The 72,089-nt window shown below is 42.6% G+C and overlaps 1 protein-coding gene across 4 annotated transcripts; it reads left to right on the top strand.

Moving 5' to 3' along the window:
* Positions 1–24,438: 24,438 nt before the first annotated feature.
* On the top strand, positions 24,439–44,507 carry CDCA7L (cell division cycle associated 7 like). Of its 4 annotated transcripts, none has more exons than XM_075083014.1 (9): positions 24,439–24,551; positions 34,548–34,685; positions 35,129–35,488; positions 37,363–37,437; positions 38,911–39,096; positions 40,555–40,686; positions 41,534–41,683; positions 43,036–43,172; positions 43,527–44,507. In XM_075083014.1, the coding sequence occupies exons 1-9, from the start codon at positions 24,456–24,458 to the stop codon at positions 43,555–43,557; spliced, it is 1,305 nt and encodes a 434-aa protein (XP_074939115.1). In that variant the 5' UTR covers positions 24,439–24,455; the 3' UTR covers positions 43,558–44,507. The 4 variants fall into 4 exon arrangements, with proteins under 4 accessions (XP_074939115.1, XP_074939114.1, XP_074939113.1 ...); XM_075083013.1 differs by having other exon boundaries at positions 40,552–40,686; XM_075083012.1 differs by lacking the exon at positions 24,439–24,551 and adding an exon at positions 31,079–31,198.
* The last annotated feature ends 27,582 nt before the right edge of the window (positions 44,508–72,089 follow it).

Below are 72,089 nucleotides of genomic sequence, written 5' to 3'. Positions count from 1 at the left end.
AGTTCCACACAAGGTCCATTGCCTGGATGGCCCTGCAAGCCCCCTTCTCTCCTCTATGGTGTGCAGATCACGGCAGTGAGCACAAAACATGTTGGCTTTTCAGTCCTTGGACTTGATGAGTAAAACCACACTCCTTGACAGGACAGAATATTTTGTGTTTTTCTAGCCAGTTGTGGCAACAGGACTCTGTCCAAAACTCTGCTGGCTAAAAGTAAGTAGAGCGTTGTCTTCCCTCTGCAATCAACTTTCTGTACCAGGGACAAAAGACATGTATGAGAGGCAAACACACAGCCCCTGTGTTCTTAATATCTCCTCCCGCCCATGTAGTACCAGCAGCCTTCCCCAGGAGCTTTTACTACTGAATGGAAACAGTAGCTGAGGACAGACCTGTGGCTGAGGACGTGGAGTCTACCGAGAAGCTGAAGTCAGTCCCTAGCACTGCCACTCCTCTTCTGATTAGTTTTCACAAGTCTCAGTCCCAGTGCTCATCTTGGCTGAGCGAGATGGGAGTTGCAGCAACACCTGGGCTGCAGCATGGGGCTCTCCCCAAACCCATCTCTCCAGCGATGCAGAGGAAGCCTTCCCAGGCAGAGGCATGACCGTAATATCTCCCAGCTTTTGTATTTGAAGGTCAAGGAGACCTTCAGCCTTATGAGCAGCGAGGATCTGTGGCAGACCCTGGGGGCTGTGGGGCTGCACAGCCGGGCCTAGGCAGGGGCAGAGCTTGAGCACACCAAAAGCAGGCAGGGCTGCAGCTTTGCTAGGAGGTGGCAGAAATCAGTGACCCACAAAGTCCTTCCCAGATGCATGGTGCCCCCCCATACCAGAAACCTAAAAGCCCTGGGGTTTTTCAGCCACGATCAGATGGGTGAGTTAAGGACTGCTAAGTAATTCCCACCCCATTTAGCTTGAGAGAGATTAAATTATGTTTCTTACTTTATTTTAATGTATTTAATGTTTATTTCTATATGTGCATGAGTACTTAATTTAGCATAATTATTGAGATGAATTGCAGCTAACATTACAAGAAAATTGTAACTTGTCATAAAACAAGTGGGCCATATTGTAACAGAGCTGTTACCACACAGAAATGCTCTGCTAGAATAACTTAATAACACAAATAAATCCACACTCCCCAACATGATACTTCTTTGGGGATTTGATTAATTACTAGGAAGCAAAATGGCTAACAAAGTAGTATATATAAAAATATCTTCTCACATCAATAAGATTGTAAATTTTAACTCTATTGCATGACAGCAAGTGTAAGCAAGAATTACACACAATGCAATGAGCTGAATTAATTAATATGCTTAGGGCTTTTGTTGCTAGAAATACTTTGCTCTGTATTATAATCAGCCATTGTAACTCCGCTCAGCTGCAATTTAGGTTTCTCCTCACAGTTTAATAAGTGACAGACGAACGTTTGTGGCAACAAGAGCTTCAACAATGTGCATCTTCACAGCTTTCCCCACATGTTTGAGGCCTGACCTTCAAGATCCAGCATCTTTTCCCCATGGTAGGCAGCTCTGGATAAAGTTGCTGCTTTCAACCCTTTTCCAGTTCTGATCCCTGCCTACTGCCGCCTGGTCCTGCTTGCCCTTAGTCCGTGTGGTGTGCTCCCAAGTACAATTTAGCCACCAAGGTATGTCTCCTCATGGAGGCTAAGAAACCAGAAGTACTGAGCATGTTCTTGAGGTGTAGGGAAAAATTTCCTACGCATATATCCCTACAGGGACTGGCTTACAAACAGGCAGGATAATCTGAAGCAGAATCTGGAAATTCAGCCCCAATCTCCTCAGTGCCAGCCAACTGCTTGAATCATGAAGCCCATCTTTCTTCCTCTCACCTAGCAGGAATGGAAGATGAAAGGTCACGCTACTGCTTTGACTCCTTAACCAACATGTGTTGGAAAATTATACTGATGTAAAAGTCATGCAACCACACAGCTGTGTTTTTCCAGCTGGATTATGATTCAAATCAACCCAGGGCATTAGTGACAAAGATTTGTTATCAAATGGTTATTTCTTCAGAGCTTCAAGTGACTTCAGTCACTAAGAATAGACGGGCCTGTGAACGTTAAGGAGATAACCAGAGCATGAATGCAGAGGGGTTTCTTGACTGGCTGCTAAGAATTACTTGTAGCAATATGATAATTTTTCTTAACACTAAATGTAGTTCTGAATAAAAGTTTTGTCATCAAACACTCAAAAACCATTTCTTAGGCACCAAAAATCATGAACTTGTCTTAAAAGCCATGAATTTAGAAACAAAATAGCCGTTGAGCTTTTGTATTTCCTTTCTGCTTTGAAAATGTGGCTTTAATTTAGTCACAGTTTCAATTTTTTCTCCCCACAAAGGAGGGCTGGAAGTTTACTTTTTTTGTTTAAATAAGTGGTTTACAGTGCAATCACATTAAGCTATTGAGCTGCTACATGAAACAGGTTTCTGTTATAGAGTAAACACCGAAATCCCCACAAAGACGAAATAAGAATTAACGGAACAGGCACAAGTCGCACAATATAACTTTTTTTTTCTGTCACCAGTATGACTGCAGGCCTACTGCTTTTTTTTTTAGATTTTTATCTTTTTTCTTTTGGGGGCTGATTGTCCCTGTTGGTGAACTGGGACAAGCACACAAGTCTGTGCTTTTTGCCAGGACACTTGCAAAAAGTCTCCAACACTTTTGCCAGAATAAAGGCTGGATGATATGTAGTAGCCACCCAAATTTGCCACTCGAGGCTTTGCCACTGGGTGCAGCTCTCTGTGGGCTGTGATCGTGCCCCTGAAGTTTCTGCAGACAGGGCTGCCATGGAGTCATTAGACCCAGACATTTGTCCAAGCCGTGGAGGATGCCAGAGCTCTGCTTTGGCACTCTATTGCATGGGCATCTGGTCCTAGTGTTGCTAAGTGGCTGATTTCACCAAGCCAGTCATGTGTCTCCACATCATTCATTTAGTCCAGAAGTGGAGAAGGATAAAAAAAGCATTTTATAGCAAAAAAAATTACTATTATGGGAAACACAATCTCCCCATTCAGAAGCCTTTGTGTTAATGTAGGAAAGCCAGCTATGTGATTAAAAAGATATTTTAAATTAGCTACCTTTTATTTCCTGCACCTCTGCTGTTAGGTTTTTTGTCTCCATATGTCTAGCCAAAGTTGCTGGAAAACACATTTTAGGAATGCATCTCCAGCTTCATTTCATGAGTGCTTGATTTTGCACCCAAGCTGAAAAAAACACTGAGGTTCATACTGAATTTCACCTTTATGTGGTGGATGCATACACAGGCTTAATGCTGTATGTATCAGTCTTCAAACAGGTTTAATGAGATGGCTGCTTGAGCTGACTATTTCTACCGCAGCTGTGCTTTCCGCTCCAGCTAGCCTCTGGGCACAGCAATGCACAGTAAAACAATACTTGCCCCAAAGTGTTTTCAAGCTTCATAGACAAGGCAGAGAGAAGTAGTATGATCCTTGTTTCCAGCATCAGGGCCCAGGGCTGATTTGCACTGAGCAGAACTAGAGCTAAAACTCATGTCTCATACCTCCTAGGCTGGATCTCTGATTTTGTACTACCGTACTAACTAGAACTCTAAAAACCTCAATCCATTGCTGCCAGGAAGAAAAAGCACATTGTATCATAAAAGATCAACTCTGTCAACCCTGATGGGGGTTTGATCTTTCAAGGCAAACCAAAAGAGACACAAAATGGCAATGCAGCTTAGGCAACTGCATGTAGGAAAGGACTTCTGCATTTAGCCTTTTGGGGTCTGAGAATTACATCATTATACATTTTACCTACATGTGATAAGAAAAAAAGGAATCACAGGTGACATCGGGGTGAATTTCTTTTTCTGTATTTTTTGGTATTTTCTGCCTTTTGAGGTCCATTGGATATTCAAGGAATTTGTACCTTGAATTTGTACCTGAAAAAATACATAGCATATTGAAAGTCTTCCATTGTAAGACATAACTTCACCGATGCCTGTTTTCAAAGAAGGGCTGATCTTCATGAGAACTAATAAATAGTGACAACTCAGCAAGACTCAAGTCAGATGACCTCATGGGAAAAATGCAGCGTTTCATGAATTAGGATAGTTCCTCTACAGTACACAAGACTGGCTACTGCAACAGATCCCAAAATATAGACAACCCTCTGCCAGTGTTACAACATGAGCAAAAGCTTAAGAAAAGACAATGAGGTCACCAGCTTTGCTGGAAGAGTGAACTGATCCATAAGAATTTTGACCTAACACAAAAAACTGCTGGCACTCCTTGTCAACATATTAAGTTCTTCCACCCAGCCCCTACTCTTCAGTGCTCTGCTCAAGTCAAATTCAAATTCATGGGATTTCATCTTCAAGGCACTTACTAGCTCGGAGGTCACCCCAAAGTTCAGGACTGTCTTTGACAATTCCTGAGATCCAAATGACATTTCTTTTATAAGGGTGAAGTCCGCAGTACAGAGATTGGGACAAATCTTTCTCAGCTGCAGGTGTGAAACCATGTAAAGACCTCCCAAAGACCATCCCACAATATTGCACTGCAAAGTTCTTGGATGAGGATAAAAAAGAACAAGTAAATGAAGGTGACAATCATGTATCAAGTTCAGCCTTCAAACTTCATAGCAATGTGCTCAGGTAAGGGGACAATGGGTCTTTATAAGAACCTGTGAAGCATAAACTACAAGCACTGTGAAGCAGCATGGGCTGAAAGCTTCATGGATTTCACTGGTCATGTGTCTCAAGTCTAACTCATGCTCAATTCAGCATATGCTCCCTGGTCATATGTGGCTTGTCCCCAGTTTATAGGTGTAGAGCCAGCTCTGTTCTCTCAGTCTCCAAACTGGCTCCAGAGTCCTTTCTTCACATACACAGGAGTCAGCAGTTCTCCAGTCTCACATTAGTCAAACATTCACCCCTCCAGGCATGACCGAATTCTGGAGGCTGTTTTTGTTCCTTTGAGCATCCAAGGCCAGGAAAGCAAATACCCTGCCCTCACCTCAGATCATATTATCATTTTTCCCTAGAGGTAAGATGTGTGTAGGAAAAGAATTGAGCAACAGGAGCCTGGACCTGTCTGTCAATGGTGAAGTTTTGCAGCCCCCACACAGATTATGTGACAGGTTCTCCACAGTTACAGTAGGGAATACCCATACTTCAAGCAGTCATACTTTTTGCCATAGGTTGGGAGACAGGGAGAGCTTCATCCTCTTATTATCCCACTAAAATTCTCTTGACCTCATGTATGCTCCTTGAACCTTTCCCAGTAACATCCCACAAGTGTTTGCAGAGAGATTTGTCAGGATATTTTTTTTTAGTTCTTGTTTCTTTTCACCAATAGCTCTCTTTAAACTATATGAGGGTCTTCATGCCACACAAACCAAGATCTTCACTTCAGAGCAGTTTCTGACCAGCACTTCCACATCAGCTATGGCTATGTGTCAGCAAAGCACTACCAGGAATTCAATGCTAGCCTTACACTGTCACAGTCACTGATTCACTTGCATGCCTTTGGTATTTGGTGTTGGATATTGTTAAAAAAGAGATGCTTTACACCTCTTTGGACACTTGTGAAGTTGCAGATGAGATTTGAGGTCCAGCAGAATAAGGTAGAGTATGACAGAATCTGCTCTGCATCATCAATCATGAAAAAGGAGGACTCAAGTTAAAGCCAGACAAATGCATTGCTAGAGCTTCCAAAGAAAAATATTTCAGTCATGTTCTCTGAGCTGGAAGGATATCAAACCAACTTCTAAAGCAGCAACTTTTGCACAGACCTGTCTTAAGCTAAAAGAAAATGTGTGGTATTGTGGTGTGATTTGAGGAGTTTACATTACACCTTGCGGAGCATATCATGCCTCTAAGATAGGCTCCTTTAAAAAACCCAGACAACAACCACCCAATCCCCCCAAACATTCTAGCACCCTGACAGCAAGATCCTGCCTTGGTAAAAATAAACAACTCATTTCTAATGCAAGAATGCTGGTGTATGTAAATAAAAGGATAGCTGGTGAGATGAAGTAACCAAACGTATCTGCAGCTTTGCTGATGGGAGGAAGGACACAAGTTTCACAGGCCAAAATTACCATCCAAGCAATACACAAGTGTTTGAAAACCAAGCCTGAACTAATGTCCTATCTACTGATTTTGCTGCTTCAGTAATATTTAAAGTCAAAACCAAAATCCAAGCCCTAGGCTGGCCTTCACCTCTGGCTCTCTGCACTACTGTTTCCTCCCTGCCATTACACTAAGCTGCCCTTCCCTTGTCCCCCAACACCAGTCTGCATCAAAAAGACAAGCTGGTTACCCTTCACTGAGCTTTCACAGCCACAGGTGTCTGTCAGACATGCTCTGGCTGCAGTGAGCTGGGTGAAGAGGCCCAAGTTGTAAGAAAAAAAACCCACAAGCCCTTTGAAGCCCTCTGCTTTTAGAAGCAGTTAGACTGAAACAGGATGTTTGTCTGGTCTCAGGGCATGCTGGCGGCAGCAATCGCTGTCTTGTTTCCAAAACTTACCCTGAAACTGTGCTGGGATGAGCTGGGCTGAAGGCAGGAGAAGAATCTGCCCCAGTAATGAAGAACTGAATGGGCAGAAGATCAAGAGATATAATTTGAACATGGTGTGGAAAGGAGAGAAAGATGAAAAAAAGCTGCTAGCCAGATTTTAAAAGTCCTTCTGACTCCAAATAAGTGGGTTATATTCATGCCAACAAGTGTGTCCCACCCTACACTTCTAATCCTTGTAGTCAACAGTGACTTATTCATGGGTGCAGAGATGCTCATGATGACTCTAGGCAAACCAGCCTGTGTCCAGCCAGACCCATCAGCTTATGTCTGAGACTGCTGTGCAAATGCCACGGTGCTAGTGCTGAAGCCAGCAGTCACCTGCAGTTGTGTGGCATCAAGCCCAAGGTAAGAAGTTTTGCCAGTGCTTGGGCATGGCAGGGCAGCTCAGTGCAGCATCAGCACTGGCTGGGCTGGAGCTACATGGCCATTGTTGCTTTGCAATCCTGCTTCTGAGAAGGGTCTTTAGCCTGGGGTCAGCACAGAAGTCATGGAGCTCGGCTGGTCCAGGACCCATGCTGATTCTGTGCCTCTGCCTGAACCAAAAAAGCATGAGCTGTATGGGAAAGGATGAGGAGCATCACACAAGTTGCTGCAACAGCAACTCAGATCTGTTGTATTATCCAGGTTACCTGATTTTTCCTCACTCCCTCACTCTCCCAGAGAGGTAGCAGAAAGGTAACCTGATCAAGCTGAGATGCTGCTCTCTGAGCTGCTCAGTTTTATTCCTGGTTGGCGCCAGTCCTTCTACCCTTCTTTTTCTCCCCTCTGCTCGCTAGTTGCTCATAGAAAGGAGCCTTTGCTGAAGCCAGCTTTGCAAAGCTAGTGCCAACCTGGTTTTGCTTTGAGCCTAAATGAGCAAATGAATAATATGGTTACACAAAACTGGCTGGGTGCCATCAGTCACACAGTAGCGTAGTTGTCTGGCACCCTGCAAAATTGGCAACGGTGACTGGAAAAAATAATAAAAAGACATTTATATTTTTATTATGGCGAGATCAGCTGAATAACATCCTGGTGATGTACCATAATGCCTTGGCTGTAAGAGGAAAGCAGAAAGGTCTAGACTATCATGAAAAAGAATTAAAGCATATTAGTATTCAGCAACCAGGACAATACTGAGGCAAACAAACAAAAGCTATCTACACCTTTAAGATATGATCCTTTCTCTCCCTCTTTTTTCAATATTAATTTCTTCCTTACTTGTCCCAGCTGTTACCTACAGCAATAGTGGAGCATTCTGGGTTTTACTTTGGTCACTTAGAGTGCTGAATTCTTCATCACATGTCAACAGCTAACACAGTATGTGGCAATGAAAGCATGAAGTTTAGGAGTATGTTCTGTTATTCCAGCTGGAGATACTTCAGAGCAAGAAGACATGCAGGCTCAGGTTTTTAAAAACAAATCTCGTTTGAGGTAAAATTAATTCCAAAAGGCCCTGAGGCTCCTTGGTGTGGGAATGATGTGTAGCCACAGATGAGCTGCTACTGGCCTTGGATGAGCCAGAAGTCAGATTTAAGAATTCCTCACCAGCAAAAGTCCCCTGGGTTTTCCAGGCTGAAAGGCCAGGGCTTTGGCTGCTGCTTTCCCCGAATAGGGCACTGCCATGCACCTGAACCCATGTTAGCTGTTGGCTCCTTCCCCTCTCCATTCCTAAGGAAGAGAGGGATGGTTGGGGGAGCTGGGTTCCTCTTTACACTGCTGGAGCTTCATCCCTTTTCCAACAGTTTGAAAGTGGAGGCAACACTCCACACTCCAAAGTATGGGTGGGGGGTGGGGGGGCTTCTTCTTGGGCATTTTTGCCCAAGGAGATGTGTCCTGCATTGCACTTTCCTCTTAAAGGTCCCAGTCTTGGTACACACCTCAACATTCAGAGCTATTACAGTTTGAGTGGTGTGTGGGCGGGGGCATCACCTACCTGAATTCATTATTCCTCTTGATAAGGTGGCTGTAAGGCAACTGGTGAGATATAAGGTCAGGCTGAAGGAATGAAACGAAGGAGGAGGAGGAGGGAATGGTAGCTGACATCTTTGTATTTTTATTACGTTGCGCAGCTGATGCTCTTTGATCTTAATGCTGTTGATCTGCCTTTGTCTTTTTAAACTGTAAATTCTTCAAAGTGGGGCTTATTCTTCATTCTCTGCATGTAAAGGGGATACATATTTTGCCTAAATAGCATGTATGATACAGAGGAATACGAAGAGTCTTTAAGAGTATCCAGTCTTCCCTGCCTCAATATTATCCGCATTTCTGTAAAACAGAATGATCTTCATTCCTTGTCGTAAGCTGTAGAGTTGCCCTACACATTTTGTTCCAGGACTTACCTTAGACATCACTGCATTTGCACACACAGACTCTTTGCAGATTACAAAATGCCAAATTCTGCTTTTTTTAAATCTTTCATGAGAAGTAAAATCTCTCTGTGCTACCTAGAAGTGCATGGAAACCTCTACCTTGGGCCCCAAAATATAGAATTAAGATTGATATTTTAAAATGGAAAAGTGTATGGGGAAATCTAAATCAGAACAGATAGGAAGAAAGGGTTAATTGCCGCAAAGACCAGCATAATCCTGACCACATTGATTGTAGTAAGGTTTTCATTAGCAAACAATTAGCAACACCTACACCAAATAAAATGAATTTCTAAACAACAGGTAGTAATAACAAAATACGATCCTTAGCCAAGAGTCATTAGAAGGTAGAGAAGGATTATCCATAAAGAGAGGATTAGAAAAAAGAGAAACCCCTGATGTAGCAAAGGAAGCCCCAGCAGGCCAGCTGGCTAGATTGAGGTAATAATCCTGCATTTCTTCAAAGAAATAATAAAAGTAAAAAGAAAGATCAAAGCCAATAAAAGAACCCCTTCACATGATACAGTGTGCTATGGATAAATCCATGTGCCTTTTTAACAATCGTTTCTAACAGGCAAACAAAGAAGAATCAGCAGTAGGGTTCAGTAATAGTTAAAGAGACCCAGGAACTGATAATGCCAGTTTTATACCTGTGTAACTCTGCTGGCTTCTTGATTTATACCAATATAAGTAGGAGGAGAATTTGGACCCATATGGTACAGTACAGTGTGCTATAGGACAAATTGTGGCTCACTGCTTCTCTGACTGCGGGGAGGCAGACAGAATGAACTAATAGGTCTCTCTCATTTTCTGGGATGTTTTGTTTTTCCTTAGGAATGTTTTAGATCCCAGTTATTTTCTTGCCTTCGTACTAACCATTGTTCCATCTACTTAGCACTGGGAAGAACAGGGTGAAAGTTTGCCTAGTTTGACCAACACTTGAAGGCTTTCCATCCTTTTCCAAAGCAGCATTGCTATGGCAACAGGTAACTCAGAGGGTGGGGAGAAGTAGCTTATGGACCAGTGGCCAGGTACGAGGGACCTCTTCTCTCTGTAACCAAAGCTCTCAGCCCCAGCTAGGATGGCTTAGCCAGATTTTCAGCATGGATGCCCGCCCCTAGAAACATTCAAGGTCAGGTTGGCCAGGGCTCTGAGCAACCGATCTAGCTGAAGATGTACCTGCTCACCGCAGGGGGGTTGGACTAGATGACACATAAAGGTCCCTTCCAACCCAAACCATCTATAAATTAGACCCCAGTGGTCTGCTCTGGGCCTAGCTCGCCTCTCGCTTTCGCAGGACCCGTTCGAGCAAACCCCGCTGATTTACACCAGCGCACGGCAGAGGTGTTCAGCTGTGGGGTTTTTCCGGCTGAGCACCTCAGATCCAAGGCTTCCTCATGCGAGTTCCAGTGAAGCCCTGGCGAACCCAACCTGCTCACCCCGGGAGCGCCTCGGGTGCCGGCCGGTCCCGCACGCTGCCGTTTCCAGCACCGCCGAGGCCCGGGACGTGCCCCTGGGCCGGTTTGTGCCCGGCGCTCCCCGGCACCCACCGAGCCCCTCGGCCTCTGGCGGGCCGGTTCCCCTCACACCGAGTGCTCCGGCAGCGACGGCAGGCTCTGGCCGACCCGCCCACCTCCCGAAACCCGGGCCAGACCCTGCTCTTCGGGATTCTTCCAGGAGATGGCGCCATTGCAGCGCCCAACGGCCGCCGCCCCCGCGGGCTCCCCCCACCCCCCGCAGCGAGCAGAAAGCGGGAGATCCCCGGAAACCTTGCTTGTCTTTTTCCTCCCCCCTGGGAGGTTTTTTTCAGGTGAGTGTGAGGGCCCAAGCGGTGAAGCAAAAGGACATCCTGCCCTGCGTGGTGAGGACAAGTTTACGTGGGCGCTCCTGAGAGGGAGGTTTCATGGGGAAAAGGCTAAGGGATGTCTGTGCAAAACGTAGTTGAAGTCTCCGGGTTTTGTACCACACCTCCCACATGTGGCTCTGACCTAGAAAAGCATGTTTGTATCTGACATAAATCACTCCACAAGGCATGAGGAGGACGAATGGATTGTCTCCCACCCCATGATATCCTCCCAGCTGTGTCTGCATGTGTCTTCTTTCCATAGTGTCCTCAGTCACCTGGTGGTATCTGAGACAGAAGGAGCAGCTTAAGACATGGTTGTCTCTGCCTCCTTGTTACTGTTAGTGCTGGAGGTTGTCATCCCAGCAGCCGCCGTCGCAGATCCTGCATGTGCTCCTGCCCTGGTCCAGGGCAGAGTCAGCCTCATCACCTGCAGCACCTTATGTGAGCTGGGAAGGACTGCAACTATTGCAGTATCTCACCTGTGGGAAAACACCTTCTGAACAAAAGGTGGGACATGAAGAGCTACCAATAAAGCCTCTCAAAGCACTCACGTGCAAGCCTGTGCCTCACTGGACACCTGTGTCTTCTGTTAGTGGCACTAACTCTGCACGAGTGTATGCTCAGATTTAGGAAAACATCTACCAGATTCCTTCAGCTTCTACTGTACCAGAATTGCAGGAGACTTTCAGCTTCACCTGCTCTCACAGCTCTAGTTTTCAATGAGGGACTAAATGAACAAGAAGTGCTAGAGGGAACAAGTCACCTCGGTATCCTGGGTTGATTGGCGGCATAGAGAACTGCAAAACTGCACTCTAGAAACATGCAGGTTATTAATGCTCGAGTCAAAACGGGGCCCTTGTCCTATTACAGAACTTGGGCCACATCCTCAGAGCCAAGAGGATGCAATGCTCAGCTGTCAAACCCTGTGGTCCCATAAAGAACAGCCATCACTGTAGTAGCGATGCCATGTGTCCTTTGCGTGCCCAGTGACCCACAAGCACAACAGCCATGCCAAGAAGAGCCTACCCATCCTCTCCTGGCCCACCTGAGACCCTCACCGAAACCTCCTCCAAATGGAGTGTCTTTTTACCCCCCCGTTCATGTGCATGGAAGAAGAGGACATCATAGGGAATGAGCAACTCCACCCTCAGCAAAAAGCTTAGGCACAGTCTTGACAAGACAAAACTTCCTGAAGATTTCCTCCCACTCTGCTCCCTCCTATGGTTTCTCCTCTAGGAGGGGGCAGCCAGGCCCATTATTTATTTAACTCCAGATTGCTCAAAAAGAGGTTTCAGCTGACTGTATAAAGAAAAGCAGGTTTCATTACCTCTAGCGCTTCACATTTCAGAGGAGCTTGTATTATTACGCAGTTTGAATTGTTTGACAATATAATTATTATTATTACTCCATAATGTACACTAACAGGTCTGGTGGTGAAAGGCTGTATATTAATGCGCTGTAACTATGTTTCTCTGGAGGGGGTTAAACAAAACTGTAACTACGGTCAAAGCTATGCCTTTGCTAGAAACCAGACATACTCGCTTAAATTTTAATTACAAATTAATCAAACAAAAATATGGCACATTTTGCACTGGAGAGGTAAATGCTAATTTTGCAGCTAACCAAGAAATATCTAATATGGGAACTCTCTAATGCTAAAGGTTACTGTAGTTTGCTTTTGAAAATACACCTGATAAGGAGTATCCTTGAATTAGAACCGAACACTAAAAATCAGGAAAGAATGGCATAGCCCAGTGAACTAATTTTTACACCTTCTCTCTTTCTGAAGGTTCAGATAATTTCCTGGCAAGGGCTGTTAAACCAATATTTTTTTCTTAGTAAAGACTGACAAGTTTCTGGAGCTCTTCTATAGCTGCACTAGTTTCTGGGAAGGAGAGATAAGCCCTCTCCTATTTGCCAAACAATGATAGCAAACAAAGCCATATTCTACCGGAAGTAAAAGGCTTTTAAAAAAACGTGTTTTATTTGTTTGGCTTAAAGTAGTTGCCTGCTAGACCAAACACGCAGATACATTTCGCTCACATTTCTCTATAACCTGTGTTCCAGTGCGAAGTACAGGCATTAAAGTACAGGTACAGAACTGGTTTCAGGGTGACTGCTCTGTTTTTATCTATGAAAAGATTTGTGTGGTAATAATGCTGCACATATAGTATGCTAATAAGAGCCCTGAAGCTGTTCTTCCTACCTAGCCCCTGCCAGGGAGCAGCTTACAAAATGGCCATCTCTTGAGAGATGCAACACTAAGTTGTGGTGACTGCAATGCACCACCCCTTCTTCTGGGTTATCAAAGGCACATAAAACATGATGCTTCCTGAAAAGAAACGGTACCCTTCAACAGACTAGTGAAACTCACCCAGAAATGGGCAGGAGGCGGCAAACAGAGATGGTGGCTAGAATATCTGAGTCCAAGAGATGGCTGGTCAGATAGACTCTTGGAGGATCTCTGTCAAAATGCTAGTGAAACTTTACTTTTATCAACACACTTATGTTTAGGGCAATACAAATCGTCATGCCTCCTAGTCTATTCAATATCCTGCTAAAGGTACTTTTTGCTTCCCTACATTCAGCAGGTTGCACACACACAACCCAGTTGTTCTGCTCCAGCAGAGCTGTAGCTCATGCTGCTTTGGACTGTGCCCAATGTCTTAGGCAGCCATGACATAGCTTTGCCACTGGGGACCACTTTGTGCCCTCACTGCTCAACAAGCTTTGCTGTAAATGCACCTTAGCACTGCAAAGACCAGAGGGAAAATGTATGCGCTAGTGATGGTTGCTCCATCACCTGCTTATTTTGAAGGAATCTTCCTTCCTGACAGGCCCTTCTGTGGGTGAGGACAATCCCAGTAGACAAATCTGAGTTTCCTCAAATCAGTTTTGCCAGTGCCAAGCCATCTTGAGGAGGTGTATTACTTCTGCTGTCACTGTCATGACCTCCTCTTTGCTGGAATGTAAGAACTCAGCTTCTCGGTCTGCCCAAGTCCCAGTTTCCCAGTCCAGCTGTTACCCTCCCAATGATGGAAGGAGAACTGCTGCCAAGAACCCGTGAGAGAAGAAGGGGAAGGGGCACTGGGCTGATGCATTACTGCGGGGGGGGGGGAGGTGATCAGTGGAGAGTGGAAGGAAAAACCAGCTAAGTCAGGCCAGCCCCCACTTTCTTCCCATCCTACCAAGGGAGAGAGCTAGTGTCTTGCCAGCCATGCAGAGAAGGGCAAGCCAAGCTGGAACTGGACCGAAGCTGCATAAGGACAGGAGGGAAAGGCAGAGAGCTAGAGCTCATGCAAACCTGCCCCTGTTCTTGCAGCGTCTATGTGACTACAGGGAAATAGTCTCTCTTTTCTTTGTGTTTCTGCCTGTTTCCAAGGGAGGTAATATCTGAAAATAATTATTTTATGTCAGCCAAGTATTTGGGTTCCACGAAGATGGTAGAAGTGCTCGCTCCTCAGCCATCACCTAGGTCCTAATTTTCTTCAAGCAGAATAAGTGCACAGCCTGTCCTGGAGACCAGCCAAGCCAGGCATTCCCACCCTTTTCATGGCATGCTTCCCCATGGAAAAATTTCTGTCTCTTGTTGCTGTTTGCTGTGGCACATTAGCAAAGGGTTCCTCTTCTGTCCTGAGGGATTTAGTGGATTTGGTGACTGATTTGCCACTTTTGTAACAGGAGCATCCCGAAAGAAATCTAAGCACAATGATCTATCTCTCCAAGTTCTGTCAATCAACCTGGAAATATGGTTTTTAGCTGTGTTGCCAGTTGCCTCGAGGCCTTACCTTGTTAGGCTCTGTTTAAACAGGTAGGAGGTATTGTTCCTGTCACGAGGAGCTCTCTAACCAACCTGACGTATGTAATGCTATAACACGTAGGCAAAGCATGAGCCAACCACCAAGGATTCGGAACTGTTCTCTCCAGATTTCTGCTTGTGTTTTAATTTCCCTCAAACTGTTCTCCTTCCTGTCTGTTCCTCTCTACACTAGACTCAGCCAGTACCGGCTGCCTTATGAGTTGCTCCAAAATACACTCAGTGTAATATGTGTATCTATGGGAGAGTGATCACCGGGGACAACTGAGCATTATTAATATTGGAAAAAGATGGGCAGTATCAAAAGGCTTTCCCTGTCCTGTGCATCCACCCCTTGCTCCTATGGGGGAAAACTTTGTGGTTTGAGAGCGTAAGTGAGATCACGACACCTCTTGAATCTGCAAATCTTCCTTGTTCTTATGGCATTCCTTATTCCATCTCCTCAAGGGAAGGGGTTGTATTCTTTTTTCAAACTGTGGGTGACAACAGCTCAACAGGAGACACAAGGAAGAGGGGATGCTACAACAGCACAGGGAGTCCTGGAACTGAGGTTTTGTCCCCCGGCAGTATGCAGAAGCTTCCATCTGTTTGTGGGGGACATTGCCTTTCCCTCACCAATCCTTTGAACTCTACTTTTGGTGAGGACAGGTGAGAGGTGTGCACAGTTCACTTAATTCCAACCTTACCCTCCCCTGAAGCACGGGGCAAGCTTTATTTGTAATGAGTTCACTCCTGTAACAACGGGAAAAAAAAAAAAGGATGTAACTTAACAAATGATATAAAGACACTTAAATATAGAGTACTCTCCTAATTATATGGTAGTATAAACCTATCTCTCTCTAATAGATGTGCCCATAAGTCTTTGGACTAATGGATTAACTGTTTACATTTACTAAAGACAGGGTTTGATCCAGAGCATCTTTGCACTGATACAATGGAAAGGATAATTCTAGGTATCAATACATAAAAATAAAAAGAAAGGAGAGGGGTTATTCCTCTACTAGACTCTATTTTTACTTCTTTACTTCCTTGTGTAGTAAAGTGCTATAGTCTTTCCCTATAGCACTACAGTGCTATAGTCTTTCCCATGAAAGCTATAAGATTTTGAAACTATTCTGGGAAGATGGTGTTGAAAACCCTTTTATGATGGGGTTCAATCAGCATATTAAAAGAAGGAGTATGACATGGTTAACTATAAAAGCATCCGGACATCTTCCCAAACTCTGCGCTTCTAGTGAAAGGCACTACTTCTTTATAATTTTTCCTGTGTGTTGTTGAGAAGACTTATCTGCTTCTTTAGAAGCTGAAGCATGGATAAAGCCCAGGAAAAAAGCTCAGTCAAATAAGATAATTGCACTGGGGCACTCTCCAGCCCTGTGTTTGCAATCTGTGCTCCAGCCAGTGACAAAACATAGACTGATCCAACATAGGCAGTTGCGCCTATCAGATGCTGAGCACTGGCACGAGTCTCAGTGTCCCCAGCGATAAGGCGCAAGAGGTGGTGGCAAACACTTTTGCAGTGCTATGGCTCCAGCTGACTTTTCCTGAGGGAGGGTGTGTGGTTCCTGGCTGAGCTGGAGATGCAGGCAACACTCCTCGCTGACGGGAAAGCCCCTCACACCTCAGTCACAGACTGCGCTCTCAGCAAGACATGGGATGCCTGGCAATGAGCCTAGACATTTTGCATGAGTAGATGGTACTTCTGGAGCTGCAGGAGGATCTTCTTTTGGCCCACACGGTTCTAACATACTCAGGTGGAAAAGGCCAGAAGTAGAAGATGCTTGGCCAGATTGTTACGGGTCCCTGCCTAATTGGTTTGCAAGTGGTGAGGCACCTGCTAAACCCATAGTTATGGATGCTTGCTGGGGGGAGTTATTGCTTGGGGTCACTTGCAGGTGGCAAAAGGACAGCGTTCCCAAAATAATTGCAGGCTTTCTGTGAGCTGCAATGGGGACACTGAGGGCACACGGGAGCCCGTTATCTGCTACCCTCTGGAGTTTGCCAGCAGGAAAGGACCTCGCTCAGATGCTGTACAGGTGTTGTCACAAGGTTAAGAGAAGTCTATGGACACTTACCCATCGGCAGCTTCCTAGTGACAAGAAATAATAGCTGAGACGCAGCTTCTTTGCATGCTAGCAGTCTTCTACCACTTAATTCTTTGGGGCATGATGATCAGCTTGAATTGCAGACATCTGGCTGAAGATTTTATGGTGCCCTGAGCAGATGTGTGGTGTGGGCAGAATGTCACTTGAGGATCCTGCCCAATCTATGGGAGGAAAAGAGGAAAGTGTTAGTGATGCTGCTTTTGTAGACCAGTGCCAGCAGGCTGTGAATGCACCTTGAGAATTTAGACTACATCCAGGAAGAACGGGGAATCAAGGCTCTTCCCACAAGACTGGACTATAGGGAGAAGTTGTGTTAGCACAAGTACTTCTTTTGTGCTATCTGCAAATTAATTTAGGAGGTGTATGAAAAGTTGGGTGAAGGCCAGAGGTTCTTACTACTGAGTATAGTCACCTTAGTCCCAGTTGCTAGAATTAAATGCGTGCCAGTAATAAAATGATTTCTCTAAGAGACTGCCTCTCACACACAGAGGCCTTTACTGAGGCACAGCCCAGCTGCCAGAAAATAAAACACAGGCAAATGAGCAAAAGCCATGCATTACCTAAGCTGTCGGAGACCTGGGACAGCAGAGTGCCATGGCCCATGGGGCAGTATTGCAGACTGTTCAGTATACTGGTCCCCCTTCTCTCCCGCTGGCAGGGGAAGCTGGGGGTCCCGGGAACCTCTCACCTCACGCTGTCCCCTCTGCAACAGGGCAGTGCAGCGTATAGTGTGAGTTTCCAGCTGGCTGCCATAGCAAAATGGAAAGGTGGTTGCATGGGCAGGGCTAGGCTTGAATCCTCTTCAGATCTCCCAAGGGATGTGTCACTTTGGCTGCCAGAGAGGAGGAGAGGCAAAGGCTGCAGGAGCCTATGCTCAGCTTCCGTGCTTCCATCTCCCAGTTCTCCTCACCTCCAGATCCATGCTGCTGTGGCCCGATTTTCCAGCTTCAGTTTGTGCTTTGTCTAATCCACTCTGGCATGTTGTCTTGGCTCCTTTTCCTCCTGCTGCAAAGATTTAGTAAATGGCACACTGTTAGCAACTCCTGGTAATAAGTTAATTCCACTTTCAGTTTAGTGGCTGTGGAAAGCAATAAGACACAATATAATTTGGATTTTGGGGAGAATCCAGGTGGCACGATGCTCCATGTCACAGGAAGGCAAAACCCAACACTTTTACCTCATAGTGCTTTACACTTTTTCTTTGCCTCTTCTACCCTTGTGGCTCCAGACATCTATGATATACCTGATTATTCTATATTATTTAATGTGCAGTGCCATTCGCAATATTACATTGCAGCTTGCATACTTTAGGTATTTTTCCTGTGTGACCTCCCAAAACAGGTCAGGAGAAGGAAAGGGGCAGATTTCAGAACGGAGACACTGCCACCTTCATCTGAAATTTAAACTGCCTGGATAGCAAAAAAATTCTTGCTTTTTCCTTTCTCTATATTCTCACCACTAGTGTAGAGATGTGATATTCACAGGAAAGCCCTCATAGGAAGTGCCCTGTATGTGATGCTGAAACATGCTGTTAGCTGCTAATAAGTGTGTCTAATATGGGTGGAAGCTGATGGGTCCACCAGCTGGATTCTAGGAATGCTAAAAAAAAGTCATTAAGCCTTTTACAGGTTAAACGAGCTAACACAGTGGAGTACACCTGCCAAAGTGTTGGCCATATGAAATGCTAGTGCAAAAAATTATCTCAGAGGAAAGAAGGGAGGCTTTCCCAGGAATTTGAATACAAACACAGGACTGAGACGTCGAGTGGTTTTAGTAGTAGAAAGCAGTGAGAACACATGGCCTGAATGGAAGCTAAAAGACAGAAAGTGAACTCTAGTTTTGGGTAGACAACTGGATAGGGGCGTGGACTGGAACTGTGCAGAATAAAATAGTGTGGGTTTTTTTTTTCTTTTTCATGTTTTATTGCAGAAAAGAGTCTTTAAGTGCATTGTAGCTATACTGGAATGCAATGAAGAAATATCTAGCACATATCTTCATTTTCTACTTTTAAATGAAACAAGCTGTGATTCCCTGTGCTTTCAACTCATGGCTTAAATCATGCAGGCAATTTCCAAGGGAGATCCAGAAGCCCAGGAGAAAAACCCATTGAGTCAAGATGTAAGTGAGTTGAATAAACTCTCATGTCATGTTGTAGAAGTACTTGCAAAACTCAAATATTGACTAATATATTTGAAATTGAAACTGAATCTGAACTTGCCAAAAGCAATGAAAATAGCAGCCTGAAGCATCCCAAGAAGTAATGAAGGGTGACCTTTCGTAGAAGAGAAAAGCTCTAATGCAAAGGCTTTGTTTGGATACGAGAAGTCAGAGCAGATTTCTCTCCCAGCCTCAGATGCCAAAGTGGACTGGCAATTGGCAGTGACATAGCAGATTTTTAAAGGAAATTTATGCCAGGCAACCTTTGGTGAGTCTGGAGTTTGCTAATGACAATGATCTTCAGCAGGATTTACAGAACTCACAAATCAGCCTCAGAAAGAAATCAAAAGGATGACACAGGAGAAAGACTCGGGAAGTAAACCATCTAGAGAATGTGGATGAAATAGGGCATTGTCATATGTTGCCTTTTTTTAATCCATGGAAAGCAGGAGGAGAAAGGTCAGATGATCCTAGCTCATGGGATACAAAACAACACTTCCTCTGAAGGGAAAACCCAAAGCTCATTTCTCTGAAACAATAGCACTCATTTGTTCTAAATGAATGGCTGGGGAGGTGGGGAAGAGAAGGGCATTTCCCATATCCAGCTGAAATGGTCCCGCTCTGCTGATGCTGCAGAATTTACCCAAGGAGGAATTAGCTAAAACTAACACAGGCCCCTCACAGGCAGTTTGGAATAAGCCGTCCATCAGAGTGGGCTGAAGTACAGCTAAGAATTAATAAAAACATGACACTTCCAAATATCAACAAGGAATTTTAGGATGAATTAGTAAAGGATATAGCTGTTCATCTTGACCTGAGACTTGCAGAATTAGATCAAGAAAAGAATTCCAAGGATCCTCTCGTAAATATGGAGTGTGGATTTTTTGCTGCTTGGACTGGAAGGTAAAATACCTTCTGTGAGGAAGATGGAAGCTGGTGTTCATCCATCTGGTAAGTACAGCTTGCTGTCTAATACATGTAATTGAAAGGGGGAGGGGACAGTAATTCTGGTTCATCTACTTTATGAAAGCCTGGAAACAAAATAGTGGTTTGCAATATTGTAAGGGGCTGAAAGAGTTAATGTCTCAAACATTGTTGTAAAGCGGGATGTAGCAAACTGCAGGCGGGAAATTGATGGAGACAGGGTGCTGGGGGCACATTGGAGGATGTGCAGGCCCAGGTTCTGCTGGGCCTCACATAGCGACTTGCTGAGGTCATATAAATGTTGGGCTTATGACTGCCTGAAAGACCCCTCGTGACCACCCCTCACAATGGCTCCTGCGCAGAAGATCACAAAACGTCTGGAAAAAGAACCATATAAGCTCACAGGAGGCATAACTGAAGGCGGGGCTTAGAATATAAAAGACATTACAACAAAGAGACTGATGCACGCCCACCACCAAAGGATTGTCACGTCTGTCGTCGTCAGTGCTGGATCCAAGGGTGGTGATATCTCCCTGTTTCCCTCTCGCCCCTCTCCCCCCTCTCCTTGCTTTTCCTCTTCTTCTTCTTTTTCAAATACTCTTAATAAAATCCCCACCGTCAACACTTTTCCATGTTTTCAAGTTTGAGTTGCCTTTTCAAGTTCAAGTTACTTCTGCATTGAAATAAAATGTTTAATTGATCATTTGGTGTCATTTCACCTTAATTTAGTCCAAGGGGATCATTAGAACCTTGGTCGCTCTCCCTCCTCCTCTCAGGTTAGGATGCAACAAATATGAAACAAGAAAACAAAATTTTCAGCAATGCAAACTTTATTGGTAACCCTTCCCCCCACCCCCACCAGGCTTTGCAGCTCTTTTAAGAGAACTCTGAGAGAACACGGGGAAGGCTTTCTCAGACAGCATTCAGGCTACTATTGCAAGAGAATATGCTGAGGCTTCAGTCTCAGATGATAGGGTGAGGTCACCCAAACTTTGACCTCAGCCTCACCTACAAGCCAATTTGTTGCAACAATCAGCGGGTGTGAGGAAAGGTTTTGAGATGGGTGGGTGGAAATCAAGGTAGTAGGAACATTTGTGCTTTTGTTGTTGTGCCGGGTACCACTGACACCCTGCCCTCAGAGCACAAACCTTCACCACCACCAGCATCTTCGGCAACATCTTCTGAAAATACTCTCCAAGTTGGCCTCAGGCAGTTTGGCAAACCACTAGTTTTTGTATGTAAGTCAGGAGCACGTTTCTGGGGTTTGTTAACAGAATCCCTAATATTAAAAGCTGGGTTGAAGTTAAGGCAATTCGGTATCTGTAGCATTTTGTAGATACCTTCAAGAGAAGTATATTGTCCTGAGCACCATTCACATAACAATTGTGTGTGTATTCATACAGCTGTTAGAAGCTAAAACAGAAAATATCAAAGCACCAAAAATAGTGATGGAAGGTGCCAATGAGTTAATAGTCAGGGACACAGCTCCTGGACAAGCGTGACCACAAGTAAATCTCAGATTTGTTGTTTTCTTCTATACCTTCTGAGATGGTGATTTGCCCTGCACAGCAGAACAGATCTTAGCCTTTCTTTTTCACCTACTAGAGGATTTGCAGAGCAGGAAAAGAGGATTACAATTTCTCTCAGCAGAAAGTAATCCTTTTAAGTTAGGTATGTCAGCATTCATTGAGAAGTGTGGGAAAGTCCATGCTACTTAAAATGCCTGACAGGTCTCAGAGAAATGTGGTGGCAAGAAGATGGGGGCAAAGCCCCAGTCATGATTACAATGGCCCCCAAATTAGAGACTGCTGGAGGGAGCAGTGAAAACAGAGTTCAGAAGCAAGGATTTATTTTAATATGTATCCACCTTGGTAAATTCACAGCATTAAAGTCCAGAATTACAACCTAGAGCGGTATTTGTTCATTCGAAACTAATGGCAAACTAATGCATTTACAAGGCCCCTTTATAGAGACGGGGGTCCCGTCCTGTAATTTTACTGTGCATCAGCATGTTAACAAGGTGGTCAACATAAACTGTTGGATTGCTGATACACATTCCAAGCAGCTCATCATTCCTTCGGTATACATTCATTCTGTTCAGAAAGTTATAGTCTGATTATAATGGTCACATGGAGCCCGAGACAGAGCTTATTGTTATGAATTTCATCATATGGTTTAGGTGTCCAAAGACCTGGACCAAGACATTATCAGCAGCGCTCTCATGGGATGATCAGCAAGGTCAGAAACTATTCTGGACCCAGATGCTGCAAAATAATTCAGGCTTAATATATATGGTTGAAGTTGAAGAGTACCTGGAATCCACCTGAACCTCATCTGAGCAGCAGATGAGAGCCTACCGACAAGGCAATAACACAAAAGCTATTGGGGGTTAGAAAACAAACTTTGAAGTAATGTGAAAAAAGGTAAAGAAAATGGCAGGAATTCAGCAATGGAAAATCCACACTGGGAACTATGTGAGTTAAAGTTGCAGACAAATTAAACTAAGGAAATTTTAAAAAGCCCACTTCTAATAGAGCAACATAAAGAGCAATAGCTGACACGAAGGGCTTGAAAATGCTGGGAAGGAGAAGGATTGTGAAAGTGCAAAGTGAAGTGGAAACTTAACAGAAAAAAGCGAAACAAAGCAACAAATTGCATAAAATAGCGCAAGATATTATTGGGCAGTTCACAATGTATTTGTAACAGCATAATGGCTGCACATCTCTATTGTAACGGAATGCAATTTTATTCACTCTAGTTTAGCACAGGACAGTCAACACAGTCATTTCAAATCTGTTGCTCACAATCCAAGATCACATCTTGACAGCTTTTAACAAAGTGCTTCATAACGTAGACTGCTGGGGGCAAGTGAAAGAACCAAACCCAGGGTCAGCAGTGGAATACATAAAACACATGTCTTTCAGGAACATATCGCACAAGAGATCTTTCTTTCCTATTTTAAGAAGTCTGCATTTCAATTTTGCTGATATTATACATAATTCCTGCATTTTGTCTTCTACTGAATTCCATCCTCCCCACCTTATCCCCAAAGCTTCTTATTCCTGCAGCCTGAGTGACAACCGAAGGTGCCTCTATAGGATATTGCAATGCAAACCAGTATTTAAATGGCTTGCTTTGGCTAAACGGTTCTTTGTTTGCATGTAACTACTTTCCTCCCATTCCCTTCTAACAAATACTCTCCATATGGCTGGAATATAAAGGCTTGGAACTACTTAAAGGGGTAGCTCACCATGCGTTACATGGAGGATCAGATACAATCCTACACGGAGAGAATCTTCTTCCACATTTTAGGGTGTCTGTTCAAAAGGGGGGCAGAAGACCATTTCTCATCTCTCCTTCACTTTCCTACAAAAACGTCACTTTTCCCTGACTTTTATTTTAAGTCTATATTTGCAGCACGGTATTTAAAATACCCGGACAGGCCTGGGAACTCATTGTAGCTGGCAGATTGCACAATGCATTTTGGAGCTTTCCCCTAAATTAAAACATAAGTATAACATTTAATTCGATGGCATCCAGAAAGTATTAAGATAGTCAAAACAATCTGTATTTATTTTTAGCGTGGCGATTCACAACCGAGTTTGAAAGCAACCTACAGCGGAATGCAGTTGGTTCATCCGATTTGCTTTTATCAATGCAGAAACTATAAAGACAGTTACCATGGGTTTATTTCAGCCAGATTACGTGGGCGAGCAAATTTCTTGCTGTCCTGGTCCGATTATCCAGACTAGAGGGCTCGTGGAAGCTCACCCACATCCTGCTAGACAGAAACCTGGGTGTGGAACAGGCCCCCAGAGCCACCCCACTGGATCAGCCATCTGTGGGAGCGCGTCTCTGCTCAAGGGGCTGCTCTTCTCACTGAATTACTGAGTGATCATAGGATAAGGTGCCTCATCTCATACCACCCTCCTCGATTAATAAAGGGACACATACAATGTTCTAAGTTTTTAATAAAAATCAAACTTCTTAATTGAGGAATACAGTTATTCTGAGGAAAGTAAAAAAAGTTTTCATGTCTTTGTGTTCCTTTTTCTTCCTGCTAGCTGAAGAGTGGAAGAGTATAATAACATAAGAAATTTCTTGGAGGAAAAATGCTTTCAAAACTGATATATTCTCATTTCCCCAGTTTGCTTTTTCTGATTCGATTTACTTTCCACCATTCACAATATTTTGAAATTTGAACCCTTGACTTGCAGTTGAAGGAAAACAGCTCTGCTTCCCATCGTTTTCACCTTCAGATTTCACTTTGCAGCGTTAAGGGCACTTAAACCTGGGGGCAGCTCACACAAAGCATTTAAAGCCACACCAACTCCCATCTGTCTCTTTTTTTTTTTTTTTTTTTTTTTTTTGGGAGTCTTCAAAAGGCTTACACTTCACACCTGTAACGCAGAAGTAAATATTTTGCATTATTTGGAGGATGGGGGCGTTCTCCCCTAACGCTTTTTGCAGTCTAACAGCCGCTGCCCCGCGAGGGGCGCCCGGGGAAAGGCCGAGGGCGCGGGGTGCCGGCGGGCCGTTACCCGCCCCCAGCCGCGCCACACGGGCTGCCCCGTCCCCATCCCGCCTTTCCCGCCGCCGCCGGGCGGCTCCACCCCGCCACCGCCCCCCGCTCCTCCCTCCTTCCTCCTCCTCCTCCTCCTCCCGCGGCAGCGCGGGTGGCTCCTCGCGCCATGGCGCGGCGAGGGCGGCGGCGGCGGCGGCGCCGGGGGGCGGCGGCGGCGGGAGCGGCGGGCCCGGCGGCGGGAGCGGCAGCGAGGCGCGGCAAGGTGAGGCGGCCCGCCGGCTGCGCGGAGCGGGCGGGCGAGGCAGGGCCGCGGGGGGAGGGCGCCGGCCCGCCTGCTTTCCGCTCTCCCGGAGCAGCGGCGGCCTTTGTCCGTATCCCGCGGGACCGCGGCGGCGGCGCGGGGGGTCGGAAGAGCCGCCCGACAGCGACGGGCGGCTCTTCCGACCGCCCGCGCCGTGGATCCCCACTCGGTTACACCCGGCCCCGGCCGCCCGCGGCCCCGCTCCACGTGGCGAGGCGGCTCCGGGGTTGCAAAGCGCCGGGGAAGGGGGTGGAAACAGCCTTTGGGGCGCCCCTGAGGCGTTCGGCCCCGCGCTGGCTCCTGCAGCGTCCCTAATAAAGGCCGATGGTCTGCGCTTAGCTCCTCGGGGAGGAGCTTTGTTAATTAATTAGCCTCTGTAAGCCTGGGGATGCCACTTTTGAAATAGCTAACGTATTTTTTTTTAATTCCCTTCTCTTTTTGTTGTTGTTGAAATGGTGCAATGCCACAAACACATATTTGAGTCGCCTGAATACATGTATTTATAGGGCTTTTAGGGACAAACGCCTCTGATCAGCGCATCCGACCTGGTGCGCTTGGATGCATCAGGCTGCTTGTGTGGTTCAGGTGTTGAAAGGTGGTATTGGTGAGTCTCCCAGGTGGTGGGAGGGAGGGAGGAGAGAGTCAGCATCCCTGTCAGCTCTTGGTGATGGAAGGGTAGGGAGTTTTGTGGGTTTCTGTGGAACAGGAAGGTTGTAGAAATGCTGAAGCGTTTGTTATGACCTCTGACCTCAGGGCTTTTGTAAACCTTCCACCTCTGTATGGCCTCAGGCTCTCCATCGGCAGAGTGTAGCTAAGGGCACTGTGAAACAGTTTGGGAGAAACCTGATTGACAGGGCACAATGGACGCAAACGGCACTTACTTCTCACCTCTGGCGCTACAAGCAGAGGCTCTGACTGTCCGCTAGTCACCTTTCTACTGCACAGCTAAAAAGGTGTACGTCATGATTCTTTTAAGGCTCAGCAAAGGGAAGAAGGATGCGGTCTGTTCTCAGCTCTCCTGTTTCTCATGGGAGTTTGTTTTCAGCTGAGCAAGGCCTTCTGCTGGCTCTTGCCCCTCTGTGTGACACGCTGGTAAGCAGTGGGTTCAGTCTGGGCTGAGCCAGAAGGACCTGGTGGTGAAGGTTTCTCTGTCTCTGAAATCACGGGTCATCTGCTGACTGGTAAATTAGCTTGTGAGTGAGTACGTATGTGCCCCCATTGAAGGCAATTGCCAAGGAAGTCAGCAGTACAAAATTGGTACTGCAGCTCCATTTCCCATCCTAGGGTCTAATTTAACAGGTCCTTGCACAGCAGTTTCAGTACACAGAGCTTGTTAAAGGGGTGCTGGCTGAGAAAGCTTTTGTACCCAAAAGGCCTGGACGCTAGCAGTCCAGACACGAAGGGAGGACACGTTGCATTCCTGTGGCGTTGTACAGAAGTGTTTTGCTTGGAACACTAGGGCTCAGAGAGTAATTTGGCACTGCCACAGATGAAAGGGATGCTCTTGAATTATGCAGAATTGATTTAGAAATAGCTGTTACTACTGTTTGGATCAGCAAGAGATTAGATATTACAAAAGAAGAGATGGTAGCAGTTGACAGAGCATTTGGACTGTTCATATGCTGCCATGCTGGTATTCACATTATTATCACTGTTTTTGAAAATTAGGGGATAGTTTCCAAGTAGATGTTGCCTGTGGAAGGTAACATTTTAAGTGACTCACCATGTGATTATGATAGCTGGGAATTCTTCACTTTAGGATAAAGTAGCTTGATGGGTTTTAGTGTATTTATCAATTTAAATAAAGCAATATAGAAACCATACTCCGCTGTTCTGAAAATAGCTGAATTTACTAAAATTTCATGGACTACTTGGGTTTAGCAGTAGGTTGACTGGGATGAAAATGACCATAATTTTCTGTGGAGTTGGGGGAACCACCCTGAAAGTCCCAGGAGTTGTTGCTGTGACGGATTTACAGGCTCGGGTATAATCCATCTTCAGCTTCCGTATCCCTGCGAAGGTCGTAAAACTGCGTGATGGCTGCTCATTTTATCACTTGTTCCTTCTTTTCACTGAACACTTGTTTGCCTTTCGCCTTGGTGCCACTTGTGCCAGGAATATACTTCACCGCCCAGAAGGTTTCAGGTTTTTGTGCTCGGATGCTGTTGGGAAATTGCCAAGATCATCTGGGATCTTCCTTGCCTTCCTAGATTTCATTGTTGCCCTTGAGTCTGAGGCTGATTGAATGGTGTTGACAGTCCTGTTGACCGTGTGTCTAGTTGTGCGATTTTTCTGCACCATAATACATGTCTTTGCCTCTCTCTGCCTTCCACGTCTTTCATGTGTGTGTTTGATGCTTAAAATTAAGCTTTCATACAATGCCGTTTGCCTTTATGATTCAGTGGAAAGACCAGGATTGTGACTTGTACATAGTTTTGGGTTTTTGGTTTGGCATCTCTCAGCTGGCTGGGGCCCTCTATTCTTGTAGCACTGCCCATAATTGTCAGCCTTGGAGCACTTCCCTGTTTGGTTTTGTTTCGGGGCTACAAGCCAAATCCAGTGCCTGTAACCCTTGGGTGGCTTGCCTTGGGTTTGCTGCGTAAGCCTGGGGTAAGTCAAGAGGTTTTCCAGTGCAAGTTGAAGGTGTGACCTTGCACAAGTTTGGTTTTTGTGAGTATGTATTTGAGATTAAACTGGGATTGTTTCAGTTTGACTGAAATGAATAAGCAGCAATTTTGAACATTACCAAAATTATCTGTCCTCTGCTTCAAATAGGAATGTCCATACATTGTGCAAACTTGAATGAGGGGAAAACAGCCCAACTGATTTCCCCCCCCCCATGATAGAAGGAAAAATAGAGAATTACATCTAGCCCTGCTTTCTAACACAGTATGTTCTCCTAATACATCACGAAGAAGGGGTTAATGTGACCATTGGCAATGAAAGTGATATGTACAAATACCTCTAAAAAAATGAAATATGGTGGCATAGAGATAACTGATGCTTCCCACCGAAGCTGAGTGTGTGTGTGCATGCAAGCATTCTCTCCTTGCAGCCTGCCAGGGCGCTGCCTGGCAGAAGGGCAGGTTGCATCTCTTTTGATATCAGGAAAGTTGCTTTTTCACTTGAGACATGAGAATTCTTCCTGTTTACGTGGAAGGTAAAATATCTCACCTCAGGCTTTGGTTTTTCTCCTTGCCTAACGTGGCAGGTGGAATTCATGGAGATGGCGCTTAGAAAAATCGTGTTTTGACTGGTGGGGACCTCAGGTGTCTTCACTTTTCCCCGTCGCTTGTGTGGTGGGTGTGGGAGTGCTGCCAAAATAGGTCTGACATCCCTCCCGGCCTTGTTTTCCATTTTGTCCCTTGGCGGTAGGTCTGCCAGCCCTCACGGGCACACGTGAGCTGCGTGCTCCCGGTTCTGCAGGAGCGGCACCTCTCCCCCGTGCAGCCTGACAAATTCAGGTGCACACCTGGGTGTACTGGTGGCGTTCCGTCAAATTTAGAGAAGGGGAAACTGGGAGATGCGACTGTCTTGAACTTTGATCCTTTGGTGAAAAAAGCATACTTAAGGTTGGCTGTTCTGGAAGTTGTTGGATTGTATGCTGTTAGTAGCAGGGAATGTTTTCTGCTGCTTCTGAAATGTGCCTTGTGGGTGTTTTAAACAAGTAAGTGTATTTTATGTGCAAAAATAACTGAGCTCAACAGGTATAAAATTTCCTACTAGAAATGAGGCTTTGACTCTTTCAGCAGCTGTGAATTATTTCCAGCTTTTACTAGATTTTTCAGAACTTAGCTTTTTGTAATTGGTTAAAAGACAGTTTTTCTCACATCTCTCCAGCATTTCAGCAGACCATTGTGTCTGAACCTGTGGTTTTTTCATGTTGAAATATTTCCCCTGAGCAAGCTTGAAATGTTCATCACCTGTCTGCCTTCCTGCCTTTTTTAGAGGGTTAGTGGCAAAAAGATCCTCTCTTGAAGTGCCTGCATCTTTCAAGTGTTCAGAATAGATTAATATTTTGACATTTGTGTTTAGGCAAATATGTATTTTCTTTCTTGGTATATGCTACTTCATTGGCAGACTTAAAATGCTAGGCTCCGATGCCGATTGTAAATCAGTTTCTGAATGTATTTTAATTGAAAGTTAAAATGGAAATGTCTGTGGCTTCCAGGACTACGCAATAAATAATAGCAAACCAACCCATCGCAGCAGAGGTAGGCAGTATGCCTACCTTGTACGTGTCAGGCGTTCTCTGTGACTAACCTAAGCCCTTTCGGTCAAATGGGGGCTTACCAATGACTGAATGGGATTCTTCAGTCAGGCTATGGGGAGAAAGTCACAGACTAAAAATCTTCAAAGTTCTGCAGTAAGTTACTTAAATCAGTACCTAAGTATTTGGGAATGCATAAAGATAAAAAAAAATCTTCTACTGGGAAAGGGGTGGGTTTTTTTGCCTTCTGTTTTTCCTTTGTTCAAAATCAGTAATTACACCCCCATAACAGCTCCTCTGGTGCAGATGCAGAAGTAATAGATGAAGAACAAGAAATTAGTTAGGCATACAGTAATCACAGCAGTGGCTAACTCAGCTGTACAATAGCACAAGAACTAATGCAGCGGCTCCTGGAAGCAATTTATTCATAGCAATGAGCCTCACAGCTCCTTGTATGTTTTTCTATTAAAATGCATAATGCTTCATTTTTAGTGCTGCTCTGTACTGAGTGAATTCCGTCACAGCAATGGAGCTGGATTCTGGTGGTTTGTTTTAAGAGGTGGGTGAGAGGGAATATCCAAAGGGGTTCAAATGCAGACAGCCTGACTTCTGCAGCAGTGCATTGGGTTGTGCTGTTACGTGCCTGCAAGGGTCAGTTCAGAGGTGAATTCTGCTCTCGCCCAAGCAACAGTAAATCAGTTTTGCATCAGTCTCATCAGCTTTATAAAGCAGAGCAAGAATAACATTAAGCCCATGTGTGCCCGTTACTGTAGCTTATTTCAGAGAGCAAAGCTTTGGTCAAGGTGCTGCTTGCTCTTCTAATGGAAGTGGAATTTTGTAAGTAACACCGTTTTTGGAGAATGAGCCTACTTGGGGCCATTTGCCTTGGCACAAATAAATTAAAAAAAATAAATCAATATATGGGGTCCTGTATGAGCAACCTTGGATGTCTATGATGGCGGACAAAGACAGGCTGCGCTCGGTTCTGGAGTTTATCTCGGGGATGTTCTCTTGAACATTCAAGGCTGGAGACCTTTGGACGAGGAACTGGCCCCTCTCACCAGGCAGCTGTTGATCTCACATTCGTGAGAGTTGATGAGAGGAGCAGGAAACCCATGTGTGGCTTTAGCATGCAGCAAACAGCAGAGAGGCTTGCTTCGAGTAAGAGTAGTGTGTATGATGCGTACATGTGGTCCTGGGGATGTAGAAGATTAATGTCGGGGTGCTGGTGAGCAATGCAGAGGCTTTTATCCCCGAGCATTTCTGTGAATGGCAGAATGTTTTTGCAAATTATACTGGGATGTGTAAAATCGTGTTCTGAAACTTGGCAAAATGCCTTCTGCCTTGGTTTTGAAGGCTGAATCTGTTCATCCCATCCCTCCACACACCAAATCTTAAAGCAGGCAAGGGTGGAGCTGTCTGAAGGCTTTCTTACTGGCCTGTTAAATGGAGAGGCTTATCTGAAGTGCTTGGCGAAGTATGTGACCAGGGGGAATGGTTACCTCTGGTGGTACAAGTCTCCTTCTGTGCTGGGACTGAACTTCTTGAACTCTGAAGTTGTGACCTTGGTTACCTCAGAAAGTGCTGCTGCCTACCCTTGGCAGTGGTTCCTCCTGGAAGGCTCCATCGTGGGCTTCTAGCAAACAAGAAATGTTCTCAGATAAAATGGGTTTTTGTTTTCTTACCAAGCGTCCCTGAAAAAGCTCTGTTGCAGTACTGACAAAAGAGAATGAGTTGTATTGGTTTTATTTTTGGAGTTAGGTCTGTGTCTGATAAAATATGTTACAGTACTGTTGTCTGATCTAATGGTAAGGTGCTTTGTATTTGTTTAGCATTGCATTTTATTTGAAGGTCTGTGTGTTTCTTACCTCTGAGCCATCGTTGCCCTGTAAGAGGAGGGGTGGTGGAGGGTTTCACTACAGATAAAGGGTGCTCTGAGCACATTCTTGCAAAGAAGAGGCACACATGTATTTTTACATCTGAGAAGCACTGTTGTGTGGGGTTGAACACCCTGCATACTGCATCCCCTCCCTAGGCCCAAATCTGGAGTCTGTGTTTAGGAATTAAAACCGCCTGTGCAGAATTTCGTGGAGTTTAGCTAAACACGGTACAGTTTTGCGTGCATAGCATATTTTGTGATACAAATTTGTACTTGCATAGGAGTATAAAAATAAGTTGTGATGTTGCCAATTTGAGTTTTCCTATTAAGTTGGCATGTCTGACTCGTATCTTATGTCTCATTTTGAATCAGAAACAGATACCCAAGGAAGTAGCTGACATTTTTAATGCCCCTAGTGACAATGAAGATTTTCTGGGGTTCCAAGATGATGTTTCCATACAGAGGTTGTTGTCAGAGGGCTGCTATGCTAGTTTTGAATCTCTGGAGTCAGGAAAAAAGGTAGGAACAGATTGCTGTGGACCAGTTATGCGCTTTCGATGCAGCAGCACTCTGAGATTGTGTCAAGGCTATATGAGCCATAACTAGCAGCAAAGCCCATAATCTGCAGTCCTCATATTAAAATAAATGTATACAAACTTGCTATCCTTTTTAGGTTCTGATGATTGCTTTTTAAAACTCTTTCATAGTGTAAGGAAAATAGATTTTGTTAGAAGGTGAGTTAAGCGAAGTAGGTAAGCGAAGCAAGCAGCAGAGAGAGAATTACCATCCTGGGCTGGTGTGCTCTGGATGCGTAAGACAGTGGAAATGCATGGTAATAGATGGGTTTTGTGAGTATGCAGGCTTCAAGGTATTTCTTCCAGAAATTTATATCAGTGCTGTTTCTGCACTAATTTATATTAGTGCTTTTTCTGCACTAAAATTGCTTTTTTTAGTGGTGGTGACCCACAGAAACCATCAGCTTCTGCTCTGATTGTGAGATTTGCTGATTCTCTCCGCTCTTAATGGTGAAGTAGCTTGGATCAGCATAATAATTTGATGTGTTTCATTCCCTGACTTGGTGGCTGGAGGTACCAGCTGAATTCACAAAAAAGGAAGAGAATGGGTATGCTGCCTTGGCTGCCGGAAAACTTAGGTTTTAGTCTTTTAGAAGCTTTTAATTATATACTTAATAGATATGGGCTGATGTGCTAAAAGGTAGGCTTGTCAGCTGTGCTCTCAAAAGGGTCCCTCCATTCCTTTAATTAAAAGATCGAAAATGTCTTTCCTCTTTTCCTCTATCAGGTCAGTACCTGGTTAAGAGTTGCTGAAGACAAGAATTATGACTAGCATTAGTGAAGGGAACAGACAGAACGAGTTATGTTCTGTTTCTGAGCCTTCATAGGCCTTCACAGGCAAATGGCCTCAGAGAGGCTTGCACAAAGTGCAGAAGCTGTTTGGCAGTAGAGCCTCACATCTGTGCTATGGAGAAAGACAGCAGCTTAAAAGTAATGAAATAAACTTGGTTGTAAATCACTTTGTCATCTTGTTGCTAGATGGTGGTACAGGTAACTTCAGAAAATCAGGAGGTAGCTTGCTCTTGTATTTGTGGCTTTGTGTGGAGCAGGAGGAAGGATCAATGAGAAGAGGCGGTGGTGGTGGAGAGAGAGCCTTGTGTGGGAGCCTGAGCTTCTGCTGCCTGCTTGAGGACTGCAGGCACCTTTATTTCTCTCTGCCTTGGTGTCCCAACTTGTGAGATGGAGATTATGATAACTATCTTTGCTGCAAAGTGTTTTAAAATCCTCTGATGAGAAATGCTGTGGAAGAGCTAGGTCCTGTTAATTTAACGTGTGTTACTGGGAATCCCAGTGAGACTTGTTCCAAATTTACAGCTGGCAGTACAGCCTTCCTCACCATTCCTGTGTTTCCCTTGGGCTGAGAATTATTTTGAATCTCCTTCAGTATTGAGTTTAACTCCTTTACTACTAAATGGTACAGTAAAAATACACCTTTTTTTTTTTTTAATCCTGAGTTCTATGCCAAATACTACTGTCGCTGAGAAAGACCATAGGTACATGTTGTGCAGGAAACTAGAAAGTTTGGTGTGAAGAGCAAAATGATCAGAAAAAAGCTGCAGTTGTTGGGAGAGGAGGCAAGGCAGCTGCCCTGCTGGGGTGGTGAATGGGAGGTCAGTGCATCAGATGTTCTCTTGGATGCTGATGTGCAAATGCATTGATAAGTGTTGACCTCTGCATGTTTGCTTTTCCTCAGGGTTTTCTGCAGTCCTGCTAACATGATCTCTGTGCTTCTGCTGAGCTTCAGCTGTTTCTTCTATAGGTATCCCTGATGTGTATTTTACCTTGTGTAGACCGTTCTTCATAGGTGTAACAGCACAGCTCTAGGCGTGTTATTTTTAGTCACTTCAGCTAACAGCTTATTGCACCCCCGCCCCTTCATTGTGGAATTTCATGAAAACACAGAATGCATAAAAACTTCAGTTTTCCTCCAAGAAATGCAATTTAACTTCAAAGTAACTTCCCTATTGTGTTTGTTCCTTTCTCAAGCAGCTGCACTGCAGCTATCAACAAAAGAATCAAGTAATTTGGCTTAGAGAAAACTCATTCCAATTACCCATAATAATTTGTAGGAGATGTTTAAGTGTAAAGAAACAGCATATGCAGTAGCTCCCTCCTCCCATTCCCCTGTAAGTTTTTCCACTCATCTATTGTATCTGTTTTTCCACCAGATACTATCTTAACGTAAAGAAGTCTGTAATTAAAGTCAAGGAAGGGAGGGAATTGAAAGGAAGAATAAAGATACTTCGCAAGTGCATCATATGAAAGGTCATTTTTGTATCTCGCGTGGGAGGAAGAAACAGCAGAGGAAAACTGGGGAAACAAACTTAAGTGAGTGTTGCTGGCTTTCAAGAAGCAGGTGTGTTGTGAACATGGGTTACGTTCCCATCATGAACGAGTCTTTCAGGAGACTAATGGGGACAGGTTGACAGACGGTCTTCTACTAATTCTGATTAGAAGTATGCAAATATATGTCCGATCTAGTAAATGCATTGAGTTTAATTGGTATGTAATGTGCATATTGTGAAGAGTGTTTTAATGGGATCATACATTTATTTTTCATGGTCTGACTTTTTACTTCCTAGTCTGTAGGCAGAAATTTGGGATCTGTCTACCCTAGAACACGTTTGAATGTTAAACTGCAGCGTTGAAACAGAGAGAGTTGAGCTGTTGGAAGGTGGAGGGATGTTAGTCGGCTGTTCAAAGCTCTGTGGGTTTATGTTGGTATCTCTCACTTCAGTGATGGTGTAACAGCGTGAAAAGGAGCACACTCCATCTCCAGGGGCCTTGAATACTGCCGCAGGAAGCGCAGAGGAGGGTATTATTTCTACTCCTAAGTGAACAAAAGGAGGTATCTTTCTTACTGTGGTTGTGGTTTGTATTTTCTTCCATTCAAGGCTGTTTTGCTATATCCAGAAGAAAACATACAAAACAATGTGATAATTTACACATAAGAAAACTGATGGTTTATTTTTATTGGGTAATAGTGAAGAAGAGGAGGAAGAGGTGAAGAAAGTTTCTTCCCTCAAATGAAGCAGCTCAGTTAAAGCCCTGTGTTTAAAATGAGGAAAAAAAAAATCCTGCTAAGTGAAAATAACTCAGTGCTGAAACTCTGAATGTCTTTGGCTTTTTCACTTTTGACAGGCTTTGCCTGCAAATTGCTTTCACAGTATATGCCATCTGGTTGGTACCTGCTTGAACCTCAGAACTGTTTATTGTGACTGAGTGACTCTGTGACTGTTGTTTAGGCTCTCTATCTGACTGTCTCTCACAGCTACTGGCCGGTATTTTTACAGGGGGTTCGATTTCAGTCCAGATCCCTCACTGGAGAGCTGCAGAGGATTTTCACTGAAGACACTGACTCTGAAATGGAAGCGTTTGAAGGCTTCACTTCAAGCGAGGTGGATGTGAACATGAAAGGAGTTCTGGTGAAGGTAGTCCCCTATGCATGTTGTCTTCTTTTTTACTGTCTCCTCCGTGTAAACCTCGTGTTCTAGTAGGAGTATTTCTGACACACTGTGATGTTCTATATTGATGTTGAAGAAAAATACATGTTATCTTAAAAGAGAAAAAAAGCTTTATTTAATGTAAAGTCACATATTAGAAGTGAAAACTTCTTCCCCAGCTTGTAGACTGACTGTGCTGGGCAAGGTTGTTGCTCTGAACACAGCCATGTCTGTACCCCAGACAATATTAATATGTAGATTTTTTGTTCATCTCTGCACAGGGAGAAGTGAACTTTTAAAAATTTGTTGATTTAGGTGAATTTATGACAGTGCTTTCGGGTGGTGAGACTGCTGCCTAGAATTAGTGATTTAAAAATGACCTTTCTTGTGTCACAGCCAATAATGTAACATGGGATTCTTCCTGCCTCTAGGCGATGGAGTCGGACTTGAGTGATGAGGAACATGATAATTTGTTGGGTAGTGAGGAAGAAGAGGAGGAAGAGGCGAAGAAGAAACTTTCCCCCAAGAGAAGAAGCTTTGGCCTTCGTGTTGCCTTGCAGTTTCCCACCAGGAAGTCGTCTGAGAAAAAAGTGCCTGAACAGGATTTTTCTAACTTACCTCTAAAGGACAGTGAATCCCTCACGCCTCTTTCAAACGAAATAAGCTGTAAGCGGTGGGACAAACTAGAGGGCTCTGCTTCAGAGTCTGAAGAAGACATTAAAGAAACACAGGAGGAAGGTTCCAGTGCTCTGCTTAAGAGAGCCATAAATATTAAAGAAAATAAAGCCATGGTAAGACTTACGAGCAGTGCTTTGTTCTCTGACGTTTACATCTGAGTACTTAGCTTCAGCACACTTGAATTTTGGGGTCCCCACTGGTGCTGTGCTTGGACTTTTGGCAAATCTAATGGTGGTGAGTGTTTGAATTTTTCTGCCTGGTAAAACCCTAGGGGGACCATTGACGCTCAGACATTTACCCATAAAATAGCCTTAAGTAGAACTAGTCTGCTCAAGTTTAAAACTAGAGTTGAACCAAGCATTTTGTTGAACCACGCCCAAGTTGCAGTCTTGCATTCAGAACATGTCAGAAAACCAGCTGGTCCCTTCAGGTGGTTCGTGGTGTCATTGGCACAAGAGTTTCTACTTTTCATTTGTGTCTGACAGATCTGCTGTAGTTACTGATTGGAAAGCTAGCTAAAAACTGCTAAGGATGATAAATGTAATTTTTCTGTTGTGTGGGATGTGATGTTTACAGTTACGCTTGGCTATATAGCTACTGAAAGCGTGGGTATGTGTGCGTGTAGGTGCGGAAAAGAGAGACACTGATCGTTTCCTAGTGCTTTTTCCTCTGTTGTCCAGAATGCCGCCAGCCCTCTTTAATTATCATGCTGCCATGCAAATCCAATTTGATGTTGGGTCCTCAGTGGCTCCTTCAGTTTTACTGTATTCCAGGAAAAGTTGCAGCTTCCAAGCAGTCTTGGGGCTCAAGTACACCTCTTGGGTGTGTGGGCCTGCAGCTCCCATGTAAAAATTTGCTTTAGTTTTGTACTCGTGCTTCTAATCTGTCTTGTATCCTCGCTTTTGTTGTATTGATCTTGCTGCTCTTCCACCCATCTCACCTTCCACTCTTTCTTGTAGTTCAACTGTTGTGAAATTCATTGGCATCCCAGTTGCAGCAGTGTAATGACATTAAATAGCTCCTAATAAATGCCACACCGAAGTTTTTACTGAAAAATGCTGTATCCAGCTTTTAATCTCATGATTGGTGTGGCGGTCTCAGAGGCAGCTGGCAGCCTGGCTCATCCCCGCTATTGCTGGCTTTTCAGAGATAGTCTCATCCTGGCCTTCCCGAACAGGTCGGTGTTTTTTATTTTAGACCTGTTAGCCACTGCTTCTGTTGAAATGTACTTCTGGGACGTCTCCTGCGTGGTGCAGCAGGTTGTCCTCCTGAAGTGCTTCTGATGCTGCTTATGCCATGGTTAGGGGAACCGCCAGCGGGGCTCAGTTTTTTTACGACTTTGCGAATGAGCATGTACCCACGTCGCTGTGTGTATCTGCACAAAGCAATGGGTATGCATCATTACTGGCTGTGGCTTGCAGCATTTGTGAAACCAGCACTAGCTGTCATGATTGAAAAAGGGATGTTCCTAGTCATTGCTGCTAAGGACTACTGAAAAACGACAGGCAGTTTGCCTGCTGCAATGTCACTGCTTAAGGCAATTCTATGAGTTCCCTAGCAAAAAGCACAGGTGTATCAGCAGTTGTTCAGCAAAATAGCCCACAGGGAACATCTTAGTCTTCTGGCCGAGGGCACCCTGTCTTCATTTTCTCTCTCCAGTCATATGAACTCTGAATTTCTTGTTATTGGTCACAGAGATCGTAACCATGTTGTAATGCGCTGCTTCAGTGCTGTTTCAATAAGATTGGCTGTAATTCTAGCTAATTCTAATTCCCAGTAAGAATTAATGGGAGCTGTGAAGTTAGTACTGCCTGCAGAGTTTTGCTCATTCAGGGGTAAATGAATAATAAGCCCCACTTAAAGTGCCTTCAGAAAGGTTTAATGCACTGAAACTTTATGTATTTAGATATAATTTGGAGTGAAGAGTAGATGATAGGTGTTGCTTATTTGCAGTGAGTTTTCAATGCGGATTCACTGTTGATTTCAGCTTGACCAGCTGCTGGCAGAACTGAATTCCATACCCGACCTGTTCCCAGTGAAAACGCCCTCCTCGACGCCTTCGGTAAGTCTCCGGTACTGGCTAGAGGTGACAGTAATTTTTGCTAGATGTAGCATTAATGTGTTTCTTGATGAAACACTTTCACCAAGTTTGTTCTGGTTTTCTTTGGTTTTGGTTGCTTTATTTGTACATATTTGCTATTGGTCAGTATTTAAGTACCAGAGGTTATGTGAGGAAATGGAATTTTGTAAGATAATTTATGAAGAAATACGGAGACCAAGGTGAGATGCTTCTGTATCATTTTTGCCCCAGAAATGCTGTTGGGATACTAGACAAATGTCTGTGTACGTGGGAATGATGAAGAGTAGTTGCTTTCCTTTGGGTTTAGATTCTGTTAATTTCCCTCTTGCAGGCTTTTCTTTTAAAATCTACACTTCCCAGCAGAGCAATGCTGATGAAATTCAGGCACTTCAGCATGAACCTGGAATGACACAGTAGTTACTTCAACTGACCTTTCTTGGCTAGAAGCAGAGAACTGTCAACACCCCTAGGCTCTCTGTAGAGTCACTTTTTTCCACATGTATTATAAACTGAAGAGATTTGAGGAAAAACTGAAGGGTCGTTTCTTTGGGAAGCCCATGTAGAAATGCTGGTGTGGTGGTTGTCACGTGAAAAGGTGAAGCCAAATTATACAGTCTTTGAAAGGCTGAAACCTTGCTAGCTCTAGTTAAATGCTTTTGAAACCTAAAAATCCTTTGAATACATAGATAACCCTGCCACTTTTATTTAGTATCTTTACTTAAGGAGGGGGAGGGCATTGGGAGTATTCTAGTTCCCTTCTGCTTGGTTTTTGACTTCCAGCCTGTCTCCTTGTGAAGTGCTTTTCACTTCTTTTGAAGGAAGTAACTTAGAGTACAGTAGCAAGTAGACTTGCTTCCTACATCTTGTTTATCCTGTCAGATTTAGTAGACGCCTTTACGGTAGGTGTCTATGCAGGACTTCTGTTGCATGAATTCAGTCATGCAGTAATTGGCAGGTGTGACAATATGAAAAGGGTATCTTGTGCCTCCTAGTAATTTCCAGATCTAGGAATCTGGAATTAGGAGATGAAACTTATTAATGCCCTTTCAATTTAAAAAAAAATAAATAAAAGAAAATAAACTAGAAATCAGATTATTCCTTGAAGATATATTCAGTTTGTAGGAAAATCTGAACCTTTAGCCGCTGAAGAACAGTGAGAACTAGCTTCTACCTTAATGTGCCATAGAAAAATTTTGGTATAGTTCTGTGATGTTAGCTGGAATAGAATTTGACTGTGAAAGTGGTGTCTTAAAAGGATCAAAAAGGTGTAGCATGTAGGTAGAGCACTTAGGTATGCTAGAAGTTGGTAAGGTTTAGCTTAACAAATGAGTGGGAGAAGAACAGATTAATTCACGATAGTACAAGTGTGGTACAGACATTTTGAGATAATTTCTGGTGTTTAACAGTACATACTTAACTGAAAGGACAGTTACTGTAATCGTCTTCTCTTTCCAGAGACAGAAGAAAATCCCAAGGAGGACATTTTCTGAAGGCCAGATAGCACGTCGCATGAACCCAACCAGAAATGCTCGTCCACCAGAGAAATTTGCCTTGGAAAAGTTTACTATGTCGGCCGTTAGACTTGCAGAACACTTCCGTAGCTATAGTCAACAAAACCTCTTGAAGAAGAGACTCAGTGTGGTATTTGCCAGCCTTTGATATGTCCGATAGTGAGGGATTAGTAAACATTGATTTAAATTGTTGGCCAACAGTTAGAGCAGACATCGCATCCTGCAGAAAGTCAATGAGAACCTTTGGTCTGGGATTAGCTACAGAAGTCGTCTTCAGGCCTTCCTGCCTCATCTTGCACCTGTTAACTGGGCTTTATCTGTGTTGTCCAAAACATAACAAGGCGGTTTACTTATGGCCTTTATTTATTTATTATCTGAGAGTTATTAGAGTCCACAGTGTAGAAGGCCTTTGAGTGACAAGGCTGTGGGTCTGGTGGAGGTGACAAAGCAGATCATCTCTATTTTCAGGCTCAGGAAAAGTTAGCAAAAACCCCTCTCTGGAAATAGCAGAGAGAAGATAAAGAGGAGTTATAGCTGAACTGAGAATGAATAAAGGGAATCTGCACCAACAAACTGCTGATGTACTGGCTAGCCATTCAAAAGTTGCCCATTTTATTCTTCCCCATTTTTTTAAGTATGTTTTTCCCTCCCTTGGCTTATGGTGGTCTTTTGTCTTAGTTATATTCACTGTATAGCCTTTATGAGGAAGACACTTAAGTTTGTTTCTGTACATGGTAGAGGCCAGATCCCAGTTCTGCTTATAGGAATGAGTGCTGGGCATAGTTGAAGCATTATAGAGGGAACTTGGCTATTAAACAATGTGGAGTGGCACTGAATGAGACCCTGAGCTGGTAAGCGAGTATTTTGGAGAGAACAGAGCTGATCTAGGTGAAGGGCAAATTAGGTGTTAAGAGTGGGGTAGGTAGGTACGGATCAGTTGAGATTTGTACATGAAATTTGAAATGTCCTGAGGGGCATGATGACAATCCATGGATTGCGGTCAAAGAGATTGATATTTTGAAGGCAAAAAAGAGTGCTTAATAGTAAGTAGAGGACTCTTTTCAAGTAATAAACAGGATAATAATGAAGGGCTGGGTATGGCAGGGCTAACCTATAACTTCTGTAAAGGTTTTTTGCCAGGACATTACAGATTGTCATTGGAGAAAATAATTGGAGAGCATGCTAGGAGATCAAAGGAGCAAAGCATGGGAAGGCGGATGGTTATAGTTCCTTATTTTGAGAGGGAAGAAATGGAGTATGAAGAGTTACAGTGGAGGTGTGCGGGGAATGCAAAGAAAAGGAGGTAGCATTAAAACATGTTAAGAATTTGTGGCAATAGAAGTAGCAATGATGGGATGGGGAGGAAGAACTTAAATACTAGAGAAAAGATTAGGGAAGGGGGAGAGAGCGAGAGAGAGGCGGTGATGATTTAGAAACTCTATTCTGTGTTCTTCCAGTGGGCCCAGAGCCTGTAGTCTGACCCCTCTAGACTGCATATGCATTATAAATGAAAGAATTTGTCGCCAAGTGTGGTGACAGAGTCTTCATGACACCAGGCAAAAGGTGTTGAGATGAGTTTGTTTAGCAGGGGGAATGTGGAGTGCGCAAAAGGAGGAGATCATCAAAGTATTCATCTCACCGTCCAGTAGAAGATATTACTGAGGAGGACTTGGACAACATTGCAATCACTGTTAAAGACAAAATCTATGATAAAGTTCTAGTAAGTGGCTGCTGTTTCCTTTAGTGTGTCCATTTTCTTGACATTGGAAGTCTCATAACAGTTCACCTGGTGTTTGCTGAAAGGTATGCTTTCCTGAGGTTCTGGAGAGTGGAGCTTTGCATTACTGTATTACACAGGCGCAATTTGGAAGCTTTGCCGGGCTCCCGTGGGCTTGCCCATGCTGGTTGATATGCCCCACTGACTTCTTGCTTCTGCAAAGAAGTGCTTTCTTGCCATAGAGCTATTAAGTGGAATTTGCTATAGCTATGATTCACCATTGATAAGAGTTGCCATCTCATTCTCACTTAATGTAAACGTGGTGGTTGTACCAATAAATAATAGTGATCCCTGCTGCTCCTTGTACCGCTGGAAACGAAGTTTCTGTAGCGGTTGGGTAGTTTCTAGAGCTCTTGATAGAACTCGTGCTCCTTTCCTTCACTGGATTTGGCTATTAGTAAGTGTCATAAAGATCTAGATGATCAGCTTACTATATAGCTCATGCTTCATTGTATTTTCAGAGATGTCAGAAGGTCACTTTCTGAATAGTTTTAGCTTTTTTCATAGATAGAGGAAAGGATCTGAACTGTGAATGAGGTTCATGTAGTTTGAGACTCTCAGTCCAGCTGAGGCTGGGCACTGCCTCTGTAAAAGCCGTAGCATCTCTCCAGGTATCTATATGATTTATTATAGTAACAGACCTTACAGTTCTTACTAAGCTTTTCATTGCTGAATTTGACTTTGGTCTGAAGTTTGGGCTTTGCTATCAGTAGATATATTAGGGAAGTCCAGCAACAAGCATTTAAGATGTCCTTCATATATACGTATTTATCATCCTTTCCAACTTTAGGGTAGTACTTGCCACCAGTGTCGACAAAAGACAATTGATACAAAGACAATCTGTCGCAACCAGGGCTGTGGAGGAGTAAGGGGGCAGTTTTGTGGACCATGTCTTCGAAATCGATACGGGGAAGATGTGAAATCGGCACTGCTTGATCCAGTAAGTATAATTTCTTGGGCTTGGAAAGAACGTGTAACAAATACAGTTTTGTTAGTAATCTGTGATGAGTAGATGCTCATGATAATGTGGTGTTCAAAGCTTTTTGCCGTGAGAAGATCTGTAGTACTGTTAGGATTGACACTGATCTTGCTGAAACTCAAGTGGAAGGTGCTGGACCTTCCAGCTTTGTGCTTTGAAGATCCACTTGCATACCAGGTAGTGGAGGGAAAGTCCAAGAGCTTTTAAGAAAAGCAGTCTGTCCCTGTTCAGAAAAATGAACCATTTTATTAATACTCTTACGTAATGATAGCATGGCATGTAAAGCAGGTTCCTTGTTTTAAATTCAAAATTTTAAATATGAGAAAAAAGGAGACAGATACCTAGAAGTCTGAGGGTTGGTTCCCTTTTCTCTGTTTTCCCCCGAGGCACTGAGCAAGGAGAGAACACAGGCTGCTGCGAGAGAATGAGGTGTGTGGCTACGCAAAGACCTCTCGGCTCAGCTCAGCGACCTCTCTGTGCTCAGCTTGTTTTGGGACCTCCTCCCTCACCTCTGCTTTAGAGATGGGCTTCAGGGCTTTTTCTGAAAGACAGTGAAGAACTAATGGCGCCAGTGTGCTGGCCGAGTGTGGCAATGGCTGCTATACTGTAATGCATGTCTATGTTCAGTTGCTAAGCAGCTGGAAGATGCCTGCCTTCATGTACATGCTGGGTAATTCAGTCTCAGGAATTCAGGCTATGCCAGCAGGCAGAGCCAAAGAAACTTGACAGAGTGGGTACTCATCTTTTTCTAGGGAGTTTACTATGGTCAGCCTAACATAGGATGACTTATCATTAGGCATTACAGATGCCTTTGGTCTATTTTAAATCAATACTGAACAATCTGAGCCTGAGTCTTCAGAGTAAGAGTATTCAAGCAAACAGGGTGGTACTTAATTTCTTTAATCCTGCAGAATTTGGAAAGCGTTAACAAGGTTGGTTGGCTGGCTGATTCAGGCTTTTAAAACCTTGCCCTGAAGGATCATGCGGTAAGGAAGTCATGCTCTGATCTGAGCAACAGGAAGGTGAATACAGAATCATAGAATAGAATCATTAAGGTTGGAAAAGACCTCTAGGATCATCAAGTCCAACCGTTAACCCAACACTACCATGTCTCCTAAACCATGCCCTGAAGTGCCACATCTACACGATTTTTGAACACCTCCAGGGATGGTGACTCCACCGGCTCTGGGCAGCCTGTTCCAATGCCTGACCACTCTTTCAGTGAAGACATTTTTCCTAATGTCCAACCTAAACCTCCCCTGACACAGCTTATGGTTTGCCTTTAACCCCCTCCCACATTCACCCCCTTGCAGGCCTGGATCTGTCCTCCTTGTCGCGGGGTGTGCAACTGCAGCTACTGCCGCCGGCGGGATGGGCGCTGTGCCACAGGCATGCTCATCCACTTGGCCAAGTTCTACGGCTACGACAATGTCAAGGAGTACCTGGAAAGGTGAGGGCCATGCCCCGCAGTTGTTCCTTTTCAAACTGTTGCAGCCCTTTAAATAATACTTGACTTTTGTGGCCTGGGGCAGATCCTGGACCTATGCAAAAGAAGCCTCTTAGACTTGAGATTTCACCTAGGCTGAAATCGGCTGCATTAAAGTGAATTGTAGTGTCTGTGTAAACAATTCATTTGCTTAAGAAAATGAATTGTTTTTCCCTGTTTTGAAATCAGTATTGATTGCTTCAGGCATAGTGAAGTGCTGTTTTGGAAGTTGTCATCTTCAGCAATGGAAATTATCTGTTTATGGGGAACCTGAGTTTCCTAAAAATCACTAACACTGTTTTCTCACATGTCTTCTAGTTTACAAAAACAACTGGCGGCTGACAATTGAGAACACTGAACTCAAGCTGAGCCTGCAACTGGTTAATACATTGACAAATTCTGACTTCAAAAGTTGTATTACTATATAAGATAGAATTGTAGAATATAGTATATGCATTTCTGTTTTGGAAACTTTTTGATTGATGTGGTCTTATGCGAAAGATCTCTCAGGAAAATGTTTTGGTAGAGAAATCTACATGCACAGACCTATGCGTTAAGTGAAATGGCACTTGAACCTTGAGTGTTTAATTTTTAATAGAGCTACAGAACCACATGATGGAGAAGTTGGTCAATTTGAGTGATATTTATATAATTGTGCAAGTTTGCAGAAAAGGTATCTAACAGCTACCTGTAAAGCATACCCTGTCTTTAAGGAAACAAAAAATCCCCTTGTGTTCCAACTTGATCATAAAGATTCAGTTTTCTAAGCCTTGTTTTCTGAACCTGCTCCTCCACCTGCAGTTTATGGAGCTTGGCCCTGCAAAGAAGGGAAGGGTACTTTCATCTGAATGCCACTATATTCCAACCAAAGCTGATGCAACCTACCAGTGGGAGGATGATTTTCGTTCTATTCCGAAGTGCAATTAATCACTGAAACATGAAAGTGGAGAATGGAAGTTTTGTTTAAAAAAAAAAAAAGAAAAAGAAAAAAAAAGAAAAAAATTTAAACATCATCCCAATAAAGAATTTTTCACCAGCAGTTTTTGTGTGATGTACCTGCTGCCTGAACCAACTACCTTACAACAGTCAAAACTGATTAACAGGTTTAAATCACAAAGTTCAGGATTAGTTTTTTTACACACAGTTTATACTTAGATGTTTTTTCATAAGTTCAACTAAGCTTTCAAACAAATTTGTTTAAATGCAACATGTTTGTATTGCAGTGTGATTATGCTAAAATTTTTGTAAGAGACACACTTCATATTATGTAGAGAGAATAAAGAATAATCAAGAGTAGTAGTTTGTGAGTCAAACTACACCCAGATGCTGATGTGTCCCCTTTACTTTCCCCGAGCTGGTGTAATGAAAGAATTCTTGCAGATCTGTAATCATTATGTAGTGAAACACACAAACACAACACTGGTGGATGAGGAAATAACAACATAGACCACAAAGTGTTATACTAAGGATTGTGGTTTTGTGATGCAGATCTCCTGCTCCAGCTGACTGAAAAATATTTGTCTCCTTTTGCTAAAACTACAAGGCAGACTGAGAAAGCAGCATGTGCTACCGAAAGCTTAGTACTAAACTGCCAAGAGTAAAGCTACTCCTGCCAGAACCCAGTTAGCTGGCATCTCCTGGGTTTTCAGACTAAAAGTCCAAATGTAAGTTGCCTCTCTGCTGCTTTTGGTTTTATAAACTGAATGTTCATAAATATCTTTAGTTTCCCTTTGATCCACTGGAATAGCCCTTACAAAAATGACAGGCATTGCTGGTGTCTGTTCCTTGAGCTGGACTTCAGCTACGGTCCCCAGCTGGATGTCCCACCTGCAATAAATGTAGGCATGTGGTTTACATGGTGCTGTGTAGTGCAAGACCAGAATAATTGGGGTTTAAACAATTGCTTATTGCTAAATACTTAAAGCTGCATTTGAACATAGTTATTTAAATGCATGACATATAGCCAGTGATGAGGATACCAAGCTGGTATGAAATTTAAACTCACAGTTGGACCAACACCAACAATCTACCGCCATTGCTAAACTTCCTCAGTGCTGTTCATAGAGCACAACACTTTAGTCCAACTCTTGATGGAACTTGACTACCTGATGAAGAAAGTTAGAATCCCTGAACTAGGTTACTGAGATCAAGCCATTTAAGTTTTGACTTCCATGAAAAGCCCACAGATATAGGCTCCTCCTGTTGGTGGGTGGCCATAATCATCCTTGGTCTTTTTTTGTAACACCTACAGTCAAGCACACCTTAGCCAAAGGCCAGTTGTTCTTGTGGGCTGTGCTCTGCATTACAGCTTTAAAAAAATAATACTGCAAATAGTTAAATACCCAGACAGTAATTTTAATGCTGGAATTGTTAACGTGCCCCTCTTGGGCCTGTTGTGCACAAGCCTGAGACTGATGGGGGGGGTTTGTTTTGGGGTTGGTCATGTCCTGTCCGCCCCCCCCCCCTTGGCCATTAGTTGAAGTAAGGCAAAAAAGCTGCATGAATGCAGTTGTTTTGTTTGGAAATGAAACATTCTGCACAGTACAACAACCACCCAACCCTCTGCTTAGCAGAGGCGCAAGGCTGCATTGCTGCCTGCACGCTAAGACACCACCTCTCTCCAGCCAAGTCCCTGTTCAGAACAAGCCGGCGCTAACAGCTAGTCTAGTGTGTGTGGTCCTTATGTCCCCCCAGCCCTTGACGGGAACAAGTGCCCAGAAGAGAAAGCTTGGAGACCGGCAGTAAAAGGAGTTAAAAAAAATACAGTTGGGTTTCTCTATGCCTGTGGCACAAAGTGAGCACCATTTTGTGACCGAGAGAAGAGGAGCAGCCTGCCAGCCCTCATGCTGCCATCCCCTTCTGCTTCCAAGTACAGGGAGAAGCCCTCCAGTGCCTGGGCTGCAAACACTCCCATGGCCCCCGCTGCTCGTCTTCTCCAGGGAATGATGGCAGCCCGGCCGAAGTGTCCGGTGAGGAGCTCCTGGCCACCTTTCTGCTAGGCTAGGGAAGGATTATCTGAGTGCCATTGGTGGCTATGCAGAATTTGAGATACCCTGTTATTGGGCTCTCATGTGGCTTTGCTGTGGTCTTCAGCATAAATGCACGCATGTGTGCTGTGATCGTGGCAGGAGGTGAGACATCAATACACTGCTCAAGAATTTTCATCCCTAACTGTGGCAACAGCTACACCAAGAGGACTGGCAGACATTTATTTTTTCTACTTAGTCTGGTAACCGTTAATACTGAGGAGTAAACCAGAATGGTACCATGACATATGCACTGCATTGGTTAAATAAAAATGGCAGGAAAACTTGCACTCTTAACCTTTTTTAGACCATGAAATTCAGCTTTTTTTTTTCTGCACAGCTGCTTTGTCATCATGCTTCTGAGTAGACTGAAGATGTGTTTGGGCTGTTTCCTCCTGCTTCCAGGAGATGGTTATTCTGACACCAGTTAGCCTACCCATAGGAGAAGAACATGGACTAGATTTTAAAAATGGGACAACTCACTGCTAGGAGTGCCTGTCACAGAGCAAGGTTGTTGGCAAATAGATTTTAAAGAGAACAGATGATTAAACCCGAGACATTTCAGTCCTGGTTTTCCTGCCATTTTTGTAATTTCTTTACTTTTATATTTGGCTGGTTTTTTACATTTTTAAACTGTGCTTAACTCTCCAAACAGCATCACAAACGTAGCTAACACCAGTGGTGAAAAATAAATGTCTGGCAGTGAAAGGATATGCCTGGGTCCTTATTGAACAAGCCAGAAAGCCGCACCACTGCTGGCCACACAAGGCCCTGCATCCAGATCTGAAATTCTCCGTATCACATACGTAAGATCGGTAACCCTAAAAGAAAAGCAGCAGCAGCTTCTGCCTTAATCTGTTTGTACTACTTTTTTAGATAAAATAAATTGCAGACTTTCAAGTGTAAAAGTCCTTCTGTCTACAGAGGAGGTACACGGCTGAAGTAACCAGAAACTGTAGGCTTACGTAAGGTCATGGTTTTAGTGGAATCTATTCTTTTCCTGATGTAGGTATGTCCAAAATCAATCATAGAAAGGGATCAGCATGAGGCAGGTTGCTGGCAACAGAGAATGTGAGTATGCTCAATCCTGTAAAAATTGGGGGAGAAGCCTGAGCATCACCATTAGTCATGTTAACGCACCTTCAGAAACTGCCAATAATTGGTAACAGTTGATGGCTTCTTAAATGCAAATTGTCTGATACCATCTTCAGTGCTGCATTTAAACTTCAAAAAGGCCAGAGCAAAGTACAAATCAGAAGGACAAGAGAGTCTGACAGAGACTCTGAATAATGGCATACTGCAGCACACATTGCCAGGAGATATCAGATGGGTTTCCAAAACCACTATTTTTTCTATACCTAACAGCCTGCAGGTGACTATTGCTGGTTGCAGGGTAGGGGAAAAGGAATCCTGAAAGATGCTGAACATTCCTAGCACTTGTGAGAAGTGAGGGGATGAAGCCTTGCTTTAGCAAAATGCTTAGCATTTATGCAAAACTCACTTCAAAGTAAAACTGACTTGCATTAAGACAATTTTTGGACAAAAAAAATAAAGAACAAAGCTGCTGGTTTTGGATCACTGGGATAGCTCTGTGCCTAGTAGCTGCATACTGTTACTGTGGCATACTTACTGGGGGCAAGGCTGTATGTGGATGGATGTGCTAGTTTAGTCCATGTGTCTGGCACAGCATCTTAGAAGAGTGTGGACTGCAGCACTTCCATGTGAGGAGAAAACATCAAATCCCCCTTTGTTTGAAGAACAATAAAAAGCATACTGGCATCATAAAGAATAGCTATTCTTTCATTTCCAAAAAAGCAACAGAAAGCCCCAAAACACATAAGAGGAGCAACAGTACTGTTAATAAAAGAGTCACTTGCCCTCAGACTGAGGTCCAGCTGTTTAAGAGACCTATGGATCTCTGAAAGGAAGAGGTTCGTCCTCTCACACTCTTGGAGGCAAACAAGGGCACAGGAGCTCCAGGCAGTATTCTTCTGCATGATTTCTGCCATATTAAACTCAGGAAGCATCTCCAGGACACTATCCAGGACATTCTTAACCTTTCCAGGCCAATACAAACAGAGCCATTAGAAATCACTGCAATTAACTCTTTGACCCTTCTACTTTCAAGTCTGATTTCTTCTCCAGGAAAGCACAAACATCCCATTTTCTTAGGCAGATAAAAACCAGACATGGTCCCCCACCTTTGCTCTCCAGCAACGGTATTGAGAGAAATGACTGCAAACCAGTTAACACTTAGCAGCTTCTATTTAGCTTTACATTTTCAAGAAACACTGACCCCAAAGCCCACCAACACATCGTCCCTGGGCTTGGGATGACTGCTGTTACAAGAATGTACCCTGAGATTGCCTGGGGTTTTTAGTCAAGCGTGATCAGTAGTTTGTATTTCTATAGTACCTAATAGTTTCTATCTCCCCCTCCATCACCCACAGTCCTTACTGTGCAAAGTACAGCACAGGCACATGCACACACACGTCTCACCCCCAAAAAAGGCCTCTCTCCCTCCCCGCAGGCCTGCTCTGGAACTGGGACAGAACACAACTGAAAAATAATAACAGTACTAATAAGCAGGAACTGAAATCGCAACATTAATGCAGCTCAGTTTCCCTTTCAGCCCTAGCTTTGGCAGACTTATGCCATGTATGATGCCATGCCACGATGAATGGCATGTATAATTGTTCACACTCACTAAAGTGGACAGGGAAACCACAAGCTCCCCCTGGGAAATGAGGTGTTGTTTGGCTACTTGCATGCAGAGCTGTCATATTCCCTTCTGCAAAACCCCCATGATCTGTCGGTGGTAAGAGAATACAAAGAGTGCCCAGAGGAAAAGGAGGGTGTAAAGAAAGGGATGGAGAATTCCAGAACAAGGGTGGCAGTCATAGGGCACTTAACTCTAGTAAAGATGAGAAGCTGAAGGCTCAGCCTCATGCCATACCAGTTTTTGAAGCATCTGGACATAGTTTCTCAGGTCTACACTCAGAAAGGAAGGTGCAGAAGACAGCAGGGTCTGATAACAGAACGAGCTGAGATTTCTGATTACATTTTCCTTTCCTGCTCATCCTTTATTCTTTTAGTGTATTAAGCACAGCACCAGTCCTGTTCCGTGCTTAAAAACCCAGTCTTCCGCATTTTTCTGGAATCAGTTTGGCTGTACTAAGATATCTGGGTATCTGAGATACCTTGACTGGAACAGAACTACAGTCCCTCAGTTAACTCTATATTAAGTTACAAAGCTTACCTTTGTATTAGGGTTGGTCCCTTCAACCCAGCATCAGATAGCTTATAGGTATTAATGTTATTGTTCTGCTAAACTCTGGATTTGGTACGAGAGAGATGCTAAGGCTAAGAGATGGTCAGACAGCCTCCTTGCCCAGATTTCACCTCTTCAGACTACCAGAACACTAAAAATCCCTGAAAACCTCCTCCTCAGCTGCTGCTTGCAAGAGAAGTCTCTTGGAGCAGCCACATGGCTGCTGCTCAGATCAAGGGCCCAGGAAAGGGAAGAGTGGGAGAGCATTGTGCTTGGGAGCTCTTCCTGGAGACCCTACACATCACTGCCGAGATGTGCTGTGAACGTGGCAGGAAGAAGCCAGGACCATGGGCTGGGAGGGACTTGATATGCTCAACACAAATGGGGATGAGCAGGGAGGCTACACAAATGGGATTTATCACACAGGAGATGGAAACAAAGCACAGAGATTAAGACTAGACTCACCAATTCAGCCAACTGTAACTTTTTTTAGTAAGCTAGTGTTGCTGTACTTGTTTATAAAAGCATACAAAAAAAGCAAGATAGATTCATCCCTTGTTTCCCACCCCATGTTAAATTCACAGTGAAATAGAAACAGGCTGCATAACAGGTTAGATGTTCCCCTTGTCCGAATTCCTTCCTAGTAGAGAACATTGCACAGGCTGGCACATTATCGTCGCTACTATTAACACTCAGCTGATCTTTGCTACTTTGGTGCACCCTTTTTTTTCCTAGAAATGAACTCTCTTGCTGAAATAACACAGTAAGATGTATGCTCCAGATGTCATTAACAGCACCAAAATGCACAAGATAAAGAACTTTACCTTTTCCTCTGCAGACTGGACTGATCCTTCTTTGAATGAATTCATGGGTTGCATTTCCAAGGGTTTTGAAGAGATTATCTGACATTGCTGTCAAGTATCCCATTGGGGTGCAGTCCATATAGTACAGGGCTTTCAGATGGAGGCGTTTCATCTATGTATTTATGGTATCCAGTATAATCCAGATTTGGTGGAGCCACGAAACCTGGTGCCACAGTCAGTTTCCCTTCAAGTTTCAGTAAAAGAATCAATAATGTTATTGATAATGCTGTTACCAGTTCTCAAAACATTCTTCTGCTCTACAAAGTTTCACAAATTTGCCCGGGAGTCTATGAAAATGACACCTATATGTTCTGCTACAGTGGAACAGGGTTACCAGACTACTTTTTGCACAGTTACTATTTGTATACTTTCCCAACATTCCCATTTTCTGCAGTATTGAAATACTGTTGCTGCTTCCTTTTCCTTCACGAGGATGCTCTGAGTTTATTTTAAGGCTTGCCATTACTGAGGCGAGTGTATTTTAAGTACTGAATTTCTGCAAACCCTCAGTAGACAAGCAAGGAGCGTTATGCCATTTTGCAGATGAGAGTCCGAAACACACTGATAGTGTGTCACACAGGACACCTGCGGGAGAGGCAGGACCGGAGCCTCAACTTACCTGAACCCCCATCCTAACAATACATAAGCTACAACGTTAGTTCTGCTTGCTGTGTTGTTAACTGGGGGCTTTGCACAAATACACTGCGCTCATTATAACCTTAAAGAGGTTCCAGGGAGTAAGAGGTCAATGAGACAAGTAAGTGGAGTGTGGAAATGGGACAACACACATCGGTATTTGTGCAAGTCTTAGCTTGTCAGAAACAGTGATCCCAATTTACTTTCCACAGAAGAGGTTGCCAGTTAGGACATTTCTTCACGTGTTGATGTCCCTTCCTTTCTCTTCTGCCCAGCTGTTAACACTCAGGAGCTGGAACAGAAGGGAAAACCTGGTACTCCGTTCCATCTTTCCAAATGCTGGAGTCTTGCATGGGCTACTTCGGCCTCAGCGAGATAGACAGTGGCAATAATTTTCACAGCAGAAAAAGTTAAGGTCTCAGTCAGCTGAATATTGAACCAAATACTATTAACTGCACCATTCCTACAGAACAGGCAGACCCTACCCTGTCAGGATATTAAAGATAAGACTCACAACTTGGGAGCAAGTCAAGAATTAAGTAGATAGACAGCGGGTTTTGGTGAGATGTACTCTTGGTGGGCTGTCCTCCTACTGATGACAGGACAGAATAAAAGCTGTAGCAATCACATTTCTTTTCCAGGCTCCCCCGGCTCCTGCACTGAACAATTTCACTGGATTCAAAGAGTTTCTCTGAACTTATTGTCACAGAGCTGTCTGGGATTTAAACCAGACTTGCAAGCTGTTTTTGCTGAAAAATATTTCTGGCTCTAAGTGGTACTTTTCACGGGAGCTATTTCTTCCTAATGCAGGGTCCACTCCACAAAATCACAAGAAAGTTTAATGGCTTTTGGCATTTAGAACAGTCAACAACAAGCTGCTGCTCACAATAACACCAGTAAGCACTTATTTCTGAAGTCATTTTGGTTCTGCAACCAGCCATTTACCTGTGCCTGAACCTGCACCGCTAACCTCGCCCACAATAAGCTATGTCTTAAGATGCCACTTTGAAGTAGTGCCGAGGTTTTGTAAAAAAAAGCCCTGTTGTTCACCTCAAGTGGAAGATCAATTCTGTCAGACAATCTGTTCTTATCAGTCTCTCTGCTGGCACTTAAAATGGGTTTTACTGTATTCCTGGGAGTCATATACACAGAGGGAGGCTGTGGGTTACGGGGGCTCATAGCAGGAACTCACCACCCTTCTGTCCTTATGACAGGTCCCAGATAAGGTATAGCCAAGCTGATATATAGTGGATTATTCTAACACACCTTGTGGAAGGAATTTATAGCCAAAAGAACTCACCAGCCGTGTGAATGTCTAAAAGAGAAGGTAATCTCCCCAGAGAACACAAAGTGCCAGCCGTGATGAAAGGCGTTGGCATCCTGTTTGCATTCATTTGGCTGCCAGTCAATGAATGACTTTTTTTCTGCTGGTAACTGGGGTTCAAACATTTTCCAGTATGGCAAAAAGCTTGGAAAGATATCTTGTTTTTTAAAATACAGCGGATCCACGCTCGGGGTTGGGTCCCTAAACTTTCCAAAGGCCATACAAATAGCAGTGATTCTCCTCAGGTTTCACCACCTATACTTATTTTACAATTATTTGAATGAAAGTTCAGGCTTGTGAAGGTTAATGGACTCCCTAAACTGGAAGCAGTAATTCTTTACTTATCCATAGGCTAGAGGCAGAGCCAGAGCTGCCAGGACGAGCTTCCCACCATGACCCTGTGACCTCAGCTGTCATTTGGAGAAATCAGCCTCCGTTGAGGTCAGGAGTACAGTGGTGTTTAGCCTTTCCATCTCCATGGCAACTTACTCTTGGGCATCTTCTTCCAAGCAGTTACTTCCAATTGCCTTCATCTGAGTGTGGCTCTTTGACATATGAAAACCCACTTGTTAGGGACTGAGGAGACACCAGTAAGCTCATCTCGCTCACGTCTGCAAGGCAGGCTTCAGCTGCATCGCAAAGGGGGAAAAATGCACTTTCCCCAAGTTAGCCAGGCTCCACAAATGGCCTGCTCACACGTAACGTGCTAATTTTCTTCCCCCCCCCCCAATAAGCTTTTTGCCTTTGGACAATGAAAAATAACAAGAGTGGAAGGAGCACTTGAAAAATCTCTCTGCTGTTTTTAGCAAATTGCATACAATTGGTTCTCTAAAGTGACTGGAGAAGCAGCCACTTGGGTTTTTTTTAAATCTTTTTTTATATATATGCACACACACACACATAGATGCATATCTACATACACATTTTATATAAATGTATGTACATGAAAGCAGATTAAAGCAGTTTCCATGCAAGACTTTTTAGAACTAAAGTTAAAGCAACCTTTTCTTTTTGCATCCTCAAAAATCCTAAAATTTGTTTCTGATTAGAAGTGACCTTGGCAATCTTGCACCTTGGACTCATGGATGCTCCACATACGCTGCTGTCCAGGACCAAAACTCAATAGTGAAATTTGCATAATTCAGTATATATCAGCTGCTGATAATCTCACAAAGCTACAGAAACAGATGTGTGAGAGGGTGGTGGAAAATGAGAAACAGTCTTACAAACCGTTTCGCCTATTTTGGAAACAGGAAAACACAAGGAAGTATATAACTTTTCCATTCTATTATTTTTTCCAGAGAAGAAAACATACAAACAGCAAATGTAAGTTTTGAGGATAGTGCCATTCTGGACTGCTGTAACAGGTGAGACTATCATTACATTCGTTAAAGTGCAGTTCCATAAAGGATGCTTTCCTGTGCCCACCCAGACTTTCTAAACAGCAGCACCTTAAAAGAGGATAGTTTTACTGGGAAAATGGAAACCTAAATGTACTGTCCCCTAATGTCATTAAGCTGGTTATACAGGTGGGGTTACAAAACACTGAATTGAATTTGCCAAGTACGGGTGCTTGCGAAAGTATTTAAACAAGCAATATGCCAAGTCACAAACCCTTGCAGATAAAATCTGCTCATGATGAATCATTGTACTCATTATAAGTTGGAGAATTTACTCCCCCATAGCCAGACAAGACCTTGCTACAGGTGGGGCCGCATAGACAAGAACGCTTGTGGTCTTCTCCACAAGGCTCCAGTTCTGAAAGATGACTTTCTCTTAGGTTGAACGCACTATATACGTGTTCAAGAGCTTTAGGCATATATGAAAGTTCTTACTACAGGTGGGCTGAGGAATTCTTGCAGATATATACAGCAGAGCCTGTGGTCCCAGGCATCGGTGATGTGGCCACCGTACATGATCTCACCAAAGAGGTAATGCAAGTCTTCCCATGGAACCAACCAGGGGGAACAGAATGCATCACTGAATAAAACAAGACAGCTTTCTGAAGGACAAACCAAAGCTGCTCAGAATAAACGCTATTATGAGAAACAAAAGAAATTCAGATACTTCCTTTCAGAAAGCTTCATGGTTATATATTTGCATTGCTGGGTTTTGTTTGTTTAGCAAATAACTACACTGAAATACAGATTTCTTTTATTTCAATCCAGTGAGAGGTATCTATAAATATCTGAGTAAAAATATCAAGTTTGTGACTAAAATTCAGTAACAGTGTAAAGTGCATCATCTGAGCCTTATGACATGTTTTCTACCTTATCCCTTATAAAAAGCTTTTAAGAGAAAAGTACATTTTCAGAACACCGCATGATATAAGAGAACATAACTCATTAACAAGCTTATGTATTTTCCCATACAGATTTTTAAAAACATAATCCTCATGAGTGACAGGAAGGTAACCTACTGTGCCTTTCTTAGAGGAGAAATAAAAAACTTGTATCTGATTGCAGTCTTTTATATCTCCTCACTAGGAAACACTCAGTAGCTGAAATTCTACATTATTTGAATTTGGGATGTATTCAAGACCTTCGGTAAAAATTGAATTAATCCCATTACTACCACATCACGAAAGCATTATGTTTATTGTAGCACTCTAATCGTAACGCCACTGTTATAGCATCTGATTAACAGTGGTAACACATTTTATTCAAGGAACTACTGTCTTTCTCTTTCATTTGGTTTCAGAGAGCTTGAAGCTTCTTTTTGCTACCCTTTAGTTTGCAAAATATGCCAGTTTGTGATGAAGCCTTCCCAGACAGGAACCTTTGCACCCTTGGGGGCAGTTTTTGCCTCCCAACAGTTCAAGTAAAAACTTAATTATAGGCTTTAAATATTGCATGATGTGACAGAACAGAACAAGTAAAATAGCTGCAGCTATTCCGGCCTGCTCGCTACAAGTTTATTTCAATTTGAATATGTGAAACTTTAATCCATCTTTCTTTTAAACTGGTGTGAAGAAATGAAAAAAGAAGAAGAAAAAAAAGGCCACTGGAATACAGCATGCAATGCTGCATGCTGGTGATGAGAAGCCTGAGGAGAGAATCCCTGTGAAAAACTCCAGCAACTTGGATTTAGAATGAAACATTCTTGCAGTTAGAATAAACCTGCTTTTCTCTTTGCTGGCAACAGAAACACATTTAACGTTTTTCTAATTTCATATATATATATCTCAAGAAATGGCTTTTTCCTTTGTCTTTAGAAAAGTATATCAATATTCTAACTCAATACAAGCTCATTCAGCTGCACGCTTCTGGGGACATTGATTACACCGGGATAATCAAAGCTTGTGATATAAAAGGGACATTTTTGCTAGTGTGAGAAAACAGAGGGGTTTGCATTAGAAATATTTTGGGCTGTCAGGTTCGCATAACTGTCACTGTACTCTATAAAAAATTGGTCTGTTGTACTCAAAAAACCACTGAGCAATGGCTATGGTGAGGCTGGAGTCCACATCCCACTCACAACATTGAACAACTCCATGAACACGTGTGTGGGGATCAGAAGGCAGAGGAGAAGAGTGGGACAATGAGGCAGGAACAGGCATCCTGCACTTCACCTGAGGAAACCTTAACTATCAGTTAGTATGGTGGAGTTTGTCTTAGCAATAGGAAAATGGGTTAAGTCAAACTGAGATGCAAGAAGATTAAATATCCACAGGGAAGCACCATAAACTGGTACGAGTGATGATGGAGTTAGGGCAATTTACACTAGCTGATGGACCAGCTGAAGTTTCCTAGTTTATGCTTTCTGGTTAATCTCTAATTATCTTAAACAAAATTGTCCCCAAATGATACTCATTTGGGAGATTTTTTTTATATATATATATATATATACACACACACGCGCGCGCACACATACACAGAGTCATATACATGTATATATACCTACAAAGTCATGTTTTAAAAAACTATCATATCTTTTCACCCTCCAATACTTATGTTAAAAAAAATGCTTTTAAAGCCCCAGGGTAATGAATCACTAACCAATAGAATGAGAAGGGCCAATAACCAATATTACCAAGAGGAGAGAAGAAATAATTCTTGCTCTTACAGACCTTTCTAGTCCTCCCTGCCACAAGAATCCTCCCTCTCGTTAATTAGCAAAATTAATTATCCAGCTTATGAATCGTGGTTTGAAAAGAACAGAGCTTAAAGCAGCAAGATTTATTAGCAAAGAAAAGTAAGGGTTGGAATAAGCTGATTTTATAGACTTGTTTTCTAAATGGGAAGCATTATTAAATCATCACTATAAAATTAAGCAATTATTTCATTATGACACCAAGTACCACAGAAAGAAAAAAGAGTTTCATGTCCTATTAGCTAAAAAAAAGGTCAGTAGGGGTTAAAGAAAAAAGGAAAAATAATTTCTAAGAGTAAATACAAGTTGGCAGATATGGAGAAAACTGTATCTGTGACATTTCCCTCTCTTTTGTTCTTTATAAATATCTCTTAAATTTCTTTAAATTACTAAAATGGGAAGACCTATTCAGTACTATCCTGTATAATTCAGTAATAAATAATTATTGCTTTTATTTAGGCATTTCATATACAGAATATACACAATGACCTCAACTGAGTATTTAAACTATACGAGTGTGAAATATGCTGCAGCTCAGAAACCAAATCGCTCATCCACCCTTAACTTTGACTCAAGGGGAACATTACTGAGAAAGTCACAACAAGGTGGCATCCTTAATACATAATAATGACACATGCAGGAAATGCACCATTATTTATACATGTGACGTGCTGTAAATTGCTTCCATCATCAGAACTAATTGTAGTGATTATTAATGCAGTGTTATGAACTGTCAGAATTGCTGTATGTAATTACATTTGTGCAAATGCTTCATTACCTGCCTAATGAATTTGGCATATATGCACATGTAAACTACTGTTTTTGTTAACATAATGAAGGGCATTTTTTTCCCCCCAAGCTACTGATGTGGAACTGGTTTGACCTATATTACAAAGTTCAAGCATCCACTGCCAGAAAACAAAAAACCCATAAACGCCCCCCGAACTGGTTTATTTTCGTACTCAGCAACAGCATCATATAATGCCAGCTACTTAAATAACAGCTTCAGAGAATTATTTGTATCCCCCTTATTCAGTAGAAACACCTGACTGAGTTTAAATCACCTTGGTGTGTGGTTACCTGACCACTGCTTCTTACCTTAGTAGTCTACAAATAGTTGCAGAGGAAGTGACCCAGGCGGTGAGATCTCTAGCACTGAATGGGTACCTTCCACTCCAGCCCTGAGGGCCAAACATCAGTCTCCCAGCAGCGCAAGTGTGAAAAGAGCACAGAGAAAAAAGGATGCTTTTAAATTCTCCTTCTCTGGTACACAGGTCAAGGCTATCCTGTTAATAAAAAAAAAAAAAAAAAAGGGGAGGGGGGGAATCATTTCTCGAATTAAGAGCCGGCAGTGTTGTTGATAGCTGTGCCTGCCTCAGCTGCCAAAAGGGAGCACTCACAAGCCTGAAGTTTGAAGGAGAGCGAGAAACAGGTTTCTTAGTGATGAGTGACAGTATTTTTTGCAGTAATTCCCAGAAGCAAAGGTGTTGATGGTTATCTTTCTATTCCCAAATGTCCCTTAGGAAAGAGAACTGTTGTGCTACTGAAACCAATGAAAACAGAGATTTTAACTAGAACTTTATAAATATTACTCAGGTAACTGCTATAGTTTCTTAGTGTAAATCATCCGTAGACTTTATTCCAAGTAGAAAATTTGCCAGTTTAACATTTATTAAAAAAGCGTACCATTCCTTCAAATTTTACACTGTTTCCCACAGAGTCATGTCTGAAATTGAAGTTTAATATTTTTTTTTGCCTCCTTTTTTATAGTGTTAATAGAAAATCTCAGCAAGAGGAGATTCTGTGCAGGGTTTCAGCTGGTTTTTAGATTACTGAGACAAACTATTTGGCATTTTCCTATAAAACCTGCAGAAATTTATTCTTCGTTCTCTGACAGTTTTCTATACTCTATCTTTTAGTTTAAGAAGTAATTGACATAGCAAAATTACTTTTGGTACCCATAAAAACACGGATGTGTAGAAGGAACTTCAGAGGGATAAACTCTTGGCTGTCGAAAGGAAATAGGCCATCCTAAACTGAACAACAGGTAGTAAAGTCTTAGAAAAGGTGAAGGATTTTATGTCTGACAAAACCCGCCCTTAAGTCAGAATCTGGAGTTTAACCATGAAAAATACAACACAAGCTTTTATCCTGAAGAAAACCACAAAACATGACATTTATTCCACCTGGATTAAGCATGGTTTGATTTTCTTATTAATTTTTTTTTAATTAAAATACTTTAACCAGGAACATATTAAAGACAGTGTCTGTACAGCAATTTGTATTGAGCTGCAAACACACGTGGCTCAAAATAATAGGAAAGAAAAGAAAGTCTTCTAAAGTATCAAGCTTAGAAATTAGCTAATTAAAATACATATATATATTTTTCTTGAACAGAACACAGCCTGAAGTGGGACAACAATACATACAAATTGCCTTTATTAAAAACTTTGTCTAGCTTTTTCAGCTTTCCATTAAAAATATTATATGCTATTAAAAAAAAGAATCAATTGCCCACAGCCCACAGCCATTCTTCCTTTCTCACAAGTATCTGTCTGAATCACCTCCTACCATCAAAATCAATCAATTTATAGCCAAGGTAGCTTTGACACGGCTCTTTTTGTGCATGGTTCTTTTCTTCTAGGCATTTGTTACCAGAGCTCCCTTTAAAAGAAACTCTTACCCTTTTCACATCCAAGCTCTGCCTTCATGTGTCCTGTGCTCAAATAAATACATGCTAATACATTGCTGGAAGGCTAAAGTGTACAGTTACAGTTGCCTTTATCGTGGTCTGCTTTGCTGACATGAATAAGCTTGTTGCTCCAGTGCTTTCACAGCTGCAGGGAAGCTGACTTGCACTGAGCCCGAAGATCTGTCTACCAGTTCATCAGGGTAACAGACCGGGATAACTAGGGATCTGGAGGAAAGGGGCTATGCACGTCCAGTGACACCCCAGTCCTCCACATTCTCATGCCTTCTTTCTCCCACTACTTCTTCCCACCCACCATGCAGCTCCACAGAACCTCACATGCAGGGAAAGAGTGAAAGACAAAACAACAAGCGGCGTGTGACCCTTGCTCATGAATTCCTTTCTTTATGACTAACTACAGGAATTCATACACAGGGTACTGAGCCATTGCCGGAACATCTGGGTACATAAATCCACTCTGCAGGAGAATGGACATGATAAAACCAAATGTAGAGCTGAGCAAAGTTAGCAAGTACCATCTTGAAAGATGTCTGACTTTAGTGCATGGACATTTTTTTTCATAAGACTGCACAGATGGGTGAAGCTGGTACGATAAATGCACTTCTCCCTATCTTTGTAAGCATACCTGTGCAAGTCTAGATATATCTAGATATTTAATAATACAAGTGTACACATTATTGTCATGTGTTTCCTCCTGCACAACACTGACGGGAAACATGGAGGCAGTACAGGGCACGGAGGGCTGGCACCCTGCAGCTGTCACGATAGTTTGGAAGCACAAAGATCCCAAAGTTCTGCTCTCTGCAAAGCCGTCATCAGCGTTATCACTTCTCCCCACAGGCGAAGGAGTAATTAAAAGAAATTAATGAAAAAAAAGTACATCTTGCTTTTACCTGGTCAAAACTGTACAGTGCAGCATGTAAATTAGCCAGCATCTCTGTAGGAGGTTCACTGGTAATTTTAATTGAGTTTTCTGGTATTCCTTGAGGAATGATCTGCTCTTCTGGGGTTGGAGCTGGTTCAGCACTAAAAAAGACAAGGAAATTAAGATGACTTTCTTCACCGTATTGCTTAAGGGGTTCTTCCAAAGTTCCTAGCCACTTGGCTACTGGATGAATATTTGGTTGAAAAATAGCTAATATGTTTATTGGGAGAAAAGAAACGAGTTTGTTATCCTCAGTACATTGTTATTGTGTCTTTATAATAAAAAATAGCTAAGTTACTTAATTCAAAGCATCACTTTATTATTAAATAAATTGATAATGCAAAGAATAACCTTGAAGATTCTTAGCTACTATGCCATTTCTTGATATCCGTTGCAATGACATTAGCCTCTAAAGTTTCATGCCTTGATTTTGAAGCTAACAAAAATATTATAAACTTAGGGTGAAGAAGTCTGGGGGTGTGGTTGTTACCCTATGTAAAGATAATCATAACTCAGCAGAGAACTTGGACTGTACTTAAATTCCCTGTAGAACTGGGACCTAAGTCAAACTACATCCAATGCACACCAGGAGCAAGACTGAAGAAGTGCTAGACAAAGAAAAATGTTTACAGCTATCCTACTACTTAAAAAATACATTTCATACCACTTCAGAGCCCAATTGTCTTGATATATTGATTCTTAATATATTAAGATATTCTTATTGATATATTGATATATATTGATATATTGATTCCTAATATACTGATTCTTAATATATTAGGACAGTGGGAAGTCATTGATAGACTAACGAAATTAGTTATAACGGAACAGTATGTGCCTCCAAAGCACCTACTGGTGAAATATGAGTATATCAAGATAAAGGTTGGCTGGGCTACACCTGCTTTCACTCCTCCATTACCCTACACTCTACTTTTTTGTTACAGAACTAGCATTTCAACTCATATTGCAGCTCAGCCCTACAGCTTCTCTCTGGCTCCTCACTAATGTGCCAGGAACTGCTGATTGCACTGGCTTCCACCTCCATGCAGTGCAAGAGGAACTGCAACTCCATACACCAGCCAAGGAATACAACATGTCAGTCACACTCTGGCTGCTGTATCGCTTTATCCCGAGACCTGCTGAGGGAATATTCCCAAATTGTCCCTTGACATGTGGAAAAAGGAATAGGGAAGTGGAAAGAGAGGAAGACTTTCATATCACATTACTTGATAGTAGCTTGGCATTTTTATATAGGCTACATCCATCCACTGCAAAGCAGAAGTGATTCTAGCCTTAATATAATATAATAACAAAATAACCTTTTGATATATCAGATGTCTGAGTCTGACCCACTAGAGTGACACTAGAGTTAAACCTGTTACCAAAAAATTTCAAGTCAGTCTTTCTTCTGCCAGTTTACCAAACACTGTGCCAATTGTTTTTGCTACCATTTTTGAGACTTTGCATTGATTAATCCTCAACATACTTGTCCTACCTCTTGCTCTGGCACCTTCTGGACTTCCCTCATCTTCACCCCCGGCAGGAGTTTTGTAGTAAGAGCTTGACCTATCTCTTGCGGAGGTCAGTAAAATCCTCCTCCCTGCTTCAAGGGCATAGGTCTGAAGGTAAGGCAATTTCTTAAGTATTCCCAGGTTAGTCGGAATAGCAGGGTTTTAAAAATATATAATTATACATCCCCTAGCCTCCAACAAAATGCATAGTAAAATACTTAATCTTTTCACTCCTGTATTTTTTTTAAAAACATAAATATATAGATATTTGGGCCAAACGCCAGAAGATTGAAGCTTAAGAAGCACTGAGTACATCCAAATCCCACTAGCTCTAGCTGTCTTAGTATCATTTCAGATTTGGTCCAAAATCTTTATTTAGTCCTTTTGGAGTTTCCCCAATTCCCTGCTACCAAAAATCTTCACAGCAAAATTGTCACCTCCCTCAGGAGCCAGGCATAACGGGCTGGAAAATGGATCAGCTCTCTAACACCAGAAGCCTCTCAGATGTTCTCCATTTATCTCGGTGGCTTCAGACACACAAAAACGCTGATTTAGGGCCTCTGCCATCTTCCATTTTCGCGTCCTGTCCTCAGAGCAACTCAGAACACCAAAATTCCCCTGAAAACCAACTTTGCTCTTTCCACCACAACGACATTTCTATGCTCACTAGCAGAAAAGCAGAGTTCAGACTAGTGCAACCAGCTTACTCATATGAAACCTGGTTAAATAATTCTTCCAGTTTCAGTGTCGACTGAGGGGTCAGTTTGTGTGTGTTTGCACAGTGCCTAGCACACCAAGGCCCCTCACTCATAAGTTTGTTTCAGCAGGCAGAGAACACTGAGTCCAGCCCATCTTTTCATTTGCTGCAGGCAACCTGGTTGACAGCCAAATGTGTACGTTGCTGAGGTTAAAATCAGGAGAGGAGGGAATCACCTGGTCTCCATGACCTCCTTAATACCAAGGCATGGAACATGCATTTCTTGGCGGGCTTCAGGGCAAAGGGGTTGTGACAAATGTCCATCGGCTATTTAGCATAAAACAGTGGGAGGGAAGCAGATTGTTTCAGTAGCATTAACAATTGCAGTGCTCCTGTCCGCTCTGTCATTGCGCCAGGAACCTCAGCTCTCCAGGGTATTGCACAGACCTTTTTGCCTGCTGTGGAGTGGGTTCTCAGTCCATACAACGCTGGCCAAAGCTCCGCTGCTATCTCAGAAGAGCAGCACTCCAGGGCTAATTACACAGCTTCCCAAGGGGGAGTCAGACCCGTTTTATTGAAATCTCCATTATGGCCTGCTGAACAGAACAGGAGCTTTTAATTACGCAGGGGAAGTGTATGCCTGAGGGCAGTCCTACCTACTCACCAGAGGCTTTGTGTTTTATTTCTCCTGTTCCTCCTGGGAGGGTGAGGACAGTGTTCAGAAAAACATGACATACACTCTATTAATATGAAGTTTATCTTATTAAAATCAAAATCGAAATGGAACAAGATTGTTAGCTGTTTCAAACCTTTGCTGTAACCTACCATGTATTTTGTTTGTATTCTGGGAATATCCCTCCAGCTGAGGAGCCAGTCCCCACCAGTGGGGCTGCTTGTCTCTCGTTTGGAGAAGAACCCGGTGGCCGTGCCTGGCAGCCTTCTCGAGTGCCTCCTCTGCAACCATCTCCTGCCATTGTCCTAAAGAGATGTTATGAAATCTTCCAGAGTCTATAGTGAACTCAAGCTTTTTTGCCTGTAAAAGAAATGATTGGGGAAGGGTGAGTGACAAGGGGGTTGGAAGTAGGAAAATTAGCAGAGCAGAAAGGAAAAAGAATGATAATGCCCCCATTAATTTCACTATCACTTGTGCAATGCATATTACTTCTTCTGAAGCACTTCACTAAACCCTTACAATTTCAACAAGCAAAATTGCGAGCTCTCAACAGTGGCCTTATTGCTGGTATTAGAAAGAGCCTGCAGAAATCTGTTCCCTTGGTTTTAAGATAATGAACCTTTTGACATTTTGATAGATGCTCGGCATTGTTACTGAGCTTTAGAAACTCTTATGGGGGGTACAGAGCAATTCCCTTATGAAAAAGGGAGCAACATGTGGTAGATATCACATCAGTTTTTTAACTGATTGGTTCAGTGGGTAAATGCACAAGCCTCTCACCTTGTGAGGCCTGAGTTTAAATTGAGCACAGTGAGGTCACAGCTGTATTAACCTGGTATTCTCACTATTGTCTGTGGGGAATAGCAATCCTAAGTATAAAGCCACAGAGCCCTGTACAATTGAATATAGTTTGTATAATGACCATTATTTAGTCACAGGGGGCATAAGATTACATGAGCATGGAGAAAATTGCCCTCTGGCCCTCATCTAGTCAAAAGGTAGAAAACAGTACAAAGGAAACTTGCATTATGCCAAGCAGAGGAATGCTTGGTCTAAAAATTTCTTCATACTGTAGTGCTTATGGCCTTACACTTTTCATCTACCCCATTTACCATGAATACAGTGGGGGTGGGAGAAACTTTAGAATTTGAATCTTCTGCTGAAAAGAAAACTTGCCCAACTTTCCCATAGTAATGTGTACTTCCTTGTAGTGACAGATGATTCCAGAAGGCTTTGTTCCATGTAGTAAAAATCCACCCATACACATATGTGTGTACAGGTACATACACACAAGCGTATAACCATCTATTGATTTATCTACATTTATGCCCTGCATGATCCATTTCACTTTTGAGCTCAATTTTTCTTTCTTTAGTGGGAGCACAGTTGAGTGATCCTTGCACCAGAAGCAAATAAGAGGTTTAGTGTCTCAATATCTTCAAATGCGTCTACTCCTGGAGACAGAATGAAAAACACAGGAGTGGCTGGACTGCTCTCTTCATAGGATTTTGCTAGGTCCATCCGTGTGCTTTCCACATATCTTAAGCCAAGATTTTCCTCCACAAAGTTCCTATATATATGAAAAAACATGCACTAAACACCAAAAATGTTCCCTGATACAGGCTTCAAGCCCGCACTGTTCTCAGTCTTGAGTGGTTGACAGTGATGGTCTAACAGTTGCTTTATCAAAAAAATTGATGAAGTGAACTGAAGGCAAGAAGAGGAGGCAGGTGGTGAAGCAAGACAGAAGACAGTCATTCCCATTTCTCTGTGGGATAGGGGCCACATGACAGAAAAGAGCAACTTTTGAGTGAAAAGGACCTCAATAACCAAATCCAAGAACTCATTATATGCAGGCAATACTGCCGTGTGAAGCCAGGGCAGCTGGGCAGAATAAACACCCAGGACACAAACACTAATTCTCAGAAGGCATGTAAATGGGTAAAAGCTGTGATGGTGGGGTGTGGAGGATCAGGTCTATGAGACCATCACTTGGGATCAAAATATTAAAACAGTACAAATGGAAAACAGCTGGGAGAAGACTGGTAAGCATCCAAAACTGAATCTTTCTTGGCATCACAGAATTTTAAAGAAGCAAGACCTGAAAAATTGTCCTCCTGTGGGGCTAGCTACCAGCCCTAATACCATAAAAAGAACTAACACTGAGAAATACACTTCTAGCTATTAACAACATAGCTAACTATATTTCCATTTATTAATGGGCACTCTCCTCAGGGTACCTATATGCAATCTAAAAGAAATCACAAACAGAGCTCTCCAAATATGCCGTGATAACACTACCTCTTCAAAAACTCTTCCCCAGCAGAATAGGCTGGGAAAGGCCACAGTCATTGATGTCAAATTCTGGTTGATCACCTAGTTTATAAGTTATTTGCCTGCCTCTTAAGATCTGAGTTTTCTCCACGTTGACACATACAAGCCGCCCTCACATACACATGCCCCGAAGGACGTATCCTCAGTTTTCATACCCAAGAGCATATGTCATTCTGTCCGGACGGAGCACCCTCAGTATGATTAGTTTCTGAAGAGAGCTTTTGTTTGTCTATTTCTGGGGGAGATTTTCTTTTTCTGGACATTCTGAGTCCACCCATTTCTTCCACCTCTTGGTGGATCCTTCAATAGCTTTATTCAGTGCCCTGAATAGATCCATCACTGCCATAGCCTGGAAACATGCCACAGACATAAATACAGATGATGTATCTTCTGTGTGAAGACTGAAAGGGGAAGACAAATCCTGATACTTTCAGGGTATGTAAAAAAACATAGCTTAACCAATTAGCAGGGAATCAGGACTTACCTTAAAACACTAAATTACATATAGATATATATGCATAATATTAGTTATAAGAGTTTACTTTGATCAGTATTGCCATACTGTTTCCTCCCTGTTAAATATCAAGGTATGACACACTGGAAACCTTGTATGGGACATTTACTATAGTAAGGAGTGGTAGGAAGATCAGAATTATATTTCTAGGGGACTGGACAAATTATGGTAAAACAGAATTTCCTAACGAAGCATAGTATGTGATGTCTAAGGAAAAATACACTCAAGAAGCAAAGACAATTCCTCTTTGAAAGCATCACTAGTTCTACTAAAAATTATGGTGGAATGTATGACTTTATCTGAAATTGTCTAGTTGTAACATGCCTCCAGAAATAACATCAGAAGAGATTTAGAACTGAAAAGCAATTTTCCCAAGCTACCCTAATGGCACTCCATGACTGAGTAGTTAAGAAACCAACAGAACTCTTGTACGTGTGTTCAGCTCTGAATTGAAGAAGGAAATCCAATTCAAGGAGTTCTGTCTCTTTACTTCTTAGAAGAACCTTGGCAGCACACAAAATTGAAAAAGGTCATCAGACTTGCTTCAGAGCCACTTCTGCCTTGAAGTATTCACTGCTCAAAGTATTACTGAGTAGGGAGGTCAAAGCAACAACAATTCCTATGGCTGCATTTTCTAAAACTCTGATACAAGAATTTACAACTTGTTTTAACAATAATTTAAAATATTGATTTGAAATCTATAGCAAATGGAGCAATTCTTAAATATTAGTCACTAAAGAGTATGTCAAATTTTTTCAAAACCATACCTACACACACAGAGAGCTGAACTTTCCTTTACCTGTTAAAAAAGATACTATGAAAACCAACCACCACCTGTCAGTCAAAACTTTTTGGAGAAACTATAACTGCCGTTCATTTATGTACTGAAAGACAATTTCACTCAAATTTTAAGATGAGCTAACCAACAACGGCAGTTGTTTAGCTTGAGGGACCATAAACAAACATCAAAATATAAGCCTTGCACACTGAAGTTAAGCTTACACAAACTGGGCCACAAATTATTTTATACAAATACTACCAAAAAAGTACAGATTTCTGAATCCCATTTAACTATCTCTAAGTATCCTTTTTATCTCTTGAAAAACAGAGAGAAGAACAACCAGTGCACAGCTTTTTCCATCACCATTCTAATCCCTCTTCAGACTGCAGGTTGACACAAAGCTTTGGGAAATTTGCAAATCCTGAGTGGTTTTTGTTGTTGGGGTTTTTTTTGGTGGTTTTTGTGGGGTGGTTTTACACAGAATCAGTTCTGGCACATGAGCTGAATGTATACTGATGAAAACTCCTCAGTTTCTATGAGGGGTTTTTCTAGTTCTTTTATCACTTTAACCATATACAGTGGGAAGAAGAGACACTTTTGCCATGATACCATATATTCTTTTTCCTTTCTGATATAAATAGATCTTTCTCTCTCTATTGAAAACCCTCTTTCTTTCCATCTAAAAATATATTTAATAAATCAGAAGTTTATTGTGCCCTTTACTCTGGTTTCTGTCTACTCTGTAATTGTGATAGAGCTTATTTTTCGGTTGCCATACAGATTTCCATTCTTCATGATCCATGCCAGTACCTCTGCTACAGAAAAGACAGAAGTTAAGCGGCCCAGAGCTAAAAACCAAGGTGATATGAATAAACCCATCTGCACCATGACGCAGAGAAATCATCACCAGTTTTCCTTCCCCCTTTTCTCTCCTTTCTCTTCCAGACATTTCTGTCTGCTTTTAACTCCTATTTATGCACTGTGTGAGTCATTCCTTTTTTCCTACCCTCCCCAAAAGGCTTCCTCAATTTATAATTTTTTACCTTCTTCCCAAATTAGTGGTTTCTAGTTTAATTCCTACCTCTGTTACTGATCAGCTCTATGATACAACCTGGAGCAAGCTCTTCAGGGCAGAATCTGCCACCTGGTACAACTGAACCCTATTTTTTTTCCAGGGCTTACAGATAACTAAATTAAAGAAAAAATAACAGCCTGAATGTGATATGGATGTGTATTGTTTAGTGAATTCTTACTTTACATACCACATCAATTTCAATCCTAATTATCCCACCACAAGCAGCTAAGTTGTGCTATTTGTCCTCAGCATAGCTTCATAAAGTCATTGCAGCATTTTAAATGAAAAGAATTACATAAAAGCGTCTTTGGAATTTTTGCAATTATTATTGATATTGAAGCAGCAGTCACACTGTGTGAGAAACTGCACAGCCACAAGGTAACAAGATAACTTGCTTGGGCAGAGGCATCACCTTCTAGTGAAGAAAGAGCAAGCTCAGTAAATATCAGCATCACTGATCTGAGAATTTTATCCTCACCTGAAAAGCTGTTTAGGCCAAGAAAATGAGCTTATACTTTGCAAAAAGTCCTTGGCTGTGAAATGAAAGGTTAAATATGTGGCAGCTTCTGTCAGGTTAGAGATATGACACTAAATATCCCCTAATTTTTCAGCCTGCTTAATTGCTTTGTGGAGAACTGCATTGAAGGCCTGAAAATAAGTACAATTATTTTCATTTATTTAATTTCAGAATTCTGTTTGTTTGCTTTTCTACACACAAGGTTTCTGACTGTAGGCTTCTAAGAAGAGCTGGCCTAAGCAGTCTAAAATGCAAGGCACTTCTGCCAAGAGGCTTTTGAGGAAACTTTCAGCAAACCAGGGGTGGGGGCTGCAAACAGCATTACTCTTCTGCTTCCTTACTTAACTCAGCAGGCAGAACCTCTCACTTAAGCAAGCTGGTAATTTTGCAGTGGGTGGTCTCCCTTCCTCATAGCATTAGACCATTTGGTAGATTTGCCACAGTGAATTTTTTATACAGAATACCTCAAAAGTCTTCTTACCTGACCCTGTGGGATGGCTTAACACAAGGAAGGTAAACTGTACTAGCACAGTCAGAAAACACTGTCAGAATGGAGGCAGCTGACAAAGAGACCCGTGAGAATGTATGGTGTTACAGACCAGCAGGAGATCACATCGTGTTCTCCTTTCCCAGACACACAGCCCTGCAAATGTAAACATCTGGTACAAGTAATAACTAATCTATTGAGCACCACTGCTGGAGGCAGAATTCTGTTTCTTGCACTTTGAAACCAAATCAGCAAGATAAATTTTGACCTTCAGTGAAAACTGGTAGATGGGGTTGATGTTGCCCAGACTACTGCTAACAAAGTAAAGAATAGATGCTCTTACAGCTGTTGGTCTGCAACGCTCTCTTGTCACATTAATCTGAGCTTCATTTTCTTTGGCTTCAGCTATCTATAGGATGACAGTTGTCTCATTTATATTTTAGTGCACCATGATTATCCCACAGAATTACCAAAACATTCCTATCCATACAAAAAAGAATATGGGTATACTCTAGAAAACTGACTTTATTTCAGACAGCAGCAAATATTTAAGGTAAGGTTCTTATCTTAGACAAACATTAGGCAATGACTGTTCTCTGCAGCAATATGCCAGTTCACTTGTGAAAACATGGCAATCGTATATTAATACTTTTGTTCACATTTCATGCTGATATTTCTTTTCCAAGTACTAAATCAAGCACCCAAATCAAAATAAAAAAATTATTATGTGACAACTACATACCATAGATGTGAAACTGTGACTATGTGGGTGGACAGCAATTGCCAGACAGACAGGAACTGGACTATTCCCAGCTCATATCAATATTTCACTAAAAAAAATTAATAATACATATTTTACAGGTGACTTTAAGCTGTTAAAAATAGTGTAACTGTTATTACCTTGTGCTGTATTTCTGCTGCAGTTGACTTTGCTGTTTCGAGTTTCTCTACAAGTTCACTGTCATCTAAGAAACTACTCTGGGCAGCTGACAGGCTGAGCAGCATGTCATCCTCCAGCTGCCTGAGCTCAGTCTTGAAACAGCCTGCTGCTTGGCCAGGATTGACTCGGAAAGGGAACGAAAACACTGTTTTTAAACAACTGCAGCAAGGAATACTGTTTTACCGCATTTGTAATGATATATTTTCTATTTATCAGTCGATTTAATTTAAATTTAAATTCCTGAAAAGGACAGTTTATCTTCTGTCCCTGTACTGTACCCAGCTGTTTTCAGATTGTGTTCCCAATTATATAGCTTTCATTGTTCAATGGGTAGTTAAACTCTCTGGCCCAGCTTGCCCTTGCACGAAGCAGCAGTACCTCAAAGAGGTGTAGCAAATGCTTGCAGATGAAGTTAGTAAATTACATGAGATAACTGGAAAGACTCACTAGAGAGATAGGAAGTGTTCTTATTATTCATTTCATACCCCTAAGTATTTTTTCAGTTTTTTAGCTCATAGATCACAGTCTGCTCAAAGTCCTTTCTATAACCAGCTACAGAAGTGTTTCTTTTCATAAGGTACTATACATTGGTATGACTGCAGCAGCCACAGAACTGCATCTCTGCAGGAATAAATTATGATTTATTAACCAAATGCCCCAGGTCCTAACAGCGCCATCATATCCTCTTATGGACTGGCATGAAATTTTATTCACGCTTATCAGCTCAAGATCACTGAAGCACAAAGCACTGCAGAGGGCTTTAATCCTGCACTGTAAATTAAATGCAATGCATAGAGCAAAACAAGCAGTAGAGAGAAGTGTGGGAATAAGATCACAATAAATTTAATTTCTAGCAGAGCTTTAGGTCAATCCCAGCCCTCTAGAAGCACAGATCTGAGCAAATCAGTAGAAGTACTTTCTACACTTTGCAGAATCTGACCCTTAAAATCTTTCTAATATATGGGTCACTAACAATTACAGTACAGCAGATTCAATCAGGCATACTAATACTAGCCTTAAAATTTCAGAATGGGTAACGGACAGATCAAAAGATAGTCTTTACCTTATGTTTTTCTAAGTCCGGCCTTTAGAGCACTAACAACCTCAGCCAACAGCTGGTCTTCCAGCCTGTCCCTGGTGACAGTGAAATGAATGAGGGTAGTCTGAGTTTGCAGTTCTGGCTTGTAGTGAGGGTTAGCCAGTTTAGTGTGAAGGATGAGATGGAAATTCTTGTTGAACTCACATTCCTTGTCTTCAATCTTGATATATCCGGGAAGGAGTAAAATGCACAAGACCGGGGACCTCACTGAATTAAAAAAACAGACATATTTTAGATTGCAAAAGACAGGTACTGCATGATCTTTGCAGCCTAGGAAATAGATACAAACCAAACCTTAGGTGCCTGCAGCTTAAGAAACAAAATGAGGATAACTGAACACACCAAAATTACATGAAGAATACACAGAGCATTTCTTAATTGGCATAGTTTCATTTGCATATACAGCAGACACCAGTGGATTATTCACTACTGTACTGAACAGTCTGTGGCTTAGGGGTAAACGTCTATCTTCATTACTTACCATGAGCTTAGGAAAATTTTCAAACAAACCTTAATGACCTAGCTGTTAGTTCTTACAATAATTTCTTTAAATATAGCTCACTTTTCCATCCTTTGAAACAGCTTAGCAGTAAATCCTAAAAAACTAAGCAGATGCATATATTTATAGCAAACTGACAGTGACCAGAGGAGAGAGACGGGCTGGTGACTGAAATAACAAAAGCCTTTTTTTTAAGACAGCCTACCAGATGTTTTGTTCCAATTCAGGTATTTTCTGGGTAAAAGAATGAGTTATACTAGGTTCACCTTTTATTCACTGAATAAGATCCTTTACTGAAGAGTTGTAATTTCCTGACCCTGTGTCTTCAACGAGAGGTGCCAGCCTGTCCCATACAGCAGCACTACTGCTGCTGAAGTACCATTTTGGAGCCAGCAGTGAGGCAACATAAAGTTCACCTTCCTACATCTATGGCACAGCACCAAAAAGAAAAAAGGAAGACTGCTTACAGACTACAGCGTGTGCTGCACATCTGGTCTAGTGCGAGCAGGTGCCACAACTTTGTGTCATCCACTTGCACAGTGAGCAATATGCTGATCTTCAGCCACCACCTGCCACACACAAGCACAAGTACAGTATTTTCTGTACAGCAATGGCTTTGATTATTCTCTGCCAAGAAAGGAAATCCAAGCATTAGTAACAAAATCCTGTTCAAAAAAAGTCAGTAGAAGATTTATACAATGGAACATGGGTAGACACAAACCCTTTTCACAAAGTTCAAACTGACATTTGTTAAGTCAAATCAATCTTCAAAGTGAGTACAATAGTATAGATACTAAACACTTAAAATGCAATTCACAAAAGTCGCATCAGAACATGAACAAAACAAGTCTTTTCTGTAAAAATTTTAACATCGTTTTCTTTCTAGGATATTGTAATGCACTGCCAG

Source organism: Phalacrocorax aristotelis, chromosome 2 (assembly GCF_949628215.1).
Source record: "Phalacrocorax aristotelis chromosome 2, bGulAri2.1, whole genome shotgun sequence".
Taxonomy (NCBI): domain Eukaryota; kingdom Metazoa; phylum Chordata; class Aves; order Suliformes; family Phalacrocoracidae; genus Phalacrocorax; species Phalacrocorax aristotelis.
Note: the sequence above shows the minus strand (reverse complement) of the source record. Positions and strands in the feature narration are given on the sequence as shown.

Coding starts and splice junctions, on each gene's coding strand:
- CDCA7L (XM_075083013.1), top strand. CDS start 24,456: ATGGCGCGGCGAGGGCGGCGGCGGCGGCGGCGCCGGGGGGCGGCGGCG. Junction 34,686..35,128: donor TGAAAGGAGTTCTGGTGAAG/GTAGTCCCCTAT, acceptor TCCTGCCTCTAG/GCGATGGAGTCGGACTTGAG. Junction 43,173..43,526: donor GTCAAGGAGTACCTGGAAAG/GTGAGGGCCATG, acceptor CATGTCTTCTAG/TTTACAAAAACAACTGGCGG.